The sequence below is a fragment of the Schistocerca piceifrons genome, chromosome X (assembly GCF_021461385.2).
Source record: "Schistocerca piceifrons isolate TAMUIC-IGC-003096 chromosome X, iqSchPice1.1, whole genome shotgun sequence".
Taxonomy (NCBI): Eukaryota; Metazoa; Arthropoda; class Insecta; order Orthoptera; family Acrididae; genus Schistocerca; species Schistocerca piceifrons.
The window spans coordinates 697,533,550-697,605,638 of NC_060149.1; the positions used below are offsets into that span (position 1 = coordinate 697,533,550).

At 42.6% G+C, this 72,089-nt stretch overlaps 1 protein-coding gene across 1 annotated transcript; it reads left to right on the plus strand.

The window, feature by feature from the left end:
* Positions 1 to 10,529: 10,529 nt before the first annotated feature.
* On the plus strand, positions 10,530 to 51,765 carry LOC124722208. Its single transcript, XM_047247404.1, has 6 exons — positions 10,530 to 10,662; positions 23,934 to 24,030; positions 25,191 to 25,271; positions 28,157 to 28,246; positions 28,377 to 28,478; positions 51,506 to 51,765. Exons 1-6 carry the CDS (start codon positions 10,556 to 10,558, stop codon positions 51,680 to 51,682), a joined length of 654 nt encoding a protein of 217 aa, XP_047103360.1. The 5' UTR covers positions 10,530 to 10,555; the 3' UTR covers positions 51,683 to 51,765.
* Positions 51,766 to 72,089: the final 20,324 nt, after the last annotated feature.

Here is a 72,089-nt window from a genome sequence, read left to right on the forward strand (position 1 = left end):
CAACTGACTACATTATAGTGCACTTAACCATAGAAGTGTACAACAGGGTCCCTTTGACCTTGGAGTTTTTTGTTTGTTACTGTGCGTGCACCATAGCACATACGCAGCCCTCTGCCACAAACGTAAATTCAGTAAGTATTGAGTGAGACCTTGTAGAGGATGGATGTTTGAAGTTTTGAGACATTGTTGTTTAGTTAATTTGACGGAAATATTTTCTGAAGGGTCACTGTGACCCTGGAGTACATATCGTGTAACTGTTCTGTTGCCGAGTGTGAAATACATTTAGGTGAATGTCGCACGCTGGAATGACATTTTGTTGACGGAAGATAGTATACGGGAAACACTGTCAGAAGAACTCAATAGTGAAAGTAATGTAAGTGAGTTTCTCAACGAAAGTGATTCTGCAGACTATACTCCTGCAGCACTTATGGACAAAGGCGAAAGTGCCTAATTTTAGACAGGGATGAAGAAAATACAGTCGTCCAAGGAAAGAACGGTCATCGTTGGAACATAGCTGTCCCTAGTGGAAGAGGCCAGCCAGTTGGCTATAACACTGTAGTCCACATTCCAAAAGCGTGCAAGTAATGAATGAATCGATTTATGAATAATTGATAACACCTCAACATATTTGTGTAATATGCCCGTTTTATTAAATGAACAGCGCGTTCATCTAATTAAACTGCAAATAAAGTCTTAAGAAAAAGCTGACTTTTAGGTTTTACCGTTGAAAATCGTCCATGGCAGTATTTACTTACTCTCGAATTTTGGATGTATTAATACCAATACTGATTGGAACGTACATTATAGAGGTGAAATAAAATGCATTCAGTATGTGAGAGTTCAATTTCATTACAAAATATTCTGTATTCAGACAATTTGTAAACCAAATAATTCAGGGACACTGTGACCTTGATGTAAAGTTCATTTAACTATTTCAGATATGTACACCGCTAGGATTAAGAATTGTAAGGAATCGTTTTGTGCTGTGTGCCGGATCTCCTCTGCTACTATCGCAAGCGAGCTCGTTCACCGCGCTCCCGTCTCTGCCCACATACACCCAGCACAACACGGTCACAGGGTATTTCTCTGGCGTTTAAGGGCATAACAGGACCATACGGAAGCACACCTTCGCCCGTTTGCTTCATTTTCGAAAGGAATATGGACGTTATTTTCGCAAAACTTTAACGTGAAAATTTACAGCAAATACAGTTGCGATAATGATTTCACAAAGTCTTACAGTCCCTAGATAGGTATTTTAAAGTAGAATCGACCAGACAGTGCAACTCGTATCTATTGGATACGCACATTTATTAGCGCTGTATAAGTACCAGGTACTTTCCTCTAAACATAGACTAATGAAGATGATGATGTTTGGTTTGTGGGACGCTCAACTGTGCGGTTATCAGCGCCCGTACATTTCCCAATCTTTACTCAGTCCAATCTCGCCACTTTCATGAATGAGGATGAGACGATGAGGACAACAAAAACACCCAGTCCCCGAGCAGAAAAATCCCCAACCCGGCCGGGAATCGAACCCGGGACCCCGGGATCCAGAGGCACCAACATTAGTCACTAGACAACGAGCTGTGGACAACAGAGACTAAACACTTAACGTTCGGAAGTGTACACTTGTTTTCCCCTCGCTAAAGTATCGTTACTTGAGATCATAGACCATCGGTCAGACCATTTATCATTTGTACTGAAATGCGAAAACATGTGAGACTTACTGTCAGTTCTATAAAATGGCAATGACTGTTTAATAGCATGTTTGCATGCATTACAGCGCCGATTTTGTACTTCACAGTACGAGGATCTTGATCACGACACCACGTCTCAAATTTGACACAAAATGTTGAATCAATCCTGTAATGTAAGTCGAACAACAATTCGTCTATAAGTGTGAAAGGTTTTCATGATCATAATCGTAGCGGTTTGATATGTTTTACGCAATGTTACATATTAAGTGGCACTTCATCTCTTAATTAAATTATGCTTACGCATGTAGCCGGTGATATGTGAAGGGCAATGAAAAAGTTTCGGTTCGAAGGCCGCACAGTCCAGAATCGGTATGTCAATCAGGCAAAATCGCCGTGTGATTGAGTCAGCCATTCCATCTACGCACCGGGTTGAAGATACCGATTTGGTGAAACACGTGTCCTGCTGCATGAGGAAGTGCATGACTGCCTGCTGCACATCCAGGTTCAACAGGAATTGTCGATCCTTAAAGGCCTTTTTTTAAGGAATCAAGGGCATGACAATCGCATGGGGAGAGTTCAGGACTATAGGACTGATGCTCAAGTATCTCCCACTTGAGTTGTGTGATATCTGCATTACGACATTTGACATATTGGGACATGCGTCATCATGAAGCAGCAGGACCCCTTGACGGACCGATTCTGGTTTTCATCAGACATGCTGCCCCATAAACATTCTTTATTCTCCGATGGATGCCTACCGGTGTTTGTCCTTCGTCAGCCAAGAAAAGAATAACAACACGTTGGTTCTATTTGAACGCATCTGGTAATAACGTAGCCATACTTCACGATACCGTCTTCATTACACGCATGTCGGAAAGATACGAATGCCACACTGCGAGTAATCCCTTGCGCCCATGTCAGTGCTTGTACATACGCATGAGAGTCGCGCTACGTTGAGTGTATGATGCAGCAACGCCCTCAAACGGAAACCTCTCGATCGGCCCAATGCGTTTCAGTTCTCTAGAAGCCTTGAAAATGATTTCTGTGGTTACACGGATTGGACAAGAACCTGATGGGTTGAAAGGTACTGAAACGTCTCATTTTTAAAGCGCTATACAAAAATGTTTTGATCGTAGCAAGCCGTCTTCATTTCGCTCGATATCTCTTGTCATTCACCAGAAACAATATTCAAGAACTGTTCGTCTAGCGTCTTCTTTGCCATTCTACTTTACAGTACATGGCATTTTTCGCGAACCATTCCAGAAAACTGTCTTACATCCGCTTCTCCATTACTTAATGAAAGCAAAGAACGATTTCACCGTATCTACAAAAGGTTTTCATAATCACAAACGTAACGGTTTGATCTTTTTGCGTAATTACACATGTTTAGCCGTATTGTACTTCTCAAGTACATAATATTTAAGCAGATATTTAACTGGTGCTACAGCGTCTCACAGCTGGGCATTCCCTGCATTTCATCTCTACGTAACTGCAGTACCCTACACGAAATAGCACACAGTTAACTTAGAAAGTGGGAGAAGTGTCATGACTACTATCGCAGTGAACTACATGTACCTCCAAACCAATGCAGCAAGATTCAGCCCTTGTACCACTGTGCCGTGTGGTACTTCCTGCGAGATTTTCTTTTGCCATCGACCGTCGTGGGCTACAGTGTTAATTATAAGACCCGCTGCTTCAAACCCTGTTGCACACTGGGTAGTGGGCAATGCCCTCTAGCGTTAGCCAGTGGAGTGCCGGCGGCGGCCTGGAGAGCGTGCAGTGAGTCGGACGGAGCCTGCTCGGTGGTATGTGCAGTGAGCCATCGACATGTCATTGGGAGTTGCTGCAAGTTGTTTTTATTGTTGACTTTTTGTTTGGTTTGGTCGATATCCTTTGAAGAATTGCGTAGCTACAGATCGTTGACTACCTCGATTAGATTCTGGCCGTCGATGTTTGCAAGTTGAATGGTACGTTTTTCTGCTGGTGTTAGCTGTTGTTAAGGAAATACGAGCAGAAACTAAGAATTTATCACTCTTGGTGATACGTTGTTGTACTTGTTTACTACTCCTTGAGAGAAATTCGACTGACTTTTGTTAAGCTATGAATAGCATTGCTCGAAGGAAGAAAGAAAGATTGGGTTTAACGTCCCGTCGACATCGAAGTTATTAGAGACGTAGCACAAGCTCGGACTGTGTCAAGGATAGGGAAGGAAATCGGCCGTGTCCTTTCAAAGGAGCCATCCCAGCATTTTCCTGTAGCGGTTTAGGGAAATCACGGTACACCAACATCTGGATGGCGGGACGCGGGTTTGAACCGTCGTCCTCTCAGATGCGAATCCAGTGTGCTGATCGCTGCTCCACCTCGCTCGATAGCGTTGCTTCAGTTGTTCTTCAAATATATATGAGGTTGCAAGTGTTGCGCTGACGAGCCTGGCACGTATTAGGTATGGTGTGCTGATGATATGTCCCTGTCATTTTACCATGTACAAGTCCATCAGAGTTAGTAATATTCATGTGGAGTGCATTGTATTACCGTATACGCATATCCCTTGAAGTGGATTTCTTTTAGTTTCGTGTATTTCCTTAAATTGCCAATTAGTACATATACTGGTGCCCAAAATTAAGGCAACAAACGGAAGTTTAGCGAAGTTGCATTTATTTTCCCACAAAAGAGTATAAACAGGTGATAGTAAAGTAGAAACAACGTAAAGAATGCAGAATTTAAACAAACTGCAACATACATAATGGTAGACAAAAATGTTCGTCATTTTTTCCACCTTAACGACTTTGTACACATATTCCGACAACTCGTCAACGCGCTCAGTATGCGGTGTGACTACCTCTGTCAGCAACACAGGCCTGACAACGATGGGGCATGAGTGGATGATGTCATCAATCTCACGTTGAGGCAGTAACGCCTGTTGTTCCTGGAGAGATGCTCGCATGTCTTGGAGGATGGTTGGTGGATACTGATGTGATGCAACCCGTCTTCCTAGAGCATCCGAGACACGCCCAAATTGGGGGAACGACCAGGCCACGCTGTGTGTGCAATATCTTCTGTTTTCCAAGAAAACATGAACCACCTGTGCTCTATGAGGTAGAGCGTTATCGTCCATCAGTACAAAGTCTGAAATGAGTTCGGTCCAATATGAAACTGAATTGTTTCAAACTGAGTTGAAACTGAACTGAATTAGAATTGAATAGAATTCGAATTGTAACTGAACTGCACTGGAATTGAAACTGAAATGAATTGGAATTGAACTGAATTGAATGTGGGTCAGCAGGCAAGTTCAGTCTGGTTACTACCTGTTGGGTGAGAAATAAGTTTATGTAGCCGACTGGCTCAGACTGGCATCCTTTGCGAAACAAGCATCTTTCGTCCTGGCTGTGAGTAGCAGACAGCAGACGGGCGCGGACCTGCTAGGGAGGGGGGGGGGAGGGGGTGTGAATCATCCTTAGCCTCAGGGGGATACAATGTGGTAACCTTAGGAGACCATGCGCTTTTTCTCAAAACCACAGCTCAGATTAGCTAGAGAGAACCATCTTTTGTCTAATAGGCAGGCTTGGACCTGTATGGAGGGGGGGGGGGGGGGGGGGGAGGGAACGCTCTGTGTCAGGCGAGTGATGTCAGAGGAAAACCCTAAAACAGCAGTGAGGGTGGCATCATGAGAGAGTCCTACGTGCTGGTCGCTGTGGCCAAGCGGCTCTAAGAGCTTCAGCCCAGAACCGCGCTGCTGCTATAGTCGCAAGTTCGAATCCTGCCTTGGGCATGGATGTGTGTGATGTCCTTAGGTTAGTTAGGTTTAAGTCGTTCTAAGTCTAGGGGACTGATGACCTCAGATGTTAAGTCCCATAGTGTTTGGAGCCATTTGATTTGAAGAGTCCTACATAGCAATGGGATCTTAAAGCCGATGATGGCTAGTCTTGCTAGTTTCTGCATAAGTTTGGCAACTTTATTACATGCATATGTGTGTGAAAGCTACGCTTCTCGCCTAAGTCTATGCCCAAATACTTACATATCTCACTGCGGCGCCCTGGAGCTCTTCCAGTGTTCAGAGTAGTATTCCGCGACCGGGAGAGGCTGTCTTTGAGCAGCAGTTAAGTAGTATTACTTGTTATGATCTCTAATTTATTATCTGAGCGTCACTTTTGCATCTGAGCAAGCACATCACATGCTTTTCTTTCTGCCCTTGTTCTTGAGTCCCTATTTAAGCCAAATTTAGTACATCTACATCTACTATCTGCTAACTAGCATTAAATGTGTGGCAGAGGGTACTTCCTACTTTATTACGTATTTTGGTTTCTTCACGTTCCGTTCGCAAAGGAACACAGGAAAAATTACAGCTTAAATGACTTTGCATGTTGTATTTAGTTCAGCATTGTTACTGTAGTTCCAGTGAGGGTATGCCTAGGGAGCTGTAATGTATTTCTAGATTCTTCACTTAATACTGCATCTTGAAATTTTGTAAGTAATTTATCCTAGAACAGGTTCAAATGGCTCTCAGCACTATGGGACTTAACATCTATGGTCATGAGTCCCCTAGAACTTAGAACTACTTAAACCTAACTGACCTAAGGACATCACACAACACCCAGTCATCATGAGGGAGAGAATCCCAGAGTAGGTTCACCAAACGTTCTAAGACCTTAGTTTTGATGCATTGCTAACAACTCTGAATAAAAACGTTCAAATGTCAGGAATACTAGCTATTCCTGATGATAATCTTATTGTTGTTGCTGCGGACTCAAGTACTGGGGTGGAAACAAAAGAATGTGATGTGCTTGCTCAGATACAAAAGTGACGCTCAGATAATAAATTAGAAATCATAAGGCCGATTACACTATATATAAAATGATGAGAAATTGATAAATTGGCAGGAAATTTAAAAACTGCGGGAGGTCCTTGTGAACAACGCTCACTGATTCATCTCAGTACTCAAATGGATGTTGAGCCCCATGTCACAGCGCACAATTCACAGTACTCTAGGAAACTGTGACACAAACATTATGGAACCTGTAGTTGTCTCAGACGTCAAACATTCCGGGCCACCACAGATTGTCAAATGCGCCCGCAATGTCAGCTATAATCTCCACTACATACTTTGCGCTACAGTTATCCACATTACTGAGAGCACAGTTAATTGCATCCCCTATGAGTCTGCCTTTTCAGAACTCGAACTGGCTATGGCTGAGGCCGTGTAGCTCCATATTAGACTGTAGCCTTCTGTACAGCAATGGCTTCTGTACTTTACTCAAGGCACCAAGAAGGCAGATTGGTCTGTAAGTCTTTGGAATCATTGAATCCTTACCCCATGCTCTATTTAGTTTCACAGCATGTGCAGACTTCCACACTACTCGAATGCTAGCTTACTTTAGTGATTCCTTGAATAGGTGTGCGACGTATGGAACAGGGGTTCCCGTCGAAAAATGATCAGCATACCGTCCTACTCCACGTATTGGAGTTGTGTTTGATGGCGGTAAACTGCGAGGTAATGAGCGCAACACTTCACATACCAAACATTCCGCCGGCGCAGTCCGTGTATCCACTTTACACTGATGGCTAATGAGTTGCATAACTGATTAGGATACTGAACAAATTCTGGAGAAGCTTTCACATCAAACTGATAACCATTTGAGTTGACTAGCTTCTCGACATCTTACGAAATGTTTCGAGCCTGGCGAAATACTCTAGTGGGAAATCGAAGCGGAACGGTCTGAGACAATGGGCTCCGATGAATTAGTTTACTCTAGTATTAGATTTGCTAGGCACTGTATATTTCCTGATAACAGGTCATATACCTGGCGACAGAAATTACTTCAACGTTTCTCGTTCTACAATGTAGATATGCAAGCATGGGTTAATAAGCGCAGTGTCAGACGCCATCTTGGGAGAAATCGTACCACGCTACGTCCAGCTGTTGTTGCAGCTGATCAAGGCGTGTCGTCAATAACACAGAAAGAATTAGACGCTGTATCGTAAGAACCCACACCATACATAAAATTAGACAGTCCCAGGAGACATGGCGCTAATACCGTGTCACAACTAGTATAGCCCTGTTAGTGGCTTCAATTCGGCAAGAAAACCCATAAGTTTCTTCAGGTATGCCAATCGAGGTGCAGCCATTTATTTCTGATTATATCAACTACAGGTACCAAACAACAGTGACGTTTCATTCACTGTTCCAAATTATACGAAACATTTTTTCAAGGGATTGAGATCGGGTGATTTGGAGGGCCAGTTGCGGTATAGTAGGGTGGTTACGTATTTGTCAAAGCAGGAACATATGAGTGCAATCCTTTGAACACGGCTGTTGTTATCTTGGAAGGTGGTAGAGTCCACAAGATACTGATCATCAGGATGTAGAAGAAAGGGCAGTTGTAATCTCTCAAAATCGGGTGTACTGTCGTTGGTCTGCGTTTTTCGAACACGATATTTCAATGTCGTTGTTCCGCGTCTTCATCAGTTGTTTCCTGAAGATGGTGGACTCATACGTTCCTGCTTGGACAAATACTGAGGCATCCTATTGAACCGAGATACCCCGCTAAATCACCCGATCTTAATCTCTTGAAAAATGTTTGGAATAATTTCGAACAGCGAATGACACGTCGCCACAGTCTAAGGAAACACCTCATGAAGACGCCGAGCTACGTGTGGCCGAGCGGTTCTAGGCGCTACAGTCTGGAACCGCGCTACCACTACGGTCGCAGGTTCGAATCCTGCCTTGGGCTGGATGTGTGTGATGTCCTTAGGTCAGTTAGGTTTAAGTAGTTCTAAGTTCTAGGGGACTGATGACCTCAGCAGTTAAGTCCCATAGTGCTCAGAGCCATTTGAACACCGAGCTACAACGTCGAAATATCCTTTTGGGAAGACGATGAACACCTGTAGTACACCTGATTCTACGAGATGATAACGAATCGCTGGAAAGTCTAAGAAATTGAGGCAACACTTGGTCACTGAGAAAGTTGAAACAAACATCTAAGTTCAGGATAACCTCAATCAGTGAACCCAACTCACGGTAAGCAAATCATCCCCAAGACATCACAGAACAGCCTCCAGCCTGAACTACTAAAACTACACAGGACTGCCAGCGCACTCGGAAATCGCGACTCGTCGGACCACACTATACGCCTTTAGTCAACTACCGTCCATTTTCTGTACTGTTTAGCCTCCTGATGATGTGCCGATTAATGAGTCACTATGATTAATAACCTTTTGCGAGATGTCGGACACCAGACGTCTACTGTATGAAGCTTTCTTCGCAGAGTTCACTACGGAGGTGACTGAGATGGACCTGCAGTAGCTGATAGCGGCAGTTACTGAGTGTATGAAACCGACAGTAATTGGGAAGGCGTCACACTCGTCTCTGGTCTCTGTCTTTTTACAGTCCACGTTGATATACCAACAAATCGGCCAACGTCATTCACAGGATGGTCAACGGCACGCCCAAACACGAGAGCGCCTACCTCCTAGTATGTCACGTCTCCAGGTCGATCTATCTTACAGCGGCAATCCAAGAAACCGACCGCCATAATATGCACACTACTTCACCGCCATGACCAGCGTCGGAGGTGTAAGGTCGTGTCACCACCTGCTTCCAGTTCTACACCATCTACAAACCTCCAAAGCGACCAGAGCAGTCAATTCAAAATGCGAGGGCATGCTGAAAAGTAATGCCTCCGAATTTTTTATGTGAAACATCTTAACGCTTTTTAAATGAAGCAGACGTTATTAACATTCTTCACCTTTACTCTTCATGTCTACATATTTGCAGCCCTCTGCCGTTAGAGGGCTCCAATATGTAGCGTATAACGAGTTGGTGTGTAACGTAGCTATGTCGGTGTATGAGAAACAGCATGCTTTAATCGAGTTTCGAAATCGAAAAGTTCGACCACTTATGGAACACTCTTTCCTTTAGAATGACAATGCCAGACCAGATACGAGCGCTGCGACATCGGCAACAATCCGACGTCTTGGGTTCACTGTCATCGATCACCCTCAACACAGTCCCTACTAGGTCACATCCGATTTTCATCTGTTTAAAAAACTAAAAGAACATCTTCGAGGTCTTCACTCTGATAGTGAAGAAGCAGTTCAAACAGAGATGAAGTTGTGGCTCCGTCAAAAAAGTCGACTACAGTGACAGTATCATTAAAAATGGTTCAAATGGCTCTGAGCACTATGGGACTAAACATCTGTGGTCATCAGTCCCCTAGAACTTAGAACTACTTAAACCTAACTAATCTAAGGACATCACACACATCCGCGCCCGAGGCAGGATTCGAACCTGCAATCGTAGCGGTCGTGCGATTCCGGACTGTAGCGCCCAGAACCACTCGGCCACACCGGCCGACTGACGGTATCATCAAACTGGTCTTTTGTTGGGAGAGATGTGTTCGTCGCCAGGGTGACTATTGAGAAATAAACACGTAGACATGAAGAATAGAGATATAGAATGTTAATAGCGTTAGTTTTGTTTAAAAAAAAACATAAGAAATTCGCTGGCATCGCTTTTCAGCGCGCCCTCGTATTTTGCTCGGTGAGCTATGAGCATCGAAAATTTGACATGAGGAGGGTAGGATCCCAAGTGGCCCCTTAACCACTGCGTATTCTTGCTCTGTCTGAAAAATTGTCGTGAAGCGACAGGTAAGCACAACGCAGAAGAACTGCGAGCGGCGTGGGAAATCCCTAGGCTCAAGGCTGTTGTAAGTGCAGGTAACGAAGCGCGTGTTGTTTTTTCTGCGAACGCCGTGACGTCAGAGCGGAAGCTCTAGGCTATGCAATCGTGAGTGTGTGTGTGTGTGTGTGTGGCGGTATATAGCGGCAGCCGCTGGCTCGCGCCGCACCACACCGTCCCAGCCATGGCCGTCGCACCTGTTCTGCTCGCCGTTGCCGTTGCGCTGCTCGCCGCTACCGACAGCGTTGCTGTGCCCCCACACAGGCCTCCAGTCAACGCCTACACAACCAGGTATATACACACCGAGGCTCCTCGAAGTCGCTACCTTTACATGGCATCCTAATGCCTATACTCAGTAAACTGACTACGCAAGTCCGCGTCTAGTTCCTCTTAGAAACGCTCCAGAATTGTATTGCCTGTTCGATTTCGTCTCTAGACCTTCGGCAGACATTTGCTTAATGATTTTGCTGGCGTTTCGTCAGCACGACTGGATGGCATTGCAATGCCAGACAATGGAGTGTGGCGTAACGTCAGAAAAATCGTTATAAAAACTTTGGGCGATGATTCCGAAATGAAAGCAAACAGGCAATATGTAAGCAAGTGATCATCAAAGCTTCAACAGCTTTTTACTCCAAAATGGATTCTGTAGATACAATTTCGGTTACCAGATTTCAGTTTCCACAATCTATGTTCGTATCCATGTAAGCGCCCTACTGAATTTAAATCGTGATTCTGATGTCCGGTTGCTATTTGCCTGTTAAAGTGTCGCTTTAAGTACTGACCTAAAGAAGTCAGTTTCTTTTATTTAACTTCCGAATGTTTTTATACTTGTTCAGTAAAATAACTGATGATGCCCGAAGTAGAGATGATATAAAATGCAGACTGTCAATTGCAAGAAAAACGTTTCTGAAAAAGAGAAAAATGTTGAAATCATAAGAGTACAAATATCGATCCTGTAACTGAAAGATCTAACCAACACCTTTGCTACAATGCAGCAGCATCGCTGACAGGGATGCTCCATCGTCCTAGAAAGAAACGACTCGCTCCTGGAAATCCTTCGGTGCGAAGTAGGGAGGAAGCAGTAGAGCCTGAAAGCTGTAGGCCAGGTCCCGGGAGCTCGTGCTACGAGCATCGCATGTAAAAAAGTGAATTAGTTTTGATGTATTGCGGAATATTGTCAGTAGGGCTGGAGCATGATTGCAGAGCAGATCGCGAGTGTATCAAAGTGATAACTTTGAAATCAGATTTAAATTTGGTATCGAGGGAATTGTTACGTACTGAAAAGACGATCGTGCAGTAATGAATCGACAATGGTAAACTCATACAGTTTCGTGATAAATGAGTGACTGCATTTGCAGAGTGAGTGGAATCAGATCCAATGTGGACGTGTTATATGAATTCAAAGTGGAATGAAAGTAACTGTGTAGTACAAAAGTTTTTACATATTACAAGCTCTTCATTATTAATAGAGTATTTTGGAATCAGAGAACTGTGTGGGAGAATACATAGGGCATGCATCACAGGCTCACGTTCGGCGCATTTACCTTGGGAGTAGGTTCGCCCTCTATATCCGGCAATTTATTAGTGTCCGATGTTTAATTTTAATGCTAGGAAGTCTTTGATGAAGTCAAGGCTTAATTTCGGTCGGAACGTGCCAGAACGTCTTGCGGCACCTCCCAGGGCACTTGTCAGCACCGGAGATTTAAAATAGCACAGCCACGTAACGTCGTTTCTCCCGCTGCAAACACGGCCGAACCTAATGCGAGGCTAGTACACAAAAACAGTGTTGTTTTACTTAAACTTTTACTCATAGTCTCATGTTAATTAAATGGTAAAGACGTTTCTCTTTGGCTAGCATAATAGAAACGGCTTGTTTAATTTAAAAGGTGCAAAATACACACACATTTCCAGTCAGCCATTTACTTATGTACACCCCATTTCCACCACCTTGCTCCTCATCCGCTTTAAAGTTAATGCGAGCCTATTTACTTTAACTCTTGTGCAGTTGTTTCCACAGCATGTCTGCTTAACTAAATACGGTACTTCTTGGGCCCGCAACAAGAAAATGTAGCTTTATAGAGGTTACATTATATAAAAGTGTAAAACATATATCACAGATATGAACTTAAATCATTCCAGCTGTAATTCAACTCAATTAGCAGAAGACAAACGACATTTAAAGCGTTTACGAAACACCCAACTCCTTGTCCCATGTCACATCATGTTTCGTTTTTCTAATTCTTCAGGAAGTCGGAATTGTACGTAATCTCAATAACCCAGTAATATCTTCATTGTCATTCGTTGTTAAATCCTTTACTAATTAATTCTGGACACACGTTCTCGGATCAGCTAAGATGGAATTGTTTGTATGTTGCGGCAGACAACAATCGCAAACATGTCATAGTTACCAAGACTACGACTTGTGCTGTTATGTACAGAACAAAACTAGGGAGCAAAGGGGCACCGAAATGGAGATATACGGTAGTTATAGGTTTTATCACAGGTTTTCAAAAATCGTAGCTTGTGATTTTTTTATGGCTAAGTGTGGGGCTGGGATGGAAGGTGGGGGAGGAGGTGGAGGTAAGGGTTGTATGGTTAAAGAGGTGCGTTCCAGCACCTAAAATTTAAGAAGGTGGCTGAAGGTATTTTGTCATGGTGCTGCATTGTATGAAAGTCAAACGTGAACGATAAACAATTCAGACAAGAGGAGAATACAAGCTTTTCAATTGTGTTGCCACAGAAAAAGCTGAAGATTAGATGGGTAGATGGAATAACTAATTAATGAGGAACTACTGCATCGAATTGTCAGGAAAATTAATTTATGGCACAACCGGACAAAAGTTGGGTCGGTTGACAGGACACATCCAGACGATCAAGGAATTGTTAATACGGTAAAAGATGGAAGTGTGTGGGGTACAAGTTGTACAGGAAGACCATGGCTTCAGAACTATGTGATAAAAAGTACCCAGACACCTGGCTGAAAATGACTTACAAGTTTGTGCCGCCCTCCATCAGTAATGCTGGAATTCAATATGGTGTTGGCCCACCCATAGCCTTGATGATGGCTTCTACTCTCGCAGGCATACGTCCAGTCAGGTGCTGGAAGGTTTCTTGGGGAATGGCAGCCCATTCTTCATGGAGTGCTGCACTGAGCAGAGGTATCGATGTCGGTCGGTGAGGCCTGGCCGGAAGTCGGCCTTCTAAAATATCCCAAAGGTGTTTTATAGGATTGAGTTCAGTACTCTGTGCAGGCCAGTCCGTTACAGAGATGTTATCGTCGTGCAACTCCTCCGCCACAGGCGGTACATTATGAACAGGTGCTCGATCGTGTTGAAAGATGCAATCGCCATCCTCGAATTGCTATTCAACAATGAGAAGCAAGAAGATGCTTAAAACATCACTGTAAGCCTGTGCTGTGATAGTGCCACGCAAAACAACAAAGGGTGCAAGCCCCCTCCATGAAAAACACGATCACACTATAACACAACCGCCTCCCAATTTTACTGTTGGGACTACATACGCTGGCAGATGACGTTCACCGGGCATTCGCCATACCCACGCCGTGCCATCGGATCGTCACATTGTGTACTGTGATTCGTCACTCCACACAACGTTCTTTCTCTGCTCAATCGTCCAACGTTTACGCTCCTTACACCAAGCGAGGCGTCGTTTGGGATTTACCGGCACGATGTGTGGCTTATGAGCTGCTGCTCGAGAATGAAATCCAAGTTTTCTCATCTAACGCCTAACAGTCATAGTACTTGCAGTGGATCCTGATTCAGTTTGGAATTCATGTGTGATGATCTAGATAGATATCTGCCTATTACATATTACGACCCTCATCAACTATCAGCAGTCTATGTCAGTCAACAGACGAGGGCGGCCTGTACGGTTTTGTGCTGTACGCGTTGCTTCACGTTTCCACTTCACTGTCACATCGGTAACAGTGGACCTAAGGATGTTTAGGAGTGTGGAACTCTCGTGTACAGACTATGACACAAGTGACACCCAATCACCTGACCACGTTCGAACTCCGTGAGGCTCTCTCACGATGTCTAATGACTACTGAGGTGGCTGATATGGAATACCTGGCAGTAGTTGGCAGCACAATGCACCTAATATTAAATACGTATGTTTTGGGGGTGTCAGGATACTTTTGTTCACATAGTGTAGGTTGAAATGGACGTACAGGAGGTGGAAAAAATTACGAAAACATTCTTAAACGTGAACGCAGATGCCAGCCAAGCTCTCAAACTGCGCTGTTATATTTGACCACGAACGACACCTGTGCAATGCCCTCAATACGTTTCAAGTGTCAGTCGTGTCTGGAATAGTGTTCTGTGTAGTTGTGAGTGCATTGTATTGGAGCTAAGTGACTTCCAACTTGGCCAAATTGTTGATGCTCGTATGGTGGGCGCTTCTGTAGCTAAGCTAGCCGAAGTATTTGACGTTTCAATAGGTATCATATCGAAGATTTATAAGGCGTACAGGGAAAGAGGAAAAACATCATCCGCTATGTCACAACGCGGACGAAATTATTTTTTGAATAGTCGTGACAGACGGTCATTGAAGAGGATTATCACGAAAAGCAAGACGATGACAGCATCGAAGGTCGCTGCAGAACTGAGTGTTGCACTCGCGAATCTTGTCAGAAGCAAAACAACACGAAGTGAGCTCAATACGCAGGGAATTGCAGGGTGACTTGGAATTCCAAAACCAGTCATTACTGATGCAAATGCCCGTAACAGGAAAATGTGGTGCCGAAGCCATAAAATCTGGCTACAGAGCAATGGAAGAATGTTATTTGGACGGGTGACTGTTGTTTTACACTATTCCGAACTTCTCGCCGAGTTTACGTACCAAGAATTAATTATGGTGGGATTAAGTGATGATTTGGGTAGACATATCATAATATTCCATCTGCCCCGTGGTTACTCTGCAAAGTCACACTACTACCAAAGTTTAGCTGTGCGACAATTTTTGCTGGTCAGGTCCGTCCCATGGTACGATGTTTGTTACCCAATGGTGATGTTACAGGGCCCCTGTTCACACAGCTCGTGTCGTCCAGGACTGGTTTTGTGAGCACGATGATCAATTTTCGTGTCTATCCTGGCCGTCAGAGTCACCAGATCTCAATATTATTGAGCCTTGGTGGTCTACTTTGGATAGAAGTGTGAATGATCGCTATCCATCACTATCGTCGTTGCCTGAACTTGACACTGTTTTTCAAAAAGAATGGTATAACATTCCCTTGAAAACCATGTAGGACCTGTATTTATGTATTCCGAGACGACTGGAAGCTGTTTTGAATGCCAACGGGTTTCTAACGCCGTATTAAATATCGCAGTGTGTTCTTTTTGGTTTTATCAAATTTTTCTCCAACCCCCTGTAGGTTATGGTACTTCAGCAAAGATGGAGAGGCTTGTCTAGAATAGATTAGACTAGAGTGCTACATGAAACCAGTCTTAGAACTAAAGACCACAACAAAAATTGTCAAGAAACACACTATTCTCTTAATGAGATGGAGATACACGAAACCTGATAATCAACTGGTAGAAAATGTTGCGACATACCTACCATTTACATGAATTCTCAATACGCTCTTCCTGTGGCTGAAGCTGACTTTCTGTGTTTGCTTTTAATTTTATAATCGTGGAAATAGGTTTCTGCTTTGAACAAACATAAATTCTTCCGTAACACCTCTACATGTTTCAGTGAAGTTTCATCATCAGTGGGTTCATTTTATTTTCTGTCAAATAACATATAAAAATATTAGATGATAATATATGCAGTTCTGGGATAATGGGAATGGTATTCATAACATTTTTAACAAAACGTATACTTTAATTTTACATATTCATGTTTGTGTAGCTCTGTTGTTTTCAGTGGGGGTGAGCGTTGTAGCTTGAGGAAAATGTACTTAGCAACACATGTTTCTTGGTCGATGTTTCAATCTAATGACCGATTTCAGAATCAGCTGAATGAACGGGCACTAGGTACTGTGGCAGTTTCCAGCAAATTCTACTGTTTTTGTCATTGCGAGACTTTAAGGTCATGTTTCGTGCATCATCTATAAATATTCTGAATTCTGCATGTCACTGGATAGAGGAAAGTTCAAAGTTTTATATTCACACAGACACTATACCGTGCACTCAACACGAGCACCAAGCGTTGCTCGAGAAACATCAAAGCGGTAGACCATTTCATTCCACACACAAATGAACGGGTCCCTGTTTAGAGAATCGACAGCTTCAACAATTTATTTCTTAGCTCTTGAAGAAAGGCTGTCATAGGTGGGACAAATACTGTCTTACTTCCACAGTAAAAATCCCAAGGCTGGAGGTCTGGTGACGTGGGAGGCCAAAAACAATGATTAAGATCTTGTTGCCACTTCTTCAAAAAAATGGTTCAAATGGCTCTGACCACTATGGGACTCAACTTCTGAGGTCATTAGTCCCCTAGAACTTAGAACCAGTTAAACCTAACTAACATAAGGACATCACACACATCCATGTCCGAGGCAGGATTCGAACCTGCGACCGTAGCGGTCTCGCGGTTCCAGACTGCAGCGCCTAGAACCGCACGGCCACTTTGGCCGGCTGTCACTTCTTCAAATCAAACGGTTTGGCATGACGTTGTTAAGATAACGCTGTACACCAAGGTGAAAATGAAATCTTTGGAATCTTCGCGAAGTTGAGGAAACACTCAGTTTTGCAGCATGTCGAGGCATGACTTTCCTGTCAAAGTTTCCTCCGCAAAAAGAAAGGTCCGTAAAATTTGTGAACAGAAACGGCACAAAAAGCATCCAGTTCGGTGAGTTTCTCTGATGTTCGATGACGACGCCAGGATTTTGTAACCCCAAGTTCTTACATTATAGTGGTACACTTTACTCCATGTCCGGCCCTGGTAGTTGAGTGGTCAGCGTGACGGAATGTCATACCCAACGGCCCGGGTTCGATTCCCGGCTGGGTCGGAGACTTTCTCCGCTCAAGGACTGGGTGTTATGTTGTCGTTATGGTCATCATTTCATCCCCATCGACACGCAAGTCGCCGACGTGGCGTCAACTCGAAAGACTTGCACCAGGCGAACGGTCTATCGGATGGGAGGCCCTAGCCACACGGCATTTACATTTTTACTTTACCCCATAAATGAAAACTTCGTTTCTTCCAAAAATATGAGTTGTTCGGAAAAAATTGTCTTCTGTCATATTGTGGAGACTTGAAATGCAAAATTCGTACCTTCTGTTACGGTCGGTGGGACGCAATTGATGAGGTAACTGCAACTTCTAAGGCTTCATACGCAGGTGTCGTTCCACAACACGCCACATCGTTGTTTGAGAAAGTTCATACTCCTAGGCTGCCCATCTTGTGGATATGTGAGGGTTCCGTGTGATCTCGGCATTTTCATCAGACGTGCGTGGCCTGCAAGCACTCTTCCCTTTGCATCTGCAATCAGCTTCTAAGAATTTTTTATGCCAGCTACAAATCTGCTCATGCAGAGGTGGCTTCTTGCTGAATCGACGGCGGAATGTACGTTGCACGTGAACAATGGACTGACTTCGCGAAAATTCCAACACACAAAATGATTTCTCTTGTGGTGTAGTCGTCATGTTACTACAAACAAACAATAGCGCAGCTATGTCAAAACTTTGATCCTTCCTCTATCCAGTGACATGCACAATGTGTTTCTATCTTTTGTAGTTTTCTGCAATGAACAACTGAAATCCGTTTTTCTTAATCGCCCGATAAATTAAAGATATTTGGAAACTAGTTTTAACTTTTCAGTTACAGAATTTTATGGTGAGTTAAATTATGTATCTTTTTAAAATTGTTTGTATAACGTGTGGACGGTCAAATTCTGCTTCATCGATCGTGCACCTTCTTGTGTCTTGAAACGGATGGTCTTCTTCCATGAATCATGTAGTATTTGTAAATGAACTAAGACCATTTAATTTCTTATCGTCTTTATCAGTCTTGAAAATGAAAATGTATATTAATCTGCAGTAGCCTCTATTTCAAAATGTATTTAACTTGTATCTAGGTATACAGAACTATCGGAATAGAAAAGCTGTTCATTGTGCAGGTCTTATAGTAGCGGCGTGCATAATGAAATTCGTCCTGTGCAAGCAGTCTCTGCAATCACATCACAATCTCTTCTAAATTTCCATCACTCGCAGTACGGATATCGCGCTAACGATACAATGAAATTTGTCATCACATCCTATAGTATCTCAACGGAAATGGATTCAGATGTCACTAAGATCGCTGATTCAAGCTCGTCTAGCGTGATGGGATGTTACCTGTAGAGAGTGGCTTTTAGTGCGTCCCACAAAAAGTAATAACAAGGAGTTATATGGGACGAATTGGAGACCAATCTATCCATTCACCAGAAAATTTGCAATAATCCAATGGAGTGCTCGGTGCGATGGGCTCTAGTCCCATCTTGTATGAAAGACGCAATACATGTTCGATCCTCCAACGCTAGCTGTGCGCGATAAATTGTTCTAAAGTTGCAACTTACCCTTCACTAGTGATCCATTTTTGCATAAAAAAGGGCCAGTAATGCCTCTGCTGCATAACGCAGCCCAGACGGCAACTTTGGGAGAATACAAGAATTTCGCTTCACACATATGGGGATTTTCAGAACCTCAGAATCAGCAGTTTTCTTTATTCACCACTCCATGCAGGTGCAAGTGTGCTTCATCTGTGAACCAGATGCAGCCAACATCAAGTCATTGTGATAACCTGGTTCGCAAAGTCAGCCAACTGTGTCACAGCTCGTACAAATATGGCCTGGTGGCTTCGGATTTTGAATGAAAACATTTGTAGGCTCTGACTCAGTATTTTCTGCTTGCTGGAACGCTTCAAACCACTCTCTGCTGCAGTTCTACGGATTTTGATGAATAATTCCAGAAACCATGGCGACTATTTCAGAAATAGCTACTGTTAGCCGCGCCGTCTGTCCGTTGGAATTTGGCGTAGAGCTTGCGAATGGTTTTCGCGTCAAGTCCTTTTCGAACATCTAGTTGTGTTTGAAAACTGGGTGTTTCTGCCGTAGGACTATGATCTATATCAACCAGATTAACACGTTGTTCAGTGGAATACTTGATATCAACCTCCTTGCAACGGAGGAACTGATGGCTCTTAGCTGCGGCGCAGTATTTAAAAAAAAAAAAAGTGTGTGAAATCGTATGGCACTTAATTGTTAAGGTCATCAGTCCCTAAGCTTACACACTACTTAACCTAAATTATCCTAAGGACAAACACACACACACCCATGCCCGAGGGACGACTCGAACCTCCGCCGGGACCAGCCACACAGTTCATGACTGCAGCGCCTGAGACCGCTCGGCTAATCCAGCGCGGCGGCGCAGTATTTACAGGAATTATGTATTTCGATTACAGCTTCATCTGTTAGCAGCTTTTCGAACTATTTCGAAATTTCTGTATAACTATCCAAGATGCTTATCCAGGCGGGTGTAAAATGAATGTGCGCAACGGAAAATACTGAATGCGAAAATGAAGATTTGGCCCTGTCTGACTACACCTTGCAGCAGATCTGAGGACCTCTGACTGATGATATTATCTCCTCCTTCTTGCTCTTTAACATATAAATGACAACATAAACATAAATGAATAATTAAGGGAACAGGTAACTACAAATGATAAATGCTGTTTCTGCTTATATATTTATTGTGGATTAATACTCCTTTATATATAACAATTGTTTATATATCAATGTTCAATGGACATAAAGAGATACAAATGGATTTGCTAACTAATATGATTGATCGACTGCCCAAATCTGACCCTTTTTATGGCTACGCGATCTAATATAAATAACACGAAATGACTTGACATCACCTACATACCAAACACTAGAAGACACTACTTTCAAAGATGATCTACAGTGGTGTGCAACCTCAGTGGAAATAACATTTACGTGATCACAGCTGTTTAGCTTTATAGCCCTAATAAGCCGAAGCAATTAGCAATATCACCGCATGTACTGCGTCCGGTGCGTCGGAGTGATGGTTCTCGTACACGTATGCTACGATGGAAGAACTCTAGCCACAAAAAAAAAAACTCTTTCAAATACAAGAACGGCAGAAGGCGGTCCTCTGACTAGTATGATCTAATACTATCTTCTCCTCTCTTTGTTCTACAGACAAGAAACGCGAGCTCCCAATAACAAAGGCGGAATTCAGATAACGTCTCTACGTGAGTATAAACAGAGGATGTGCTCTCAATCACTGAACGCTGCGTATTCGATGACGACTCCCTACCCGGAGGCGAAGTCGAAAATCGTATAAGTTCGCAACACTACAGTGCCTAACCCTTCTAACTATAAAATCTCCTGAGAGAAAAGACGGCAAGTCCGTCTGTACCAACAAAAGCTGATACTCAAATGGTTCAAATGACTCTGAGCACTATGGGACTTAACTTCTGTGGTCATCAGTCCCCTAGAACACACACATCCATGCCCGAGGCAGGATTCGAACCTGCGACCGTAGCAAAAAGCTGGTACTAAGCGAACGTCAAACACAGGAGCTCAAACCGAAAGACCCCTTTCTCTCCACCGCTGGCTTCCCAGAAAAGCTCGGCTCCCCTCCCTTGTAACTGCAGAAGGCGAATCATATTCTCAAAACCACGGAATATTCTCCCTCTCTACAGATTCTTCCCAACGCCGACCAACCATATTTTAGTCTTTTGTCGTCCAGCGCGGAAAGTTTGCGAGGAAATACCTATCCCTGTTAATTAGTAATTCATACAGTGGCATGCTTCTCAGAGTAAAAATCCTCGGAAATAACCCAGCCTGCGTGATTTCCGAAGTAACGCTTCCTTGTTCCACTCTGCTGCATCCAAGATTTTCAGTTTCCGGTTATCCTTCCGGCTTAGCTACAATACCGGCCAGCCGCCACTCTGTTGTGCTTCAGCGCTCAGGTGACCCGACCGTCCGGTTTGGGTTACTTCCTCTGTTAAGCAGGACCAACACACCTCTGCGGGCTTTTCCACCCATGGCCTGAGTTACGTCTGCCGTTTCATTCCTACTGGCGTTCCAACCTCTACTAGTATAGGCAATCATTCATTACGCCGTTTTGATAATAAAGACACTCCATCACCTTTCATGCAATAAACGTTATCAACTATTTACAAGGTGTACGTGACAATGACATTGTTCTTTAAATATTCATATATACGATGGACAACCTATCCAATGATACCTAATTCCGGGTGTAAATCAAGGCAAAGTATGTAGATGACTGCTTGTAAGGTGCGAAATTATAGCCACCTTACAACTTCTCACACCTCTTACAATGAACATACAGTTTGTTGCAGTCGTCTATCGATCTTAATTTTGGAGATATTTAACTCTGAAAGCAGGGACTGCTTCGCTGTGTATTCTGTAGGCACAACTGGCTGTCTTTTTTGGGGGCGTTTCTATGATTGGCAGCTATTTTCATTTGTGCTTATTATTCTGAAAGAAGACTGCTTCATTCTGATATGAGGTCATCAAACAAAAGGTTAGTCACATACTCAGAAAAACACGTTTGGAGAACTGTAGATGACGTACACTTGGTTGCAGGTGGTCAAGCTGCACTCCAACGCTGATGTAAGTCATGGCAGTGAAGTGGTATGTGCGTGACATTGTGTGCCAATAGTACGTTTGAGTCTTAGTCAAGAAAAGCATGTATTCCTGCATCCCTGTGAACGTGGCTTTTAGCATCTTTTGAGATGGAAGTATCCACAGCAAATTCATCACGAAGGAAAGGGTAACATATGGTCAGCGAGAATGTTGAAATAAACACCATAATTTTTAGCGATTATTGCCCTTACATTACACTATGTGATCAAACGTACCGGGAAACCCCCAAAAACACACGTTTTTCATATTAGGTGCTTTGTGCTGCCACCTACTGCCGGGTAATCCATATCAGCGACCTCAGTAATCATTAGACATCGTTAGGGAGCAGAATTCATCTTGAGGGGTAGGGGGTGAACTTCAGGGGTGACCTACGGAGAGAGGAGTGGCAAGACTTTCGTAACAAGACTTTATCTGGTGATACTGAATTGTCCTGGCAACTGTTGGCAACTGTGTTCATCCTCTGCTAATGTTTATTGCTCGGCCTTTCCTGCAGCATGTCAGTCTTCAGTGCCACACCAAAGTGGATACATATTTGACTAGACATTATTGTGAATGTCATCCACACACCGATTTTGTTCTCAAGCATTCTCGGGTGACCAATCGTTGATCAACCAAATTATTTGTTACTGTATTCACTTTCATGAGAGTGTTATCAATAACTATTTGTAACCAAACGTGTTTTTAAATTTATGTTTGATGGTATTTCAAGTGTAGCTATTTTCTTGTATTGGTAAATTGTTTGAGTTTTTGAAATTATCATGCATCATCTAATATGACTAGTCCGCTTTACCACTTATCTGGATGCGCATGTTCATACACACATATACTGCACAAGCTACTGTAAAATGTGTGGCAGAGAGTTCTCCCAGTTGTATTCCTCTCACACATGGATCAAGGAAAATGTGCTGTCGGCATACCTACACTCCATTACTTAATCTTAAATAATTCCAGAGAAATTAAAAGAGCTTTCTTTACCAAATTAGTGGTCTTAAATAAAAGAGAACAGCATGTCCGTTATTGTTATACTGTTTCATTAAGGATATTAATTTCTATTAGATCAGGTGTATAGGATTTTTTGCAGAAAGGTACATATTTTCTCCAATTTTATTCTGACTACGAATATTTAGGGCCACTGAAGACTGCTAGTGTTTATAAACATTTATCTTCAATAAAATACTAGTTTTACCGTGGATTTTTTTTTGCCAAAGCGCAGTCACACTCTCAAAGCATCCAGCATGTGCTATATCTTCTCCACTATGTATTTTTCTTACTGATGCACATTAGAAAGCAGGAAGCTAAAATCTCCATTAGACAATTTGCAGAAAGTTTCATATTTTCAAAGTGCTTCTGTCAGTAAGTCTGCTAATCAGTTTCTGTCACTACACACATCAACAACAAATTTCAACAGGAATCTCAAATACCTACAAAAAGTAAATTGAGCAAGAAATTCATCTAAAAAAGTTAAAAAAATTCATCTAAAAAAGTTCACAGAGTGACTTGATGGACAGCGGTGAGCGCATATTTAGTGCAAGGCTCTCACTATCCAGAGTTTGCTCCTCAACACCACGTCGTACATCTCGTCATTGATGCATTGGTGAGCAGTTGCTCTATGATCGCCGAACGCCGCATGTCAGGCACTTGCTGTAGACAGATCAGGGAATTACCGCAGAGTTAGGTTTTAGCTTGTAGGTATTTTTCCTGTGTTTATGTGGAATTAGGTATCGTGTATTTAAAAGGTTCTTTTCGGATCACATAAGATCCGCTTTACCATCTTGATGATTGTCAGTGATCAGCACAATAACTTTTTACCTCCTTTCCGGATAATAATGTATTTAATCTCTACAGGTGGTGTGCTCCCACAGGTGTGGCCAACAAAGTGCGTGATGTTAGTGATGCTTTGCTTTTGTGTTGGCAGCCCTCTGTTCGACGACCTGATGCAGCCGCTGTGTTCAGAATCGTCAACCGACGATGCGTGCTATGGGTGCTTCGCGCGCTACTCCAGGATGAAGCAGGTAATGTATACAGTCTAGGAGACACGAAAATTTGCCAGCTTTGTAAAAGAAAAAAATCGTAAGATATGCAACTGCCATAACTTATAGACAAAAAGTGAATCATTACAACGCGTCTTTAAAGGGATAATAACCTAAGCTATAATTAGTATCTTATCCTTTGCGTGTTAACGAATATTTATTTACGTATTTTTTATTTATTTACCATCATATGTGAGATTTGTCGTCTAGAGACTATGGAAAACTGAGCAAACTACTACAGAAAAAAGAAAAGGTACACTAATATACTACAATTGTAGGGTACAAGTTTTGTTGCTACTGACGCTTATATGAAATTAAATCAAATCTATGCATATGGTAACGGCAGACTCAAATGAATACGTCCAGTAAAGTCACGGATGAACTGCTCTAGTGAACCACATCATCTGTCACTGGTTTCCCGTCACTCAAGTGTTCCTAAACAACATTAGCTACAAACATGTAACGCCTAATAATCTAATAATCACCAAAAAATGGTCTCGTGTGATATTTTAACTTTCTGAATCTTATTTATAAGAGCAGCACTACAACGGTGCATCAATTTTGTATCCTGAAAACAGTCCATCCATAACGACAACTGTCTCTAAATTAGCTGGTCTTCAACATAAAAAGACAGATAAACCGAAAAGATCATATTCCAGTTCCCAGTTGTGACCACAGGTCACAGTTAGGGTCGATGAGTATCTTATAGTGTCAAGTGTACCACGAACGTATGTTTCATTCATCTAATGGACGACACTGACCTTCTGATAGGCGGACATATTACCAAAACACTCCAGTTACGGACATTGGCCTAGCAGAAAAACTATTTTTACTTACTCTTATTGAGCTATCTGAGCTCTTTGCGCACATAGCCTCTCCCAGCCACTCCGTTCTGTACTCAAGTCTTTCCTTGGTGTAGCTGAATCAGATTCCATCTTCTTCTTCTTCTTGCTCCTCCCATTTACGGAAATTTTCGGCCACGTGACCCGTTCGCGCACCAAACACGTATCTCAGACACGGAAGATTTCATTTCTCTTAATGTTTAAGGTGAAATATACAGTCATAGTTTCTTTAAGATAGCATAGAGAGCTGTGCTTTATAATCTTTTGAAAGCAGGACTATAACTGTGCTTTTAATTACAGACACCAGACGCATATGAAGAACTCAAAAAATGCACCACAAGGTACCTGAATGGCACAGCTTACGCAGAATGTCAGGCACTGGTGAGTCAATAGATTATTTACCTAATTGTAACAACACATAATGTTCACGGTATTTGACCTTTTATTGAGAATACAGACGTAATCATGCAATTCCAAAGCACTAAGCGCTATTCCGCCCACGCACCCTCTATCGCCCTTTAATCATTTACTGCCGCGCCTAGCTTCAGCTGTCCTCTAAATGCCGTCGATATGCAAGCTATCTTCAAAGTGTTTCAACTTTTACAATCACTAAAGTACACTACTGGCCATTAAAATTGCTACACCAAGAAGAAATGCAAATGATAAACGGGTATTCATTGCACTAGAACTGACATGTGATTACATTTTCACGCAATTTGGGTACGTAGATCCCGAGAAATCAGTACCCAGAACAACCACCTCTGGCCGTAATAACGGCCTTGATACGCCTGGGCATTGAGTCAAACAGAGCTTGGATGGCGTGTACAGGTACACCTGCCCATGCAGCCTCAACACGATACCACAGTTCAACAAGAGTAGTGACTGGCGTACTGTGACGAGCCAGTTACTCGGGCACCTTTGACCAGACGTTTTCAGTTGCTGAGAGATCTGGAGAATGTGCTGGCCAGGACAGCAGTCGATTATTTTCTGTATCCAGAAAGGCCCGTACAGGACCTGCAACATGCGGTCGTGCATTATCCTGCTGAAATGTAGGGTTTGGCAGGGATCGAATGTAGGGTAGAGCCACGGGTCGTAACACATCTGAAATGTAACGTCCGCTGTTCAAAGTGCCGTCAATGCGAAAAAGAGGTGACCGAGACGTGTAACCAATGGCACCCCATACCATCACGCCGGGTGATACGCTTGTATGGCGATGACGAATGCACGTTTCCAATGTGCGTCCACCGAGATGTCGACAAACACGGATGCGACCATCGTGATGCTGTAAACAGAACCTGGATTCATCCGAAAAAATGACGTTTTGCCATTCGTGCACCCAGGTTCGTCGTTGAGTACATCATCGCAGGTGCTCCTGTCTGTGATGCAGCGTCAAGGGCAACCGCAGCCATGGTCTCCGAGCTGATAGTGCATGCTGCTGCAAACGTCGTCGAACTGTTCGTGCAGATGGTTGTTGTCTTGCAAACGTCCCCATCTGTTGACTCAGGTATCGAGACGTGGCTGCACGATCCGTTACAGCTATTCGGATAAGATGCCTGTCATCTCGACTGCTGGTGATACGAGGTCGTTGAGATCCAGCACGGCGTTCCGTATTACCCTCCTGAACCCACTGACTCCATATTCTGCTAACAGTCATTGGATCTCGATCAACGCGAGCAGCTATGTCGAGATACGATAAACCGCAATCGCGATAGGCTACAATCCGACCTTTATCAAAGTGGGATACGTGATGGTACGCATTTCGCCTCCTCACACAAGGCATCACAACAATGTTCCACCAGGCAACACCGGTCAACTGCTGTTTGCGTATGAGATATCGGTTGGAAACTTTTCTCATGTCAGCACGTTGTAGGTGTCGCCACTGGCGCCAACCTTGTGTGAATGCTCTGAAAAGCTAATCATTTGCATATCACACCATCTTCTCCCTGTCGGTTAAATTTCGCGTCTGTAACACGTCATCTTCGTGGTGTAGCAATTTTAATGGCCAGTAGTGTAGTTCGACGTTTATCCGTACTGAATCTTGTACGCAGTTGCTTGCAGTAATAGAGGAAATTAAATGAACACGTCCCTTTCATGCTCGAGAGGAAGCGATCTGTAAACGAGTAGAAAAAATGGTTTTTAATAACTCCAAAAATATTAATTTGCTTTGGACATTCTTAGTAGGTGCTACTTGTTGTAATGATTCTCTCCCTGTAAAGTACGTAGAAAATGTTTGCTTTCGCCCACATTGCACGTGAGTGAACAGCACTGCAATACGTCTGTTTGCACTGTAAGAGAGACATCATCATATGTTATAAACAAAGTAGTTAACTTGCAAATCCAGTCAGTGTCTAGGGATCCACGTCGTTTTAATTTCACCGATTAGGTCGTGAATTTTTTTTTAAGACACGCTTGAAGCACCAGTTCCTGTTTTCAAAATATGTCGTCTTATTCCCATTCAACGTAAAATAATTCACAATCACAAACACAGTGAAGAACCACAAGAAAGCACGTATATCTAGAACGAACAAAAATACTTGAGATCAGTTTCGTTGTCTTTCTAAAACCCACACGTCCAAAGAGCTTCACCTTATGTTAACCCTTTCAACAGCAAATTGAATCTGAGGCAACGGACGCCAAGCAAGGGTAGTATAAACCAAGCTAATTGTTCTCTAAGTTTCCAGTGAGTTCTATCAGTCAAAACATTGTTTATGTAACTTCCGTTTTTAGAGCTAAGTTCAGTTTTAATTTATTAACTATTTTTCTGAAGTATTGATTCCTTTGACGATTTTTAAAATAGCAATTGTTGATAAAGTTTTTATGTTATTGAAAGGATATAAATAATGGTTGACTATAATAAATGATATACTTTTGTTTTGTTAACATTTGCTGCCATTTATTTGCAAACTCGGCTTCATAGTGTAGCATAACAGTATAGTAAAATATCGATATATAAGCGAAAAATTATAATTGTGGCAAATTTACTCCTGAGGACTTCAAAACTTTGTAAACATCCGAAATCTTGGATTACATAAATTATTAATAAAAGGTAGTTCAAATCTGTCCGGAATTTAGGTGGTATCGCAGATTTGTGTAAAGGTGAAAAGTTCCATCAGGTTTTGATTTATTACGTTACCTACTGTTTATTCACTTTCCTGTGAGCAATAACTTGATGTGAGAGACCAACGTGTTTAATATTACCTTATTGTAATATTTTCACAGAATGTATGAAAGAGACCTCTGCATTTAATTTTTCATTCCATTTTCAGGTCGGAGAAGCTAAAGTGCTTGAAGGTGGACTGTCACCTGTATACTGCGATTTTGAAAAGTGCGTTAGGAAACGAGACATGTTGCAGCTGGTAAGTATGACGAACAATAATTTAAGCACATGTATGCAGCAATTTATGAATAGTTACTACCTTTGTGAAATTATGAAAATTTCTGAAACAATTTTCTTCATTTTTGTTTTCTTTCTCCTTTTTTTTTTAGGTCGATGCATGCGCCAAGCAGAACGACAATTCCAAAACTGAAGCGGAGAAGTACATACAAACAACATCCTGCATTGCTGAAGAACTGAAGCGACGTAATTATGTAAGTGCTTAGCTAACGAAAAAAAAAAAAACAGAGATGTATGTCGAAAATCAAACAATGTACAGGCCGTGTTGAATGGAATCTAAGAGTTGTGCACCGTTTTTCATTTAATCCGGTATTTATGAAAGTACTAGAACCCTGCAACCGCGTGGCCCGCACGCTGCGGTGTGCGAGTGAGAGTGCAAATACGTTTCGCCAACGATGGCGGAAGTGGAAGTTGCCGAAGACTACCGATGCTAATTACAGCCGCGTGAGTGCATGTACACCAGCCATACGGCTGGCACAGCCGCGTGAGGCCTTGTCCGCAGACACACAGATTTCATGTATCTGCACACACTTGCACATAGGTTGCAACTCTGCAGTGTGCACGTGCGCGATGCGCTTTGCTTAGCACGAGACTTGGGTGAAATTTATGCGAATGACGGATAACGAATAGAAATAGAAATTACTATTCGTTATTCACCAATAAGAAATATTATTGTAAACATTATTCACGTATACGAACAAGAACATTTCTTTGTCGTTGTGGATAAAATCTGTTTAGAATAATAGATAAATTTGAAATCCAATTGTATTTATTGCTCAAATTCTTTGTCATATATAAAACGAATGTACTTCACGTTTCTTTTAAATTACTTTTCAGAACAGCTCCTTTTTAGATGTGTCTCATCAGAAAATTTATTTGATTTATGGATAGTTACTGTTGAGACACTAAAGAAAATACGTTCTACACATGCAATGCACACCTGAATTCGTCTTTAATCATGACCGTCGAACTATGACCTTCAGCTTTTCAGCTTAGAATCTTCTTTAGCAAAAATTGAGAAACCATCAGTTCTGCCATAGTTTTTGGCAAACAAGTCGTTGTGATTCCAACTTAACTACACTTCTCAAATCACATTCCAAATAAAATCTTCTTTTCACATCATAATGTCATTCGAAACTCATAACCCGACTTCTTTGACATTTATTTGCTTATTATATATCTGAAGTTTGTTGTAAACCTCCCTTGGTCATGAGCAGCAATAAAGGTGAACTACTTATTTTTAAGTCGTGGGTAAGACTGTGCTGCAGTAACTGCAATGGGCATAGAAAGACGAGAAACGTCTTCAATCGTCTCTTCACAAATTCAAGAGACACAAGTTGCAAGTGTGGTACTATATTACGAATTCTTCTGTATTCTTGAACCCAGTGCCTCTCCCGAAATTTTTGAATCTCGTATCTCTACTGAACTTCATAGACGAATGTCTTACCGAAAAAACTATTCCACATTGTAACAGGAAACTTATTCAGAGTTAATCTTAAAAGCACTTTGTATGACTTTATACATCCAGCAACATTCCATGAACGTTTTAGGAGACTTTAGATGAAAAGTCTGTTGACGTTAATAGGAACAGCTGAGATCTTGCTTGGTTCACTCATTTTGTAGCACTACAAACACGAATTACGTAATTATACCAAGGAGACATGCATATCTGATAATGTTAGCAATCTAAAAGAGGTGCTGAAGATTGAGAGATTCTGTCGTCTGCATTCTAATCGTTGGCTGCTAACGTACAGTTCTTGCTCATGTTAGTGGTGGGAGGAGGAGACGTAACTGGCAGGTGCAGAGACAATTGAAGGGGGCGAGTCGGTAAGGGCTTTACAGCACTAGGCAGGCCATCTGGGGTAGTCAATAAAAGATGACGTGTATTTTAGCCCGCGCACTAGGCCGCTGTAATTTCATGGCTCCACGCTGCTAGTTGCGAGCAGGCTGCCTCGTTTAAAAAGCATGTGGCTGCCTTCAGTCTTTGTGCACTTGTCGAAGCAGCCAGACTTTTCATGCATCCTGAAATAAATTGCACGATGCCTTTCGAAAGCTTGTAGGACCTGGGGAAATTTACAGTACTGGATGGACGTACAGTACACCGTCAAATTTATAGCCATCTCCTTCTGGCACACTATTTTGTAAAACACAGCATGAATTTATTATGATAATTGAAAATTCTTCTCGAACGTCCACTGGGCGAGGAAAAATTCCCCTTTCTCCATTTAATTGAGAGAATGCAATAAGTGTATTCTATAAACCGCCTAGTCCCAGATAGTCGGTTTTTAGAGATTCTTTTGGCCTTCCAGCATAAGGACACATTAAATTTTCAGATATACTAAATGCCTTGTCTCCGACAATGACGCATGGCATCAGTACTCCCTTGTTTGATATGTGGTTTTCCTCAGATATTCTTAAATTTTAATTAACCAGAGTCTTATGCAAAACTGATTGCATAGATGAGTCACTATATTTTCCGTGTGCCCCAACACCTATGTAAGTGAACTTATAATCCACAGCGCATAAAGCAAGTAAAATAATATTTTATAAATATAGTGAAGTGCATTTGTTACGAGAAAAAGAGGCATAACATATTCCACGTCCGTCTCGCTCAGCTGATCGGTCACGAATGACCGTCAGCTGGCTGACTAAATTGGCTACTCAACATTGCAGAAGCGCAGTGCGTTATGACCCAAGCTGATGCGATGGGCCACCTATAAGCATTTTTACTTTTCATTTGCCACACTGTATATCGTATAAAACTGAGCTGAACTTGAAGGACGGTTTCAGCACTGCAGTGCTTTACACCCATCTCTGAACAGACTTCTTTAGCCAGTTAGGGTGGATCTATACTTCGACACATACTCCACGGTGCATCTTGACTTGGTATTATTGTCATTGTTATAGGCGAAATAAGGGAAAAGTGACCGAGAAAATCATAGTACCAACCGAGGATCCTACCTCAAGCCTAAGTTTTGTAGTCTGGAACTTAAGCCACTGGAACAAAAAGGCATATTTATTGACAAACAATTAATAAGTTATTTATCAAACAGAAACGGCACTGAGCCAAGGAAACAATTACTAATTCTGTACAAGAAGTAAACAAAGAAAATATGGTGGGGTGTATGGTATTCGTTATTTAATTTATAGATAATTTATTGGCGAATAAATTTGTTTGAATTATCTACTTTTTCAAATAATTGTCGAGATAGAAATCTGTTCGAATAATATCCATATTTTTTCACCATTACACCTTACACTTCCTTTCTCTTTTTGTACATATTATCAAATATAACGAGTCCTACTAGTTCATTTCATCGATGTACTCGCAAAAACCTACATTGTAGCTTGATTGCAATTTTTTTGGTAGTTATAAACAAAGTTAACAAAAGAAGTATGTAATCACATTCCTCAACATAAATATTTTTAATTTGTTCTGTTCAAAATATGTCTAAATGTCAGTAAGACTTTAGAAGCTGACTGAAAGCGAGCATTAATTTATCAGCTATTATTTCACGGAGATACACCTTTCCACAACTGAAACAATGACCTTCAATAACATTCAATATTCTGTTATAATTTTAATTTTCGTTATACTGTGGTAACACCTGGTGAATGTCAGGTGTACACCACACACCTTCTTCATAGAAAACGTGGAAAATGGACAGCTGAAAGAAATTCTAATTTTAAATGCATTCATTGGCTTACCAGTCCCATTAGCACAGCTACATTGTGTCGGGGCTGAGTAGGTAGAGTCCATGTTTCCCTATCAGCGTAGCAAGGGCACGCGGCTGTTTCCCGTCACTCCGTGAGTGAGCGTCACGTGATACCGAGTGCGTGAACTAGCCAGTCACGTGCTTCCACGTGCACGTGCAGAGCGAGTGATGTAGATGAACGCTACTCACGCAGATTCGCCACGCGGATGCACTGCCCTAGAAGTGCCGCTATTTTTCTGCGAATCACAGAAACAATGTATAAGAACATAATACTAACTAATTCATATGCAAAATGATCATATTATAAGAATTTCATGGAACTGCTTGGATTAATGATAGCATGTTGCTCACAAAACGCGTGAAATGTCTCAGTCACGAACCAAGTTAAAGAGGGCAGAAGCTTTGACAACATCGTGCTTAATTACTGTCTAAGCAAAAACCTAGAAGGGGAATTAAATTCTGCAAATTACCTATACTGTCTGCAGGCAACGTTTCTGAATCCATGGAAAAGTACCGGACGTTCCCGATATTTCATAAAAAATTCAAGATACCACAAAAAACTTTTCGGAAGAATAGTAGAAAGAAAAGGGTCTGTTGAACTGAGCAGACAAAAGTTGCAATGGATGGCTCGTTCGAATGTGTTCCGTATCTGGCGTCCGAATGTTGCGGCTAGATGCGGCGTATAGCGCGACTGTAGACACAACACCTGAGCTGTCTCTTAAAGGCAGCTGTCTTGCGAACTTGGCAGCACGGACGAGTTTAACGACTTAGAATGTTGGTTGGGAATTTGTTCAAGATTCGCAGGACATACCTTATCGGACATTACATAAGAATTCGGGTTTCCAAACTAAATTGTGTCTACGGCGGATCTCCAATATCACAGAGTCAGTGTTTCCACACGCACGAACCACCGCACAGGACAACAGCCACAACTAATTGACGAACGGACGTCACGTCGTCTAAGGAGAGTAATACAGGGAGATCGAATGGTTCAGATGGTTCTATGTGCTATGGGACCTAACATCTGAGGTCATCAGTCCCCTAGTTTTAGAACTACATGTCTTAAACCGAACTAACCTAAGGATATCACACACATCCATGCCCGAGGCAGGATTCGAAACTGCGACCGTAGCAGCAGCGCAGTTCCGGACTGAAGCGCCTAGAACCGCTAGGCCACAGCGGTCGGCCAGGGAGATCGATAGTGTTGTGTAGCATAAAACGTAATTCATCTGAAAAGGCCTCCAGTCGCCACTCAATGGACGTCCTGCTGTCACAATTTCGTGCAAATTCCAGCCTTTGTGGCCGATAAACAGCCGTCAGCATGGGTGCATGAACCAGGCGGCTGCTGCAGAGGCCCATGGGCAGCAACGTTCGCTGAACAGTCGCTGAAGAGACACTGTTGGTAACCCCTTGGTTCATCTGGACGGTCAGTTGCTCAACAGTTGCATGTTTATATGCCCGTACACATCTCTGCAGCCATCGTTCACCCCTGTCATCTATGGCCCATTGTGCACAACAGTTGCCTCGGCCTCGGTTTTGGATGGCGCCATTTCGCCATGCACGGTATATTTTAACCATCGTGGTGCGCGAAGAGTTTTTTTCTGAAATCAGATTGTTTTTATTCACGATTATTATACACCGTATTATTCCCCGCTCTTTTGGCTACAGCCGGCCGGTGTGGCCGTGCGGTTCTAAGCGCGTCAGTTTGGAACCGCATGACCGCTACGGTCGCAGGTTCGAATCCTGCCTCGGGCATGGATGTGTGTGATGTCCTTAGGTTAGTTAGGTTTAAGTAGTTCTAAGTTCTAGGGGACTGATGACCTCAGTAGTTAAGTCCCATAGTGCTCAGAGCCATTTGAACCATTTTTTTCTTTTGGCTACAGAACCCAGTTCGAGGGCCATACCTTACTGGGAGGGCCTGTATGCTGGCACGGTGCCTCTCTGCTGGTCGTCTTGCTGCATCAGTAACCTCCTCATAATCCACATACTGCTTCCTGCGGAGTGCATCCCTCATTGGGCCAAACGGATGGAAGTCGGAAGGTGCAATAGCCGGGCTGTAGGTTGGATCGGGAAGAATATTCCAATTTCGTGAGCTCCTCTCAGGTGCGCAGACTCGTGTAAGGCCTTGCGTTGTCGTGGAGAATGAGAATTTCGCTTACATTTTTCTGGCGACGAACACGTAGATTTGAACAAGCAGCCGTATGTAGCCGGCCGGTACGCGGGAGATCTGATAGGTTTGAGCGACCTTATTGCTATGACGACAGACGCCTGGCGCAACGACTCTGTCTTTGGCGCTGTTAGTGTCATCGTTTACTACTGTACTTTAAATGTAAGTTTAAGTAATACAGCGCAGCCATTTTAATCTTTAGAGTTGTCATCCAACTTTAAACGTTATATTTAATGTTATCAGCCAACTTTCAATTGTATATTCTCATGATGCTTCTGTTCATTTGAAGAGCGAGGCTGGTAAATAAAAAATATAAAGAGCGACTTGTGGCTGTTTTCAAGAACTTATAAATTTGGTAGCATTATGAATTTGTTTAAAATGCCATATTAATGTACCAATGCTTTTAATTTATTTAATTGTGGAGACTAAAAATTTAACTTCCACCTTAGAATGCTCCCTATATAGCGGTAAGGGGTAGATTAATTTACAACCGAAATCAAGAAATCAGAATCAAAGATATACCTACACCTTAAAGTCTAAGCTGTAACTTTCTCGGAGTGCACCTGCGTGAAAATTGAAATTTTAATGCACGTAGAAACGTGGCATTTTAGAAAGGTTTGGTTAATATTAACTAAATTGTTAACGTTTCACAAATAATTTCAGGTGTAGCTCTAGCTGCGATTCAGCACATCTAGTTCACCTGACGTATCCTAATGGAAAGATCAGTTCGCGAATCCTTTGATTATACAGGAGAGCCAATAGCTTCAGGGCAGTCCAGTTGTGACATAACTCTACTGATCTCATCTCTGTTTTCATAGATACTCTGCAAATTACATTAAAGTGCCCAACAGAGGGTTCATCGAACCACCTTCACAATTCTCCATAATTCCAATCTCGTATAGCGTGCGGAAAGAACGAACACTTATATACATCTTTCCGTACGAGCTCTCATTTCGCTTATTTTGTCATCGTATCGTTTCACCCCATGTAGGTCGTTTTCAACAAAATATTTTCGCATTCTGAGAAGAATGTTGGTGATTTGAATTTCCTGAGAAGATTCCGCCCCAACGAGAAACGCCTTTGTTTTAATGATGTCGACCCCAAATCCTGTATCATTTCAGTGACACTTTCTTCCCTCCTCGCGATAATATAAAAAAGGCCGCCCTTCTTTGAACTTTTTCGATGTCATGTGTCAGTCGCACCTGATGCGGATTCCACACCGCACAGCAATACTCCAGAATAGGGCGGACAAGTGTAGTGTAAGCAGTCTCTTTAGGTGTTGCACCTTCTAAGTGTTCTGCCAATGAATCGCAGCCTTCTGTTTACTCTACCCCCAACATTATCTATATGATCGTTGCAATTTGAGTTATTTATGATTGTAATCCCTGAATATTTGGTTGAATTTACGACCTTTAGATTTGACTGATTTATCGTGTAACCGAAGTTGAACGGATTCCTTTTAGCACTCATGTAGATGACCTCACACTTCTCGTTAGTTAGTGTCAGCTGACAATTTTCGCACCATACATATATCTTTTCTAAATCGTTTTGCCATTTCTTTTGATCTTCTGATGACTTTATTAGTCTATAAACGACAGCGTCAGTAGTGGGACATAGAGGGCACCACCCCACTCTCCATTGTTGCCAAATTTATTCAAGATGGCGCCGATGACGTCATCCAAGATGGCGGAATGTAGACTTGGCAATAGTGCATGACGTCATCCAAGATGGCGGATTTTGGCGGGAGAATAGTCCAATTGTGCTATGTCCACTAACCTAACCTCAAGAAAAAATGGCGGGAAGTTTGAATTTTGGCGGAAAAATAGGCCAATTGTGCTACTATTTATTATCATTTATTGTTATTTATTATTATTCACCTGCCTCCACTAGAAAATTCCCTCCAAATTCAAATTCCAACATGATAATGGCTGCAAAACCTTACTTTTGTTTATTGTTCATTATCATTCATTATCATTTATTAACATTCATTATCATTCAATGTCATTTATTATCATTTATTGTCATTCATTATCATTTATTATCATGTATTATCATTTATTATTATTTATTATCAATTATTATTATTTATTATTATTGACCTTTCTCCACTAGAAAATTCCCTCCAAATTCAAAATCCTACACGATAATGGGGGCAAGACCTTACTATTGTTTATTATTATTCATTATCATTCATTCTCATTTATTATCATTCATTATCATTTATTACTAAAGGCTTACCTCCACTAGAAAATTGCTCCAAATTCAAATTCCAACACGATATTCTTTCGAAAACTGTACTTCTATATATTATTATCATTTATTATTTATTCAAGATGTCCGATTTTCTCGGTGAGAAAGCCATTCTCCTTACATCCATAACAAAAATCTATCACAAGTTCAAATCCGCAACACCATAATTGATCACATGTGTGAGCTTTCTCCGTCACATATCTTTTTTCACTGGTAGCCTATCACAATCAAGTCAAATAAAAAACTCCACTTATAGTAACGTAATTCACATCCAGTCTGCAGCTCGTGGTCGTGCGGTAGCGTTCTCGCTTCCCACGCCCGGGTTCCAGGGTTCGATTCCCGGCGGGGTCAGGGATTTTCTCTGCCTCGTGATGACTGGGTGTTGTGTGATGTCCTTAGGTTAGTTAGGTTTAAGTAGTTCTAAGTTCTAGGGGACTGATGGCCATAGATGTTAAGTCCCATAGTGCTCAGAGGCAATTCACGTCCTTTGATTTTGCAGGGGGGAAGGGACTGAAGACTTTACTTCAAGCAGTATGGTCATCACTTGTTCTCCAACACAGTCAGCACACACATCTTTGATATCGCAGTGCAGTCACCACGACGTCCACGCTCCAACTGAATTAGTTCAAATCCTTGCCATCCCCTGGCCAGCGCGCGGAGACACTGCCTACGCCTGTCACGTGAGGCGGCCGGCCACTAGCGCGGGGTCGAGCCCAGCGATCGCTCCCACGTCGTAAACATGTTTTCGCTGGACACGCTGGAACTTGTCGAGTTTGACGTCACAGCGGCCCCTTGTCCACTCACCACGTGTATTCGTCGCCTCCACGCATTTCCTGCCAAAATTGTCTCCCTCGGAGCTGAATCGCACAACGGTCGGCTAATTCCCTGCAACACTTTCGGCGTCACGTTCAAACCTGTCGATGCCGACCGCTCACCGTCCACCACGTGTCCATGTGTGAGCGAGAACGCTGTGCTACACTTTTGGCGGCAAAGTTTGCTCGACATCCGCCATGACTATATAACAGCACTAGAACGCCTGCTAATTGACTTGCTCTCGCGCGCGCGTAATAACTGTACAATCGCTGCGCCGCCGCCCCGCTTACGTCACACACCCTCCATACACGCGACGGACATAGCCTTCTGTAAATATCTGGAAAATGACTCTTTATTTCAGACGTTACAGTCATGCAGGTGTGTTCCAACTGACTTCTTCATGCTCACACAGCGAAACTCCCGAGTGCAGCTGATGTACGCGCGGCCGGCTGAGCCCATTCCATCGGCAGCTCCCTGGCCGTCTGACGTCAAGCACACTCCTACGGCCAGCGCGCCAGCTTGCGGCGAGCGGCGCCTCAGGGCCCCGCCACAAACGGTCAGCCGTGCCCGTGAGCACTTAACGCTGGACACGATGGAACCTGTCGACCGCATGCCGGACAAAGGATACGTTTGGCGCCAGAGTTTCACTGACAGTGGAATCCACCATGACCGTATAACAGCGTGTTTGCTCGTCGCGAGAACGCTCGCTAATTCTCTCTCACCACCCCGCTATATTAAATAATTCAATTTACAATTCCATATACGTATGCAAACGTGTTCAACTCCCTAATTTCAACTACTTTTCGAGGACCAGACCACCACCTCCTCCTCCTAGGAACCAGTGCCAGGTTTCAAATCTGCCAGTAAACAAAGCTCACTTGCGCTTCTGCCACCAACCTAAGAAAATTGTTTCAAACCAAGCCACCAGCACTCAACGTCTCCCTACACGTTTCTGGTAAAACGGACTCACCTTGCAGTAAGTCCATGGATGGAGGAACGAATTTACTTTATTTAGGAATGGAGGATATTTATCACACCGACATGTCCCACATCATACAGTCCTGCAAAACTCTCATACATAACTCATTTATAATGTTCTACACACACGCTTGCTAATTGTAAACAGTTAAAAATAAGTCATAGAACAGCGTACAGACATGCGAACCGCTCGTAAATGATGCAAAACATTTACCTCCAAATAGCCAAACAACTGCTAATTTTCGGAAATAATTTCAGTTCATAGGCTGATGGAAGGAGGAACGAGTGCACTTTATTTATTTGCAACATATATTTTTGAAACTTTTACTTCTCATAGATTTCGATATGTGAGACTGACTTACGGCAGTTTCTGAACTCCAGTAGTGCACTACACTTGGCAACACAACCACACCCATCAAGATATTCATTCCAATCCAGACCAGTAACTCCTCTACAGATAAATTTGTCCAGTTATTTATTTGTCTACTCACTCACATTTTGACCAGATTGCCGTTATTGCGCAAAAACAGCTCAGACTGCGCTGTGCTGCTCAGGGAAGTAAGGAAGGGCTGCACTCTATTTATTTGGAGCCCTTTTATTAAGTCGTGGAGTATATTTGTCACAAAACACCTGCACTGATCCCACTGTGGTCTTCTGACACAGGCCACAAACACGTAAACAACTCCTAATTTCACCACACAATACCAAACAGCTCTTAAATAATGCAGTACACAATATCAGCAGACGAGCTCTGTACTCTTAAACTCTCCAAATAAAGCACCGCACAGTGCACAGACATGCTCGCAAAATAGTGCAACAGACGTGCCCAAACACCACCAGCTGCCAAACCGACCAAAAGTCTCTGCTCCGCCTCCCCCAAACATGACCTCAACACAGTCGCATTCGCACCTATCACCGGAGAAATTGATATCGCCTATGCGCCTTAGATTACGCTCGAAGGCAGGCCTCGCGCGCGTGCGGTCAGTGGGGAAGGGGATTCCAGAGTCTCCAGCCAAGTTCAGCTTCCGAGCTCTCATGACAGCCGACACATGTGAAAGCTGCATTGTTCTTCTCATGTATACCGCCGGCGTCTCAGGTCTGGACCTGCCTTCACGTCTATTCTCAGAATAGCTCATAGCTCGTTGACACACTCGATTAACGCGGCCGGGAAAACATTTACTACTCGCATGCAACCGAGATGGTGACGGAAAACCAATCACTCTGATCTGCACTGCAGGCGCGTGTAATCATTGAGAACACTCTATTTATTTTTTTGAACAACTTATTTAACCATACAGTGTATCTATCACGCTATCACAAAACACCAATCCCAGATGTGCCCTGAGCCATGTTGCACAGCCCACAGACACGCACCCAATCATAATTTCAGTACACACTATAGCAAACTGTTACTAAATAATACATCACACAGATGTGTAGATACTTGTAAACTATCCTAATAACGCATAGCAGAGCCTGCAGATCCGCTCGCAAAATAACTCAGCAGACGTGCGCAGGTACCCCCACTCTGCACCCTGCCCACAGGATCGTGAAGTCACCCATCCGTCTGATTTCAGACCTCGCACAGCCCCTGCTCGGCTTCCGCAAGCGTGAGTTGGCGCGGCCAACGCGCTCGTCAGCGGCCAAAGCACACACATACGTCCGTCCAGGGCCGCGATCCCGAGCCGCGACCACCGAACGCGGGTGAAAGTCAACTTTACATCAACGTAGCAAAATCTAAAGCGCAGCCTCCATACGCTAGACACATCATAGCAGCACATGTCTTTACCTCCTATGACATCTACACCTACATCTACATTTATACTCCGCAAGCCACCCAACGGTGTGTGGCGGAGGGCACTTTGCGTGCCACTGTCATTACCTCCCTTTCCTGTTCCTGTCGCGTATGGTTCGCGGGAAGAACGACTGTCTGAAAGCCTCCGTGCGCGCTCTAATCTCTCTAATTTTACATTCGTGATCTCCTCGGGAGGTATAAGTAGGGGGAAGCAATATATTCGATACCTCATCCAGAAACGCACCCTCTCGAAAACTGGCGAGCAATCTACACCGCGATGCAGAGCGCCTCTCTTGCAGAGTCTGCCACTTGAGTTTATTAAACATCTCCGTAACGCTATCACGGTTACCAAATAACCCTGTGACGAAACGCGCCGCTCTTCTTTGGATCTTCTCTATCTCCTCCGTCAAACCGATCTGGTACGGATCCCACACTGATGAGCAATACTCAAGTATAGGTCGAACGAGTGTTTTGTAAGCCACCTCCTTTGTTGATGGACTACATTTTCTAAGCACTCTCCCAATGAATCTCAACCTGGTACCCGCCTTACCAACAATTAATTTTATATGATCATTCCACTTCAAATCGTTCCGCACGCATACTCCCAGATATTTTACAGAAGTAACTGCTACCAGTGTTTGTTCCGCTATCATATAATCATACAATAAAGGATCCTTCTTTCTATGTATTCGCAATACATTACATTTGTCTATGTTAAGGGACAGTTGCCACTCGCTGCACCAAGTGCCTATCCGCTGCAGATCTTCCTGCATTTCGCTACAATTTTCTAATGCTGCAACTTCTCTGTATACTACAGCATCGTCCGCGAAAAGCCGCATGGAACTTCCGACACTATCTACTAGGTCATTTATATATATTGTGAAAAGCAATGGTCCCATAACACTCCCCTGCGGCACGCCAGAGGTTACTTTAACGTCTGTAGACGTCTCTCCATTGATAACAACATGCTGTGTTCTGTTTGCTAAAAACTCTTCAATCCAGCCACACAGCTGGTCTGATATTCCGTAGGCTCTTACTCTGTTTATCAGGCGACAGTGCGGAACTGTATCGAACGCCTTCCGGAAGTCAAGAAAAATAGCATCTACCTGGGAGCCTGTATCTAATATTTTCTGGGTCTCACGAACAAATAAAGCGAGTTGGGTCTCACACGATCGCTGTTTCCGGAATCCATGTTGATTCCTACATAGTAGAATCTGGGTTTCCAAAAACGACATGATACTCGAGCAAAAAACATGTTCTAAAATTCTACAACAGATCTACGTCAGAGATATAGGTCTATAGTTTTGCGCATCTGCTCGACGACCCTTCTTGAAGACTGGGACTACCTGTGCTCTTTTCCAATCATTTGGAACCCTCCGTTCCTCTAGAGACTTGCGGTACACGGCTGTTAGAAGGGGGGCAAGTTCTTTCGCGTACTCTGTGTAGAATCGAATTGGTATCCCGTCAGGTCCAGTGGACTTTCCTCCATTGAGTGATTCCAGTTGCTTTTCTATTCCTTGGACACTTATTTCGATGTCAGCCATTTTTTTGATTGTGCGAGGATTTAGAGAAGGAACTGCAGTGCGGTCTTCCTCTGTGAAACAGCTTTGGAAAAAGGTGTTTAGTATTTCAGATTTACGCGTGTCATCCTCTGTTTCAATGCCATCATCATCCCGGAGTGTCTGGATATGCTGTTTCGAGTCACTTACTGATTTAACGTAAGACCAGAACTTCCTAGGATTTTCTGTCAAGTCGGTACATAGAATTTTACTTTCGAATTCACTGAACGCTTCTCGCATAGCCCTCCTTACGCTAACTTTGACATCGTTTAGCTTCTGTATGTCTGAGAGGTTTTGGCTGCGTTTAAACTTGGAGTGAAGCTCTCTTTGCTTTCGCAGTAGTTTCCTAACTTTGTTGTTGTACCACGGTGGCTTTTTCCCATCCCTCACAGTTTTACTCGGCACGTACCTGTCTAAAACGCATTTTACGATTGTCTTGAACTTTTTCCGTAAACACTCAACATTGTCAGTGTCGGAACAGAAATTTTCGTTTTGATCTGTTAGGTAGTCTGAAATCTGCCTTCTAATTACTCTTGCTAAACAGATAAACCTTCCTCCCTTTTTTTTATATTCCTATTAACTTCCATATTCAGGGATGCTGCAACGGCCTTATGATCACTGATGCCCTGTTCTGCACATACAGAGTCGAAAAGTTCGGGTTTGTTTGTTATCAGTAGATCCAAGATGTTATCTCCACGAGTCGGTTCTCTGTTTAATTGCTCGAGGTAATTTTCGGATAGTGCACTCAGTATAATGTCACTCGATGCTCTGTCCCTACCACCCGTCCTAAACATCGGAGTGTCCCAGTCTATATCTGGTAAATTGAAATCTCCACCTAAGACTATAACATGCTGAGAAAATTTATGTGAAATGTATTCCAAATTTTCTCTCGGTTGTTCTTCCACTAATGCTGCTGATTCGGGAGGTCGGTAAAAGGAGCCCATTATTAACCTAGCTCGGTTGTTGAGTGTAACCTCCACCCATAATAATTCACAGGAACTATCCACTTCTACTTCACTACAGGATAAACTACTACTAACAGCGACGAACACTCCACCACCGGTTGCATGCAATCTATCCTTTCTAAACACCGTCTGTACCTTTGTAAAAATTTCGGCAGAATTTATCTCTGACTTCAACCAGCTTTCTGTACCTTCGGTGCTTTCTATCAGCGCTTGAAGTTCTGGTACTTTACCAACGCAGCTTCGACAGTTGACAATTACAATACCGATTGCTGCTTGGTCCCCACATGTCCTGACTTTGCCCCGCACCCGTTGAGGCTGTTGCCCTTTCTGTACTTGCCCAAGGCCATCTAACCTAAAAAAACCGCCCAGCCCACGCCACACAACCCCTGCTACCCGTGTAGCCGCTTGTTGCGTGTAGTGGACTCCTGACCTATCCAGCGGAACCCGAAACCCCACCACCCTATGGCACTGTAGCACAGAGCACATTGCTCCTCACACGACATTACACGGCCCTTTAACTAAACATAACTACACATCCCTGCTCTCCCCTCATCGCGTGACCAGCCATCTAAAAACCTTCTCAATATTATTCTTACTTTACAACATTTTTTTTTAAATAACATCCCACCGCACGTAACCTCACACCCGTCCCACCATCAACATACGCAAACGTCCTAAACCCTATCTTGACACTCATATATCATCCCACAAAGCATGCCTATCAATAAATTTACCGTTCTCATACCCACTTTTCGAATTACAAACGTAGCCTCTATCTAAACACCATTCAACTCATCTTTCTCGCACTTTCAACAGTAAAATTAATTTTACACACAATACCAAACGCAATTAAAGAGTCAAACTTTTATACAGAGCATCAAGCACATACAACAATATTCAAAGCCCGGTCCATAGTTATCACCTCCACCTTCAATTAAATGTTATTACCATTGCCCCAACATTCTGCCAGCGCTCGATTTGTACCTATTTTTCCGCTCTTAACTGTTGTCACTAGCGGTCGAATACCAATATCTATAGATTGCATAAATTTCCACATAAAAAAATCTCGACCCGCCGTTTAGAGACTCCTATATCCAAACACATAGCATCATTCAACTATCACTTGCTCTTATCTAATAACTCATCCATCAGGTCTGGGGGCAAGGTCATCCCTTTCTTTCTTCCTTTTCTTTCTTTCAGCAGCAGACAGCTATTTTTTTTACTGTGGTAGCTAAACTGAGCCATCAACTTAACATCACCATTCGCGAAAAATATCTTCAAATACGTAAACACACTCACTCAATTACACAGCGGTCCCGCTGAGGACATGACCTTCAATATTACAGTTCTTAATCCAGTAACCACCCAAACAAGTACTAAATGCTCAAACTAATCCCATAGCGCCTTACAAAGCGAGTGTCCGAGCGCCGCCGCCGGCATGTCAAAGCCACATAGGTGTCCATCTAAACAGCCGTCCACTCAGCCCCAGGACCAGAATGCAGAAGTGGGCTCTCCCTATATCTGCTCTCCAGCTATTTTCTAACGACATACAATGCACAAATGGATTTCTGAATAGCGCAGATCTGTATCTCCCCCTTGCATCTCCTACAGGACATGTAAACAGTGTCCCCCCCCCAGCCAGTGAACCCGACGTCATTCACCCTTCGCTCACAATTTCCACTCGCATATATAAAACCATATTCACTCCTGCCAAAACTCACTTAATAATAAAAAAGCATTCTCCCTTTCCAAGCATATATGAGTATGCATTTATCTTCACCCATCTGATCTCTGCAATTTAAGTCGGAGAAAGACATATCTATTACCTTCTGCAACCTGTCTATAAACAGAACGATCTCAGTTACTACAACAGGATCTTGTTTTGACCATTCGCCGGAAATGCGCGCAATGTTGTACGCCTCAAACTAGGTACAAGTACAACAGATCCTCAACACCCTATCATCTTTATCCTCTACCATGAAACAGTGAAAAAGTCACGAAGCTACCAATGCTATCCACCTCCAGCGTGGACAAACGGAATTCACAATACTCCCCCCGAATAACTCAGAGTGCAGCCATCCAAGAATTCCTAACAGCTCGCCAAATCCAACACCTCAAACTACAAATGCCTATATGAACAACATCATATTAAATATACACACACGCTGCAGAGACCCCTTTAAAGTTTGATCACCCATACTCTAAGCCCTTGTTCAAACAGTGTTTTCTAACACGCTTTTGCACACTGCCGAGCATTTCGTCTTTCTGCCGTGACTTCTAAGTCATTGTCTGATTCTAAACAGACATTAACACGGGCTGATGCACGGTCTAACAGGAAACTACACCTTGCACCTTATAAATCATATTCTTACAGTCGATAGCATAACATTGAATGATTTTAAATAAAGGACACCCACAACACAAGGTAAATAGAAGAGCCTGCTGGCGTTGTAGCCACTTCCCTCTAAAGTGATTGACCACCGCTACATTTAAACTCATATGTCGCAGTGACCGAATAGTTTATAACTCTGCATTCAACTTCTAGTGATTGGTCATTTTTGCACACAAGTACAGGATCACCGTTTTCGGTGCTAGCAACCCTGAAAGTTGCGGTCCATCAATCAAAATTTCTCCCCCAACTCAAGCAAGCGTTGTCAGTCAATCATTATGTCGTACCCAATGCACACATGCGATGGATAAGACACCCCCGATCTACTGTAATATTATCCATCACAGATGATATCGCGAAAAATTTTACAGTAAGTCCAACACTGGCCAATCATGTGACAGCTTGTTTTCTTAATTTCAGTATCATAGCTAAACCATACATCCTCTGCTTTGCAAGTATCATTGCGACCATTCATAGATGACTGCTCAGCACGTCCTTTCACAATTAATTCTCGAACACGTAAAGACGATCAAGTTATACCAGACAACGCTATACATATTTCTAAGACCTCGCGCATAGTACTCGATCAATCTCTCTGCGTATGGCGGTCACAGAGCTATCTAGTCCTCTTACGTTAAAAGACCATCCTCACCTCGGCATTGACCTACCTACCCCGCAACATCGCTATTCAATTATTCCTCAACCGAGCAGACGAATACAGCTACACTCCACCTCTCTTGACTGAATAGAGCTTTCCTAGTCTTAATCCATCCAAGTGCACCACATTTCTCGAAATGTAACCAAGTCTTGGAGCTTAGCACACCACATCGATCTATAGTAACAGATCTCAAAGTGCCTTAATTTAATAGCATACAGTTAAGAAGAAGAAGAACGGAGCGATATTTATACACAACGTAGCTCGATAGATTTTTAAGCAAATCATTCAATCTATCAAGTGTAAAGCATTTTTCTAGAGTCCATGATCGGTGCATCAAAGGTTCCGGTAGGAGAGAGAGAAAAAGAGAGAGAGAGAGAGAGAGAGAGAGAGAGAGAGAGAGAGAGAGAGAGATAACACAAACACACACACTCCTAAGACTAGAATGTTCAGCACTTAAAAACGGGCAACAACCTTAGATCGCTTACTTTTCCGTCCTGTCAGACATACATCCTTCTCCCCAGTCACCTTACGCTGAGCTATCTCTACCCCAATCGTAAAACTTTTCCTTTCTATGATACGAGCCCAATATAGCCCTGCGGACACGTCTAGTGCCCAATGATCACACCGGATCACGAGTCAGAAATAATACTATTACTCCATCATGTCTATATAAAAAATGATAGTTATTAGCAGCCGGTACATCCTACAAGCAAACAGATACGTATAACAGCAGCGTCCAACATGTGAAAATTAAAAGTCATCCCGTCACCGACTCTGTAAACACCCGTCTGTCGGGTAAGTGTGTACATAATGATTACAGCCCCTCACACATACCCACAGCTAACTTATTTATGACACTGAAGTCTCGATTTTACACCAAGCATGCGATATTGTGGGGATCGCGTAAATCAAAGTGCATTTAGAGCAATGTGTCAACCTTCGTCACACATGAGATGGAAGTCCTCTGATGACCGACGGGTTCACCGTTAACGATCGCAAGTAGACAGCGCTTTAAACCACATACCGAACACGTAGCCGCATACGACTAGAACGCTGGCTATGTCACGTGACTAAAACATCCAAATAGAATACTGGAAAAAAAATCTACCTTCAGCAACTTGTCCTTCTCTAGAATATATGAGTCAACGTTTGTATCGTACCTAGTTGCAGCTCTGTCTCAATCGATCATCTCGTACACCCTCTGTTATGATTTAACACAGATGTGAGTAAGTTTAGACGTAAATTATTCTCTGTCCTCCTGAAAAGCATCAAATACAGTATTCAACTCGCGTGTATCACTGCTACCTCAGTAGACATACTACAATACGAGAAAAAATTGACTGCCTTCCTTATTGGGCTCGCTTCGAAGTCATCGTTTTCCTGTATTCCTCTTGTTGCCGCATACTTGACTCCATGTACAAATTCCCCTCCCCCCCCCTCCCCGCGAACCAGAAGATAAGCAAGTACGTTCTCATTTTCACCGCATTTAGGTGTATATTAGGTTAGTTTATATCTATGCGCTAATCAGTTTTCGCATTTCTTTCGATTTTATGTCAGATCCATCCATGCGACCGCGACATAAGTTATCGTTCTGTGTTCTAAAATTGTCTCTAAATGTAACCAAGGCGTATCCAGTCACCTCCACATTCGGAGAGCGCTTTCTCGCAGGACCTGGTCCCATCGACTGGTGGACCAAACTTCGAGCATAGAATACTTCTCCGGACGTAAGGCGTGCTTGGTCCACCCGTGAACCCTATCACGGATGCTGCGTATGGTGGATCCGCCTCTCGGACACAGCTCCGGATATATAGTACGCAGCAGATCCACACTCGAACGCTAACTCGGGTATTGAATACTGTGGATCTGCATTCAAATACAGCTTCCTACCTTGCGCGAGGCGGATCCACCTTCAAACACTACCTCGTGCGCGGCGTATTGTGGATCCGCATCTGAACACCGCTCTCCATATAACTCGCGGCGGATCCATATTCGAACGTTAACCCTACTCTACCGCCGGTCCTGGTCTCCGAGCTGATACTCCATGCTGCTGCAAACGTCGTCAAACTGTTCGTGCAGATGGTTGTTGTCTTGCAAACGTCCCCATCTGTTGACTCAGGGATCGAGACGTGGCTATACGATCCGCTACAGCCATGCGGATAAGATGCCTGTCATCTCGCCTGCTAGTGATACGAGGCCGTTGGGATCCAGCACGGCGTTCCGTATTACCCTCCTGAACCCACCGATTCCATATTCTGCTAACAGTCATTGGATCTCGACCAAGGCGAGCAGCTATGTCGCGATACGATAAACCGCAATCGCTATAGGCTTCAATCTGACCTTTATCAAAGTCGGAAACGCGATGGTACGCATTTCTCCTCCTTACACGAGGCATCACAACAACGTTTCACCAGGAAACGCCGGTCAACTGCTGTTTGTGTATGAGAAATCGGTTGGAAACTTTCCTCATGTCAGCACGTTTTAGGTGTCGCCACCGGTGTCAACCTTGTGTGAATGCTCTGAATAGCTGATCATTTGCATATCACAGCATCTTCTTCCTGTCGCTCAAATTTCGCGTCTGTAACACGTCATCTTCGTGGTGTAGCAATGTTAATGTCCAGTAGTGTAAATTTTGCTACTTGGTAGGGTCACCATGAAAAAAGAGTGGTCTTATGACATTGAAACTTCATGTAAATATTTGTAAGGACACGCGGAAGAAGTAACGAATAAACCATTGAAAGAAACACATTTCGGTTTCCACATGGGAGGGTAACTTTTGTTAAATGTGTACCACGTTTACGCTCCAAATTACAGGTGTTGCTCAATCTGCAACCACCACAGCATGGAACCGCACAAGAGATACCATTTCACAACTGTTCGCAGCAATATTCTAACGGTGGAGCATGGAATGTTAAGCTGTCGTGACGCTGCTTGTGCACTGCTTGAAGATCGCATACTGCGTCCAGCGTTCTCAGCCATGGCAACAGTAACTTCTTTAACATTTTGTAGTGCAATCGGCCATAGGCCTCTCTCAGGAGCAATTTCGAAACCGCGAGTTAATTCGAAATTCCGAATCATATTCTTCAATCACAGTGTGGGGTTTATTCCTTTAACGCGTCGATACTTGAGTAGATCAGCGGTACTATATTGGAGTTATTTTGATAAAACAACTTTTGGAGTAAATTCTTGCTCACCTTGTCCAGATCCATGTTGACTGCCGCTGTAATGCACGCTGATGCTTGTGTTTCAACCCTACGTAGGTGCATTAGTACCAGCTCACAGTCTGAACATCATTCCTATAAAGTTGGGTACTCATACGGTAAATAGTTTCCCGTCTATACTGACTCAGGTGGAGAAAGTTTAATTATAGCCACCCTGTATATTCTTCCTGAATGACTTGTATCAAAAAATTTTACGTAAAATCATTCTGTCGAAATTAGTTACGTAGGTGACTGACCATTAACAAAAGACAATCAAATAAGAAATTCGCAGACGAAGCAGATGTGTATACCCATCTTTCGCATTTAGAAACGTATTACGAAACGCAGACATTTACGGATGTTCAGCACCAGTATCGAAAAGTGCTAGCTGACTCTAAATATAAATATATGTAGTCGAATTAGGGTAAACAGACGGAAACATCCGATATCGTTTGACTACGCTATCACAAACATCAGGTATATGGGTGTTTCTTCCGGAGTGATGTGAGGTGGGATGACCACATAAATCTGGGCACGAGGAATGCAGACGCCAGCGTCAAATTTATTGGGAGAATCGTGAGGGAATGTGATTCACGTATGACGTGACTGAGGTCGATTGCAAGACACTAGTTACACTAGTTACTGAATATTATCAGCCAGTCAGGGTCACTTGCTGTTGTTGTTGTCTGTAATCCAAACAGTGTTTTGATGCAGCTCACCGTGCTGTTGTATACAGTAAAAGCGTCTTCATCTCTGAATAACTACTGCAACATGCATACATTCGAACCTGCTTACTGTATTCTTGGCTTGGTCTTTCTCTACAATTTGTACCGTGCTCACTTCCCTCTGTTTTCAAACTGACAATTTCTTGATGCCTCAGGATATGTCATATCAATCGATCCCTTCTTTTAGTCAAGTAGTGTCGTAATTTTCCTTTTTGCCCAGTTTGACTCATTACCTCCTCACTAATTACTCGATCTATTCATCTAATCCTCAGCATCCTTCTGGAACAGTACATTTTAAAACCTTCTATTCTCTTCTTATCTGAACTGCTTATAGTCCATGTTTTGCTTCCGTACATGACTACAATCCAGAAAAATACCTTCAGAGACTTACTAATATTTAAATTTGTGTTCTCTGTCAACAGTTTTCTCTTTTTCAGGAACGAATTTCTTACTATACCCAGTCTGAGGCGTCTTGTCACTGTTCGCGCGGCTCCCTCTGTCGGAGGTTCAAGTCCTCCCTCGGGCATGGGTGTGTGTGTTGTCCTTAGCTTCAGTTGGTTTAAGTTCGATTAAGTAGTGTGTAAGCCTAGGGACCGATGACCTCACCAGTCTGCTCCCATAGGAAGTTACCACAAATTTCCAATTTCCAGTTTGCATTTTATATCCTCTCTACTATGGCCATTATCAGTTATTTTGCTGCCCAAATAGCAAAACTCATCTACTGTTTTAGTATCTCATTTTCTTACCCGATTCTGATTTAGTTCGACTGTGTTCCATTATCATTGTTTTACTTTTATTTATGTTCATATTGTAACAACTTTTCAGTATACTATCCATAACGTTCAAGTGCTCTTCCAAGTCATTTACCATCTCTGAGAAAGCTACAGTGTCATCGGAAAACAATGAAGCTTTTATTTCTTCCCCTTGAACTTTAGTTTCCTTTCCCAATTTGTTCTTAGTTTCTTTGGCTGCTTGTTCAGTGTACAGGTTGACTGACGTCGGGGTTAGGCTACATCCTTGTCTCATTCCGTCTTCAAGCACTGCTTCCCCTACATATCCTTCTACTCTTAAAACTGTAATTTGATTTCTTTACAGGTTTTAAATAACCTTTCGCTCAATGTATTTTACCTGTGATACCTTCAGAACTTCGAAGAGTCTCGTATAAATGATGGAACCGTTTTAATCACCGTAGGCTGTCAATTTCATTCCTTTAATGTACCATGCAAGTAAATAGTTTCATCATTTAGATGGTACATTGAGGCTGTGGACCCATACATGAAGAAATTATTCGAAGAGTGTATCTCGATCAGCATTATCAAAAGCTTTCACTAAATATACAGATTCAATAAACGTAGGTTTTCCTTTCTTTAACCTGTCTTCTAAGTCGAGGGTCAATATTACCTCACGTGTTCGTACATTCCTCCGGAACACCAACTGATCTTCCCTTCTACTAGTTTTTTTCCTTTCTTCTTTAAATAATTCGTCTAAGTACTTTGCTTCCATGACATTAAACTGATGGTTCGGTAATATTAACACCTACCAGCACCTGTTTTCTCTAGAATTGAAGTTACTGCATTATTTTTTAAGTCTGTGAGTATTGCGTCTGTCTCATATATTTGCACACCAGTTGCAATAGCCTGGAGCACTTACCGAGTTGATTAACGTAAGACATAGAAAACTTTCAAATAAGTGTTTCACAATTCTTCACGGATTTGTCTGGTCTATGTGAAAGTGTTACATACTTGCTGAGCGAACAGTGGTTGAAGATGCTACAAGAGTGACGTTATGCATCGCGAACAGCCTTACTCTCAAATTTGAGAGGGCCCACTTCCCAAAATAAGTCGAGAACCACACAACGCCCTCCACCATACGTCAACGGTAAAATTACAGACATTATGGCCCATACGGGAGGTTGCCGACAGTCCTACGTGACTGGTGCCGTACGTACATCGGACGGTAGATTGCGGAGTACAGATGTGCTGCTTGTAACACAGGTTGTCTGCTTTCAGCTGTCCGGGCCTCGGTACCCAGGCGGCTACACAACCCCGAAGTCGTACGCGGTGTACGTGACCGAGGCTGGCGAGCTGCGTGTGATGTCGACGTACTGGGGCAACGACCAATACAGCTGCGAGCCATGGCATTCCCCATTGGGGTCCCCTGGCGCCTCAGCTGGAGGGTCCTTCTGATCGCATTAACGATAAAAGCTCACAACAAATTTTTCTTAATGTAAAATAAAATTTTTCTTTAACAATTAAAACACCTAATAATACTCTGTGTACGTTTTATTTCTATTCACGAAATTTTTACATTTGCATTTAGTGTAATTTATGGCAGCTCTGAAACTTTATTTTCGATTAGATGTGGTTTTCACAGGTGTTGCTCTTACCTACTGAGCTGATCCCCAATAACTACAGCGAGCAGCATACGTTACGGGGGATCGATAAAAGACAGCCGGCCGCTGTGACCGAGCGCTTCTAGGCGCTTCAGTCCGGAACCGCGCTGCTGCTACGGTCGCAGGTTGGAATCCTGCTTCGGGCATGGATGTGTGTGATGTCCTTAGGTTAGTCAGGTTGAAGTAGTTCTAAGTCTAGGGGACTGATGACCTCAGATGTTAAATTCCATAGTGCTTAGAGCCATTTGAACCATTTTTGCTAAAAGAGAATGTTGATATGGTGTTAGTTAATTCCAGGAGTCACCACGGAACGCTTGCAGAACCATACCGGATCAGAATAACAATTGAGTGACAGCCTGTTGTTTACAGGGGAGTTGCGCTAGCAACAACCAACCACAAAGCGAGATCGGTCTTGCCTTCTGTTTTGTATGCCCTTGACATACCACTCTTGCAACGAAGATTATGGCCGCTAACATAACTGCTGGATTCATTTTCGTCATGTGCTTTTTCACTTTGTGTTTATAATACTCAAAAGAACGTTCGCACCAAAAAGCGGAAGTGAGAGTTATAAGGCAATTAGGAGTGTGCAAAACAAAATTACTTGATGAAGTTCGAATTTCGGTCATTATTTGTTGTGAAGTGGGAAAGTGATAGTGACTTGAAGTTGCGTGCATTAGTTAACTGTTAGCCATCTAGGCCACATCTCCGACTCGCAGTGTGCTGTAGTGTGCTGGAAGTACAATAAATCCAATGAATTTTGGTAAACTGTTTATTCTGAAGCAATCCCTGGCACTTTACATTGTTGATATAAGTGAACACCTCCATGGAACCTCGCATACAATGCAAATTTATGTTCCAGTAGACGGAGGTCTTCATGGAAAAAACTTAGCAGAACAGGTACTGTACTTAATTGGTGACTCATCCTTAAATACACACCACGTCTTTCGCCATCAACCAGTTGGTTAAGGTCCAGTTACATATAGCCAAGTGTGATTCGTATTAGTTTCAGATCAAACTTTGCTCCGGATTCTGCATTTGTATGTGAACTCTCTTAGTTGCGGTCAGCTGGAACGTCCTATCAGCATAACACGACAGTTCTGCGTGACAACACAAACCTCCTCAAAGTATAGCAATCAGTTCCATATGACCCCTTAGTTCTAAATACAAATCAACTGAAACAAAAAATAACAGGGAAAGGAAACTAAATGAGAGTAAGCAAGCGATATGAGAGCAGGGAAGCGCAGCACCCAGCTTAGTAGTTACTTTTAGAATGGAAGAATACGTGCAGCCAGGTGTTCTATGAAGACGGACGGGTAACGTTACGTATGTCAATTTCCAATTTGAAATGTCAATGCACCCACGTGTCTTACTGGCGCGAGACACTCCCTTCGCATCTGTCGTAGCTTTGGTGTTAAAATGTCTTTTCTTCAATTCTTACAAACGTATACTTTCGCTTATCAACGCTAATAATATCCGCATGCTATGCACTACGCTCAGATTTGCTGTCTGAAACCACCTGTTAATAGCAATAAAACGCCAAATTCCGATCGGTATATGTATCATAAAAATAGACTTAAAGACAGTGGTGGAGGCGTGTTTATATTCGTAAACAATACGATAATATCCAATGTTGTTAATACAGAACCGATGTGAGATACACTGACGAGCCAAAACCTCATGACCACCGGCATACGAGGAAATGCATCACCAATTCTGCTTATCGAGGATCAGACAGTTTGTGGTAGTTTTGTGGAGGTATGTGGCATTAGATGTCTGTGCAAAAGTTATGTAATTCACGTTAATAATGGGCCGCTGATTTGTGTACACGGTGATGGCGCCCGATAGCGACCAACATGGGTTTCACAGAATTTACATGAGGCGAATTTTGTCACCTAGACATCAACGTGAATTCACTATAACGCTCCTCAAACCACTGTAGTATGGTTCTGGCTCAGAGATATTGCCAGTTATACATCTGAAAAATGACGTCGCCTTCAGAGAGGACATCTGTAGTGGGACAAGGTTCGTTTCAGCGCATTTGTTAATGCCGGTTGCCTACATCAGGTGTAGGAATTCACTCGGGAGCAAACCTATTTTGATCCTTTGATTGACAGGTCATTAACCTATTGTTATTCCTTGGTTGACACATCTTTAACCTATTGTTCTGCTAAAAGTATCCTTCCTTTTCATTGACAGGTCCTTATATTATTGTTGCTCCACCCCCTCCCTCTTCCCCCACCCCTCAGGAAACCTCCAAGCCACCCTCTCTCCACAGAGCTGCAGGTACACTTTCAAGTTATTATTGGAATAGACCTTTCCACTCTTATCAATTCGATTGACCACTTAATTAAATTGATCACTTAATTAACACCTCCCCCTCTGGTAACCCCCATTCCTGGAAATTTGCTGGAAAAAGTTGATCAGTCATTTGGAGGGCATTCGATTGCAGTGAATGGAATATTGTTTAAACAGTTTAGACAATGTATAGAATAATTGTTTAATTATTTATGGCAGTGTATGGAATATAGTTTATTTATTTAGTTGAAGAATTTGTCAGGAAATCGATTGCAGTGTATGGAATATTGTTTAAACAATTTAGACAATGTATGGAATATTGTGTATTTAAGCAATTTAGGGGATTCAAGGCAGTGTATCGAATATAGTTTATTTATTAATTTAAAGAATTTTGTAGGAAATCGATCCCCCCACCACAACCACCTTCTCCCCCCTCCCCTCACCCCCTCCCCTCCTCTACCTGGAAACTGGGGGCTCTGTGTTGAAGAGGAAGGATCTCATGAAGTGAAATTCAAGGGTATATTGTTTAGTTATAAAAAATTCAGTTTGCAGGGGTTGGATTTCTCTTGCTCATCATTCTCCGGTGTGTAGAAAGATATAGGTCTTGCAAGAAGTAATTGCATGGGGCAAACATGTTACATATCCTAATGTTCGGTACTGCACTCTGAGTTTCTTAACGTAATGTTCGGCCGTTTGTTGGCACATAACCTATTGTTCTGTTAAGTGGTTTTCCAAATCATTTCCATCCTCTTGAAGTATTGTACCGCCTTTGAAATGCAAATAAGTAATTAGTTGTGTTGTTCCACCAATGTCTGGTACACTTTTCGAATTTCACGCGCTTTTAAATGTCATTTCTAGGGCTCTCTTCTTTGTTGCCCACCCCCACCCTTTATACTATTCTACCGCACTTTACATAAAAATTATGCAAATTAATTATGCAAATTAACATAGTGTTCTGCACTTAATCTGCTGCTCTGCTCCATGTCACCCACCCACCCACACCCTCCCCTTAAGTATAGTACTGTTAACATCACGTTGATATAAAAAATTTATACAAATTAATTGTGAAAATTAATTATATCGATATCCTTCACATGTATGTGGTAGTTTTTTTAATTCCCAGCATCCTATTAGTAGGGGAAATCGATGTAATATAGTTTAAACAAAATATCGCTAATAAAAATAAACCGCCACCCGACGCCCGACGCCGACGACTCCGCACATGCTGCCAGTAGTCGAGAAGCACCGGCGGCCCTTGCGAAGTCACGATCGCTGGGGCACGAGCCACGGCTCTCACGCCGCTGCCGCCGGCAGCCAGCAGGCGAAAGTAGCGTCTATTTTCAGGGTATACAGTTAGAATTCTTGGATGTTATACTGATGTCCCATGTCTATGTAAGTAACAGCTAAGTTCCCCTCTGGAAGCACTACACAAATCTTTAACAATGCTTCCCAGAATAATATAGGTTGCATTCTTAATAGCAATCCTAACAGGACAGTGAGGTGCGCCTAGCTGCGCACGTGTTTACCGTTGCTGATGTAATGATGAATAGCCTTTGTACCTGTGGTCCAGTGAAGACCTAATTGCCGAGCAACTCACCATCTCAAGCGCCGATAAAAGGTTGTCTGTGTTATACCAACGTCACAGGCCTATCTAAATAAGAGCCAAGTCTTCCTCTGGATGCGCTATAATAATCTTCTGCAAAGCTTTCAGAAACTGTTAACGTAAATAGTCCACAATAACACCAAATGGAATCTTCCTGATGCTCCTAACAGCAAAGCCTATCCATCACATATCAGCCCCTCACAGAAATCGTAAATTGTCGCAAAAACAGTTGACGGTCGCTTTTGTAGGAGCTTTCGTGATGTCTCAGCTTGTCTGGATGGAAATTCTTGCCCAAACAAGAGCTGTTTACGAAAATAGCTCAGAAAAACACAGAATTCATTCGTTCTGATGGTGGTAACGAGACATCCCGTGCTACTCTTCCTTGAAATCGTGCTTTTAAGAAACATCTCTGAAATGACAAAAGTTCTCACTGCTATGTAGAGGATCCTATATCCCAGCACAAAAAATGTCTTGTGAATGAATGGAGTATTCTGACTGGCTCTTACTGAATTTACCCACTAACCTGCTGCTGCTGCTGGTGCAGGAGCACTGTAGGCCATTTTTTTCTGCAGGCAAGGGTTTCAGCGTAAAAACTATATTGTACAGATCGCCATACTGCACTGACAGTTAAACCCTGCAAAAGTGGCCTACAGATCGTCAAATATGGAAAGACACTTCCTCAATTACACTGCTCTGCCACTGACGACAAAAGCTTGAAAATTACACATGAAACTGATCTCCACGAACAATATCAACGTAGTAAACACAAAATTCATATGCTGAGCCATACAAAATCATCACTTCTGCATCCTACATATAGCTATCAACCAACAGACAATAGTACATATACCGCAAAGACTGTTGTACAAAGGGTGGGTCGGTTCCACTCGGCACAAAGGGGTCACTGTTTCTGGCCCTGACCTGCTAACTTGCTTGCTTTCTACACACATCTCCAGATTCTGGGACTACAAGAACATATGTATTTCATATGGTTTACGAGAATATCATACCATTTTCGCGATACTTCTCGGTATCAAGCAGTTAGCAGTATGCTACCGATCACTTGCACAGTATAATTCCGAAGATATAGACTGGAAATTATTTCTCTAGAAACCCGAAACTTTAGCAAGATGCAGCGTGCTATAATCCACTGAGTAACTAGAAACTTATCTCTTCTGTGAAGACCTTTATGTGAAAACTAGAAAAAAATAGAGGAAACTGATATTTCCACTCACGAATATCGATGGTGGTGATATAACAGATTCCAAATCATCCATATAATTTACAAAGTCAACTAAGGTGTTTCTGATATCTAGAGAACCAGCAAACATGTGTTCCACCCGTCTTTCACCTGCTAGATGTACACAACACACACCACAATCGATGTTCTCACAACCAAATAAAGTTGAGACATGTGCAGAAGCAGTCAATTGGACAATTTACATGGGAGGGAATAATGGTCAGGTGCAAACACACGTCCATATTGAATCTTCTCAAAAATCCACAGAGAAAACATGCCATCATGAAGGCTGCCCAACATAGCATTAGTTCACTATTCTGCCGCGTAGAGGTCGACATGGTTAGGTCAGCTACATTCCTGTACCCCATCTAGTCTTTCCATATGAACAGCTCCTGCCATTAGTGGGAAACGTGAATCATTCCCGCCACAGGCCATTGCCGCCACGCCGCGCTCCCCTAGACAGAATCGTCCTTGGAAATTGGTTACATATATATTTTATCACTGTCGCTCGATTAAATTTTACGATGATGGTCTCAATTGGACGACATCGACAATGAGCGAAGTATCGGAGATACCCCTGCTGACGCCAGCGACTCTGGAAATAGAAATATCTGTACCATTCTTATGACTTGACATACTTTTCCCTTTGCTGTCACAGTATTCCACGTCGAATCCATATCTTCCTAACGACTGGATATGGTCGTTTGCTTTGCACATGTCGGAACACACCCTCATACTTCATAAGCCTGACGCTCAAGGCGAACCTATCACGCATCCCATACTACCAAGTATAATACTTCGCCAATAACTGATTTCTGGCGATATGAAAAAATACTGAGCGAAATTCAGCGATGAATGGACATGTCTCACAAGTTTTTCTTGCGAGTGGTACCACAGTGTCTTAGAAAGACGTAATCGTCTTACAAGCTGCCAGATGTTAAAATTACGATCACAATGATTATGTTACTGTCACAAGCGGTCTTGGTTCTACAGGTGCCCACGAGCATCCATGCTAAAAGCTATACTGGCTTTATAAATCGAGGTATTGCATTACCTCCGACCAAATACTGCAACACTGAATATATGTGGTGATCGCCAGAGTGTATATTATCAGACCAACAGTGCGGATGGAGGTGACATGGAAAACCACTTAACAGAACAATAGGTTAAATGCCAAGAAAGGGCCGAGCATTACGTTAACAAGCCTAGAGTGCAGTGCCGAACATTAGGATATGCAACATGTTTTCCCCATGCAATTACTTCTTACAAGATCTACATCTTTCCAAACACCAAAGAATGATGAGCAAGAGAAACCCAACCTGCACAAACTGATTTTTTTTTGTAAATAAGAAATATACCCTTGAATATTGCTTCGTGAGATCCTTCCCCTTCACCACAGAGCTGCCAATTTCCTGGTAGAGGGGGGGAGGTGAAGGGGGGAGAGAGAGAGGGGGTGGTGGTGGGGGGGAACGATTTCCTGCAAAATTCTTTAAATTAATCATTACGCTATATTCCATACACTGCCTTGAGTCCCCTAAATTGCTGAAATAAACAATATTCCACACATTGTCTAAATTGTTTAAACAATATTCCATACACTGCAATCGATTTCCTGACAAATTCTTTAACTAAATAAATAAACTATATTCTATACACTGCTATAAATAATTAAACAATATTCCATACATTGCCTAAATTGTTTAAACAATATTCCATTCACTGCGCCGGCCGGTGTGGCCGAGCGGTTCTAGGCGCATCAGTCTGGAACCACGCGACCGCTATGGTCGCAGGTTCGAATCCTGCCTCAGGCATGGATGTTTGTGATGTCCTTAGGTTAGTTAGGTTTAAGTAGTTCTAAGTTCTAGGGGACTGATGATCTGAGAAGTTAAGTCCCATAGCGCTCAGAGCCATTTGAATCATTTTTTGCAGTCATCCTCACAAACTATACAGGCAGTATGGGGTGAATGTTCGGATGACCTTCATGGCTGCGCAATACCTCTGTATGATCAATCCAACGATCGAGACAGAAAGCACTAGAAGGGATTCCTGAAGTTTTCGTAGTCCATCCTAGCTATTTCTTCCACTATGAGTAAAACTTTTCATATTGGCGTTGGTGCCAAAGTCCTGATGTCGACCGGGAAATGTTCACGATATGCGTCTGAACAATTCATAATTCACCAAAGTCTGACATACACAGATATGACGAAGATGTCACAAGCTTGGAGGGGTTCCTCATACGTTCTCTCTGCCAGTCGTTCGGCCACACATGGGCCTGCTGCGCATGTCTCCAAGGTCGGGTCCCTACTGAGGCCCTAGTTTCATGTGCTGACAGATGCTGGGCAGTGTGCCAAGAACTGAGAGCTCTGTTTGCTCTGGAGGTTTGCAGCCTAATGGCATGTATGTGTCAGCATGTGCCTCTATTGTCGCCACACGGAACTATCATGAGACTGTGCATATGCAGAGTGCCTGTCCACCACACTTACTGCATGCAGAGGAAACCCTTGTTGGGTTCCTCACAGCCAGCCACAGGGAAATTGCTGTTGGAGGCCCCACAGCCAGCCACTGGGTGCATCTGAGTGGATGCATGCATTTCAGCTCTCTGAAGTGGCTGCTTTCTGTCGAACAAAGCACCATGTGGCAGCAACCCTTTGATATTTGATACCTGGGAAACCACCTCCACTATCTCTCAAGCTGCTACTACCTGTTTGCGCGTGAACCAGTATGTCCAAACCATGTGGATGGAGGTTTCATCCCTCCTCACAATACCACGTTCATATTGGATAATCCTGAATCAGTGAAGATATATAGACCCTAAACCCTCTGCTGTTATCCTCATTCTGCTATCGTCCATGGTTACATTAGTTTGATTGTCAGTTTGCCTGTTTCTGTGTTGGAGTGCTTGCAAGATGAAACTTTTTTTCTAGCAGCACCAGCAGCAGCAACACCAGTGGATGTGACAAATGTCTGAGGCAAGCAGAGGTAAGCGTATTATATATTTAATTTCATAGCATGAGATCGGATTATGTAGTGCATATTTCCATAAAAAAGTGTTGAAGTATCAAATCACTGTGTGTTCAGATATAGAAGTATACATTCGTTAAAAAAAAACGTTTCATACCATCAACTAACACTGTTCAGATTTCTGTATCATAATTTTTTTTCACATTTAGGTTTCATAACATTAGATCGGATTTCAGTGTTAATTTTTTTCCTTCTTGTTTAAGTGTACATCAACCAAATTGTGGACCAGCTGTAAGTGAGAGGTTGCAGCAGCAGCAACAGCATCATAAGTGTATATATTTTTGTCTTTGTACTATTGTGTGTATAAATAATATGTTGTTGTTAGACATATTCTTTTCAAAAAATTTCATTGTACACATAATATGATGTTGCTTAAGGGACATTTCTTGTTGTTCTTGTAGATGATTTTAATGAGCAGGAACAAGAAGGGACAAAGGTTGTGATGCTATCCACATCACAGCTATTGTGTAAGTACATAATCGTTCATCAAATTTTTTCTAAGTTTTTGTATGTGTATGTTCTTTTTATTAAATAAATATGGTACTGTTGTAGGTGATGTAAGGGAGCTGGATCGATGGATTCATGGTGGTTCAGGCAAGGAGATGCCAGAGTGGGTGGAGGTGACAGAGAGGAAACTGTGTCATTATGAGATGCCAGATGGCCTGAGGGATATGTCATGGTGGCAAAGCAAGATAGGAAATTTTTTCGTGTACTCATTGTACTTACAAATAACCAGTGTTCTTTCTTTCCTTGCAGCAGCAGTCGATGTCGGGAACATCGTATATTTCTCACTATTCTTTCTCTACAGCACTGTTGTCCATGCAGTACCCAGTAGTATGGGTACTGGACACAGTGAAGAAACCACTATCAAGACATGGTTCTGTGCGGCATGCTCCACCATGTAAGACAGATGTTGTTGCTACGTGAGGAGCCGCCACCATGCAAGCAAAAGCAGCCACCTATGCCAGCTCCGCTTTAGTGTCCATGGGCCAGCCTCCCTCCGGCTACTGGCTCAGGATTGTGTCAACAACTATTGAGGAGCGAATCCCATTCACTAGGATCGAGAGCCCATCAGGAGGGTAATGAGACCCTGTAGGGTTTCTGGAAATGGTACTCCTCAAGGCTGTTAAGTATCTGTGGTATCCCGCCATTAAATGAAGCGCTGTGCTGTGCATCGAACTGTCGCACCCCACCAAAGAGGCCTCTGGCATAAGTCTGTGATGCTGTAAATGCAGAGTCCAGCAGTATCACGCTTCCTAAGAAAAAGCTGATAAGAAGGCATGTATTTATGTTAAAAATAAAACTGACCGGGCTTGTTTTGCATGGTCAGTCTTGGCCCACAAAAGAAATTACATCAAAGATCCACAGCACACATCTTGATATGGTAGATACATGACATTCATAAGTGTTATAACCTTGATGCTATCGAGTTACCCATAAAGATCCAGGACATAACTAAATTTCAGGTGTAGACTACTAGAATATCGGTTCATATTTATGGCCTGGAGAATTTCAATTAAGATGCGCAAAAGAAGCATATAGTTGTTGGAGCCCTCCATTTCTCAAAATTTGCTGCTGAGCATAAGTTGCATGTAAACATGCTGCTATTCTCAGATGGGAAAAATAAAGAGAAAAGCAGTTATCACTACGGTTGGGTCAGGGACATGTTCCACCTGCTTTTATCCCAAATTAGTAAACACAGGTGTAAAAAGCGTATTTGCTTAAGGTGCTTCAAGGCCTTTTCCTCAGGCAAGTTATTAGCAAAGCATCTAGTAGAAAGCACTTTCAAGGACTTGGAATGTGTAATTGCACCTACTGAGGAAAACAAATTCATGAAGTTTAAGAATGTTCACCATCAGGAGTGATGACTGTTTCTGGTATATGTCCACGCTGAATGCCTCCTTGCTCCTGTGACCCACAATGAAGGCGACTCTACAACCTTACATACTACCTTCACAGAAAAACACCATATGCAGCAGCGCACCAAGTCGCATCATGCTATTCTTCGAGTCTTAGGCGCTACAAATCTTTGTCGTGGATAATCCTGCAGTTCGGCTTCTCACTGAGGTTGAAAACATTTCATAGAAGGTTGAGTGCCATAATTGTGGCCTACTGTTAGACAGAAAAGCAAAAACACCTCACAGGGACCAATCTCACCTTACAGAAAAGTTCCACGGCACAGCTCACAACACACGCTATTTGAATTATCAGTTATTGCCATACATACCTGTTTCCTTTCATAATTTAAGTGGGTCTGATGCTCACTTTCTTTTTAAGCACTTCGCTAATTTCGGCTGGGAGAAAAATTAGGACAGTGTCCTGCCTGAGAGTGTTGAGAAGTATACTTCATTCTCCAAACAAATGTCTCTAAGAATTACGCACCACTTCTTTGACTCACTCCGTTTTATGCAGGCGCTACTGCAGAAACTTATTGAAAGTCTACATCTGAAGGACACGCACATCAACTGACCTGCTTTTCCAGATGAGTAAGGGTTTCAACTCCAGGAAGGGGCTTTCTCCATACGAGTAACTGGATAGTGTGGGAAAACTCAACAAAACCAGGCTACCCGATATAACTTCATTCTCCAGCAACCTTACAGGTGATGATATAACGGGTGCAGAGTTTGAGGAAGCTGTGAATGTCTGCGAGAATCCATCATCTCCACTTTAGGAGAGTACACACAGTTTTATGTGGAGTCAGACATGCACTTGCTTGCAGAGGTTTTGGAGAAGTTTTGGGATTTATTCATGACCACATAATCCCTGGATCCCACCTTTTGTTACACAGCACTTGGGCTCTTCTGAGACGCTGTGCTCAAGAAAACAAATCACAGCATCTGACTACTGACCGAGGCAAACAACTCACACATTGTGAGAGCGTCAGTGCATCCCTTGATTCGAGTTACATCATGTGCTTGAACGTCAATGACTTCCACAAGCACACTGTGCAACAATCACTGTCAATTAGGGAGTTTTGATGGGTGCACAAACCCGAATGCTAGGGATTAGGTGGAAAAATCGAGAGTAATGCAGCTGATTCTGATGTATGGTATGCCGTGGAGGCAGAATTCACATATTGTGTCAGTTTGTATGATGCACACGCTGATTTGCCGCTGTGTCCCGAGCAACTACTTCCCTGAGGAGGCTCCACCCCAAAACTGGTCACAGTGCTGGAGAACAAGCGGAGATACATTATTCACTATCTTAATCTCCAGCAGTGTCTCAGATTGGAATGAGGCTAGTTAGAATCACCTGTGCTGTCTCCTGGTTAAAGGAGTATATAGCTTTGAATCGACACTGAAGGCTCCTGTGATGTGTGACTTAAACAAAGATTTTTTTAAAATTAATCAACAATTCAGTCTTTCGTAAAACAATAGATAATTTGAGGGAACATCGTGAAATTTTGATAAGAACCAATGACATGGGCGTTATGGCGGAAGAAAATGCATCGCCCGACCAAACTTTGAATGAGTCACAATATTCAATGAGAACTTTGTTGCTGTGGAGGTGGCAAATGTTGCAGTAGAATTCACGTAATCTATCTATGTGGGATGTGCATACAAGACTATCCAAACTCTAAATGTACCGATTCCCATTATCAGTTTACGAAAACTCGTTTCACTGATCCTAAATTGCTTTATATGGATAAAGACAGCTTCATGTATTTGGTGAAAAACTGAAAGCCATATGATGTAAGAGGTGCCACCGTGAATCTTCATACATGGCTGATAAACCTTACGATATTGTTCCATAGAAGAAGAAGGTTATCAGCCTAATGAAACATGAGGTAAATAGGTCAGTGATAGTGGAGTCTGTGTGTCTGCGAGCATAAGTGTATGCATATGGCACATTGGAAGGTGCACCCAGGGGCAGGCTAACGGTGTGCATCGTGTGCCATCGAGACCCCTCTCTATCGAATCGAAGACTGCTTGCAGTGTCTGCAGAGCAGTGTTCATGGTGCTTGGTGCCCCACTGCAAACGCAACATATGGTGCGGCAAACTAGTATTCAATCGAGACGACATGAGGTGTACATTGCAGTGCAATCTTAAGTCAGCCTGTCGCCATATCACGATGAAAGTGTCATTTGTGATGATTGGATTGAAACTCTGCCATACTCATACTATTCATTTGTTTGGAGAGAGCGGTCTATCCGGTAGAATAGCTATTGCGCTTTTTTTAAAAATTTATGAATAGTCCTAGTACTTTCTTGTATGGTTTCGAGTATAGTGTTTTTCCGAAGGTTGCTGCTTCCATCATGCGGTTATCTCTGCTTCCTTCGCGTAGTTCCTAGCTGCTCCTGGGAGTTCTTTGCGTTCTTCACTGTTCTTGCAATAGCCTCAGCAACACCAACCAGTGAACCCATTGCTGAGAGACCTGCGTGGGCTGGAATGAGGAAGGGGATAATTATGCGTGATGCCTTGGGTATCGGCAGAACCGGGTTTCCTTTATCTGGTTGTTTATGTTTCAGGGCACTTTTAGCTGCGTACACCGCTGTCAAGATATGGTATTTGAGACACCTCTTCTTCTTTATCATTGTTGTCTTCTTCCTCTTCTTCTTCTTCCTCTTCTTCTCCTTCTTCAGTGCACAATGTGCAGTGTTCATAACTAGCTAGAAATTCACACCCAAGCCCAACTTAATTTTAGCACACAAATGCTGGAATGTGCTGCCCTATACCAGTATCCTTTCTCGCATATACTGCCTTGGCTTTATCAGCTAAAATTCGATCTGCAACGCGTCGTCTTTGGAGAACTTTATATTTTGCGTATGCAATGTCATGTTCCAAACACACCTCGTCAAGCAAGTTAATTCTCTTATAACCACAAGCCAAACGTTTTTGAAGCTTTGTAACGGATCCGCACTAATTGCACCCTAGAATGTGCAATTCGTCCGGAAGTCTGACGAGAATACCACCATTTCCTACAATGCGTCTTCTATCATACATGTTATGCTACTGTGCTGTATGTGCTCTGTGCACCCCCATTACATAACAAATCGTCAGCGTCAATCCGGCTGTTTCATGTTGCAGGAAAACCAAACAATTTAACTACTCTTCTATTGCCTATCTGATGACACACACTATGAGAAACGTGTGATTCTGAGCTCTGCTGCATTTCCTCGGTGTAAAAGCATCCTGAAATTGCAGTACCACTGCTATCCTTTAAGATGAAAGTTTTGGAATTTGTTAGCTGAAAACAGTGAACATCTTACTCAACCAGTTTGGGAGATGTGACGTCTCAAATGCTGTTTTGTGCTTTGAGATACGTACCAAATCACTCCCATTAAATTTCTGTTGATGTGGATTCATAATTTTAATTCGATAGTACACCTCATCCATGACTCCGTTATCATGAACATTGATTGGCCACATTTTATTTTACAATGTTTGGTTCAGTTATACTGTGCAATTATTTCTCGAAGGATATCTGTCCATTTGTATGAGCAACGAAGATTGAAATACGTCCCCATGCGACCTTTTATTGCTCAGTTCAGACATTCCATGATAACTCGCCTTCAGGTGGGTGAATGTTGAGCAGTGATGTATTCCATACTGTTGCATCACAGCCTTGAAATACCTGTTGTAAATCTTTCCACTGTGATCAATTTGGAGGTTATACAGGCATTGATCCATTTCTGCATGCAACAAATGCTAAAACACCTCCGCAAAACCTCTTCCCATCTCTGTCTTGACAGGTAATGCCCAGGCGAATTCGGAGTATGTATCAGTAACCCTTATGATATATTTAGATTCATTATTCTCATGTGAGTATTCCCTCGCACCTACAAGATCAGCCTGTAACAAGTCATCCAGACCTTTAATCATAGCTTGCCTACGAGGCTATGTTTTGTGTGCTGTTTTGTGCAATCCTTGAACTACCGTCTCCATATTCATTCGATTATAGCTCTCTCTACAAGCTGTGAAATTATTGAGCCAAGGTCATTCGAATGGGCAGTACTGTTCCACAGCAGCTGATGCCATGTGCAGTAGTATTCGGTCTATTATCTCATTGGGGTCATCATAGTATATGTACTGAGGTGGCTGATTGCTGACTCTTTTACACTGAATGTCAATACCTTCACCACTGCTATATCAGCCTTCGAATGATAATCGTTTTATAATGTCTCTGTATTTCTCACGGTGTTGGTTTCCAGCTTTTCTGTGTACAGTACCCAATTGTAGTATTTCACCATACATCTCAAGACCTTTGGCTGAAAATTTTACTATTGTTGAGGGTCTCCGGAAAATGAAGTTTAGCAGACCTGGTGTTCTTTGAAATTCACTGTCGCCTATCTCTACTGTTTTTTTTTCATTTAAACTTACAGGCTGCGTGGCCTACATGTATAGTTTTTCACACTGACACCAAATATTTTGTTCTATATTAGCATCGCTGTGACAGATAATGAAACCAGCAATAGCATCATTATCATTGTTGTGCAATTTCGCTGGGGGTTCTAAAGAGATTCAGTAACTAGTTTAAATGTTTCTCTCAGTGCCTGCTCTCGATCCAAATTTCCTAGCCTTAGCGGCCATAACTTCTATCGAGCAGCCTTCTGTGCAGCAATGACCTTATGCTTAGTCGCCATCTTGTTATATACGAAGCGTGTTGCTCCACAGTCTGCACCTTATATACTTTTCAGTTCCATCCACCTTTACAAAAAAATGGTTCAAATGGCTCTGAGCACTATGGGACTCAACTGCTGTGGTCATTAGTCCCCTAGAACTTAGAACTAGTTAAACCTAACTAACCTAAGGACATCACAAACATCCATGCCCGAGGCAGGATTCGAACCTGCGACCGTAGCGGTCTTGCGGTTCCAGACTGCAGCGCCTTTAACCGCACGGCCACTTCGGCCGGCCCACCTTTACAGTTGAGTCATCTACTTTCTTTCTCAGAATGATACAGGTGTGTGTCTCTAGGTCTTTAACCGTAGCATCTAATTCACTGATCAATCTCAGAAGGGTATGGTCATACATCTCTAGCTCTCTAACTTTATGTTCGAATGACTGAAATTTTCCATCCACATACAGACGCATTCACAGTCTATGCACTCCTATCTTCTTGGGGTGAGTGCCTGACATACATGCAAACTTGTCCGTGGTGCAGTGTATACTAACATACTCATCACTTTTTTCACTGGAAGTTCCGTCTACCCCTAAGGTCATTCAGTTTTCTCGATTTATCAATAACGAGAAACCTGTACAGTGTGTGATTCGAGAGATGTACACATATCCTTACAAAATTATTGAATGGCGTGTTGGTTCCCACATGCAGCACGTAAAGGTGTTTTAAATTCAGATTGTCTTGTTTTAAAGCTATAATGATGTTGCATTATCCCTCACCAACTGTTTGGGAATTCTGGAATATGTCGGACTCAAATAAAATATGTCGACACCCATATGACGACCAAAACAGAAATATCGTAGAATTTAACCCTGGTTTTCCATAGCAACCTCGTCCATTATCAACATTGTTTGGCTTTACTTTTTGTGGCGGGGGGATACTGACTGAATGTCGTGTATGTTACATCACCTACACCCAGCAGTATCTTTTGCTGCAGCTGGTACTTGGGATGAATTACAGTTCTTGAAAACATGCATACAAGCTCAAAGCGGACTCCTCCCAGGTGTGTTAGGTGACATGAGAATATCTATTTTTCTGCAGTTGGTTGAATCTAAAATTATCACTTATATATTATCAGGGAGGAATATTCTGTTCTTCGTCTCCTTCTGGTCTTCTTCCGCACCATCACAGGACCAGTAAATTACAACAACTTCCTGACGCTTCATCCACACTGTCATAATGTTGACTATGTCAGGTTTTATAGAAAAATGAACACTTATAATAACAATAATAATAATAATTATTATTATTATTATAATTATAATAATATGTGTAGCCACCATAGTGCAATCGTCTTGCCAACTGAGCTCCAGTGACTATACCTTACATCAGGGCTTCCCAACCTTTTCAGCTGGCGGACCCCTTCTTCAGTCGAAAATCCATGGCGGACCCCTAGGCAGTCAAGAGCACAGTAGCTTTAAATTTTAGAGCGAAACCCATAGGAACTGAAAGCTTCTTAATGCAAGTGCCATGTTCCCAGTGCCCCTCGCCCCCCAGCAGTATCAATAGTCTTTGGTTTAGAAATGAATGAAAACAACTTGAAATTAACGATCCAATTTGAATTCCCACTGTATCCAGACACTTACTAGTGGATTTACTTCCTTTGTCCAACACACTATAGCCTGATTATAATTACTTGGTAATTGGCATTTCACATGTTGGAGCTGCCTTCCTCCAAGAGCAATCAACGTCACGTCCAAACTCTTCACTGTTGACAAGCTGCCGCTTGTGGTCTGTTCACTTCCACTGTTTGGCTATTGTTGTGTAAGGAGCATGCATATTTGGTAACAGTCGTGTGTGTGTGTGTGTGTGTGTGTGTGTGTGTGTGTGGTTCTTCGTGAAATTCGAAGAAAACCGTTCAAATGTATGTAAAGTCTATGGGACTTAACTGCTGAGGTCATCAGTCCCTAGTCTTACACACTATTAACCTAAGTTTAACTTCCGCTGAGGACAAAACACACACACACACACACACACACACACACACACACACACACACACATGCCTGTGGGAGGATTCGAACCTCCGGTGGGAGCGGCCGCGCAATCCACGACGACATGGCGCCTTAGACTGCGCGGCCATTCCGCGCGAGAGGCAGACACATGATTCGGGATACAAACACATCACGAAAGAAAAGAGGCCAAGGAATTGCCTTTAAAGGACTATTGTGACATCTGTTGTGCAATGTGTGGGAATACATTCACCCAGTTTATATGCGTTTCCAAAACCGTATTTCGTAAGCCGATGTCCAAGTTCCGCTTTTGGTTGGTCAGGTAAATACTTCAAAATCGATTCTAGTAATCTGATTTTATAAAGCCGTTTACCAATTCCACAATCGATTTTCGTACCCATGTAAACATCTCGGAAAGTCTAGTTATTTTTATGTCTTTGCGTATCTACTGAACGGCAGCTATCAGTCCATAGCCGGCAGCTAGCAGGCGGCGTTGCAACAGTGTACTGTCAGTTGGTAGCTGGCAACTGGCAGGCGGCATGGCAACAGTTTAGCCACAGCTGACAACTTCAACTACTACTTGGACACTATATCGTGGCAGTCAGCCTCGACTGTAAACGAATTAGGAAAACAAACAGACTCTTTTATTTCTATATGAGAAGACAAAGCATTTCACAGAATGTAAGACTTTTTTTCTCAAAGGAAACAATTCTGGCAGAGGAGGTTTACCTTTTACAAGCTGACACGTGAAAAGTTCTCATTGGTTTACGCTCGCAGCCAGTTGCCACAATACAGTGTCAGAGTAATAGCAAGTAATTGTAATTGAAGTACAGGCAGGCCATATTTTTAACTGAGAGGACGGAAAATATTATAAAGAAAAGAAATAAGCTTTAGAGATCGTTTTAATTTTCGCAACAAAAATATCAATGCCAACAGAATTCAATTAATAATTATTTTGTAAATGATAGAAGACGGAAACAAAATTCTTAGAGAGTTATAGCTCAGGTACGTTCACTGAGCATCTACGAAGAAAAATGCTTTCCTCTTTACTATAGATGAGTCTATAGGAATAATAATAGAATCCTAATATGATGGTTGAGGGTGCTTCTGCTGACACAATTCTGAAAAGTTGGGTTGAATTCTTGACAGCTGGAGACATATGTCTGGTTCTGCATCTAGACAGCTTCGGTACTTAGTTTTGTTGGCAGCATAGATCGAGAATCCAGATTCACACATGTATGTCGTGGCAAACGGAAAAAGTACACGTTTTGCCTTCTCAACAATGAGGTAGTATTTCTTGTTGTCCTTATGTATCCAAAAGTGTGAGTAACCGTCAATGTCAAAACTTGATTTCAAGGTAGGGTCTGTGGCAATTCCTATCAACAACTCATATTCATTTGATGATAGAATGCTCGGCTTTTTGGATACAACGAACGAGTTGACAACCCATTCGTATTTCTGCAGCTTCTCATCTTCAGCTGTTGGGAAATAATGTTCCAACAATGACATCAAGCTTCGGAGATGTTTCAGGATTTGATGAAACAAATTCTTCCCAAGCGCCAATGTTCTGTTTTTCAAAAACTCCTTGAGGCGAGGGAAACACTCGACCTTCCTCTCCTCGACACTCTCTGCTCAAAAATTGATTTTCCTCTTGAATGCTCGAACTTTGTCGATAGCAGTGACCTTTGTTTCACTTTGCCCTAGGAGTGAAATATTCATTTTGTTCATTTTGGAGAAAATGTCTGACAAATAGGCAAGTATATACTGCCAATTTTCGTCATTAATAAGGTCTGCTAATTTGGTGTTATGCTCCAAAAGGACAGCTAAGACTTCCAATCTTAATTCGTACAACCGAGAGAGTGCATTCCCATGTAAGAGCCACCTCACTTCTGTGTGGCGAAGCAGGGAACGATGAAGGCTTCCCATATCAATGGCCTTGATTTTATGTAGTTAATGATTTGAATGGATTCGTCTAAAACTTTCTTGAACGAAACAGGCATTTGTTTCGTAGCTAAAGCGTATATGTGGAGAGCACAATGACTACTACTGCAATACTTGACGTTTTCTTTTATTTTCGTTAATGCTCTGACTGTAGGACCCGTCATAGCTTTTGCACCATCTGTGCACACATCTATGCAATTAGATCACGAAACTTTGTTAGTCCTCAAAAAATCATCCAATAGACGGAATATTTCAGCACCTGTTGTGTTGGAAGTTAGTGGTCTGCACAATAAGAGGTCCTCCTGAAAACATCCAGAATATACATAATGGACAAAAGCCAATAAAGTCGCTATTTCCTGCAACATCATTGGATTCATCTATCTGCAGAGAAAATTAATTTTGTTGGATGCGAGAAACAAGGGTGTCTTTCACATCATTTGACATGTCAACAATGTGTCTCTTGACAGTATTGTTTGATAATGGCACCAAAGATACAAGCTTTACTGCCTTTTTGTCTAGCATGCAAGAAACAATATCATTAACACACGGCTTTATGAGATTTTCTGCACTGGTACGAGCTTTGCCTGTTTTTGCCACTCGATAACTAACCCAGAAAGAAACTTTTAAAGAGTTTTCATTAATTGTTTTTGCATGAGTTTTCATGCAATGCTGAGAAGCAGCTAGTTCAGCACTCTTCCTTTTGAAAAAATCAATGTCTTTAGCCTGGAAATCCGGGTGAGTACCTTCAAAATGACGGAGCAATTTAACTGGAACCATTGAACTGTTCGGAAGGAATCGCGCACAAATTAAACACTGATCTTTACCCTCCTTTGTCTTCACAAAGCCCATTTCTAAATAGCTTTCGTTGTACTTACGCTTCAAGGTTATTCCACTTCCACAGGATATTGCAATCAATGGAGTACTTACAGCGTTTTCACATAATAAATCCAGCTGTGGAGCTTCTTATCATTGTTCTTCCTTTGGTCGTCCTCCCTCCTCATTCATTTCAACTGGACACTTCCCTTGTTGTGAAGGCGATGCAGAAACTGCACCCTTCTTCAATGATCCTGACTTCAGCCACCGATCCATGTTAAAAGTAATAAACTTGTCAAAAATCGACTTATGAAATAGGTAGTGCACTGACAAAGCAAGTTTAACATTTAATGATGCCTGGGGCCGCATACGTGCCAGTGAGCGCTGTGATTGGTCGACGAAGCTCGCTCCGCGCATGCGTAAAAGGTTTCAGCGCATCTAGCGCCGTGAGCCGGCGCACAAACGACCCCCGTATTGTTGCGAAACAGTCGATGAGAGAAGCCGCATTCTCCGGCACTAAACTGTGTATGCATTCTCACTTAGGAACCGCAAAGACTGCTTGGGAATACGACCTGAAGTAAAAGTACACATGTTTTTCACACGAAAAAAAAGTTTTGAATTTGATTTTCACATTTTTAATCAATAGTTTTACTCATTATTTTACACGATTTGGTAAAAGATGGCCGTGGACCCTCTATAAAGAACCGGTGGACCC

Coding starts and splice junctions, on each gene's coding strand:
- LOC124722208 (XM_047247404.1), top strand. CDS start 10,556: ATGGCCGTCGCACCTGTTCTGCTCGCCGTTGCCGTTGCGCTGCTCGCC. Junction 10,663..23,933: donor GTCAACGCCTACACAACCAG/GTATATACACAC, acceptor TTGTGTTGGCAG/CCCTCTGTTCGACGACCTGA. Junction 28,479..51,505: donor AACTGAAGCGACGTAATTAT/GTAAGTGCTTAG, acceptor GTCTGCTTTCAG/CTGTCCGGGCCTCGGTACCC.